At 34.3% G+C, this 72089-nt stretch overlaps 2 protein-coding genes and 4 long non-coding RNA genes across 7 annotated transcripts; 4 read left to right on the forward strand and 2 right to left on the reverse strand.

Moving 5' to 3' along the window:
* Positions 1-327: 327 nt before the first annotated feature.
* Positions 328-14067, reverse strand: LOC107911384 (uncharacterized). Of its 2 annotated transcripts, XR_001687861.2 has the most exons (6): positions 13835-14067; positions 13385-13583; positions 13205-13263; positions 11563-11676; positions 11337-11457; positions 328-1692 (listed from the first exon to the last, which is right to left on the reverse strand). It is a non-coding gene; the product is annotated as an uncharacterized lncRNA (long non-coding RNA). The 2 variants fall into 2 exon arrangements; XR_005921255.1 differs by lacking the exons at positions 11563-11676; positions 13205-13263 and having other exon boundaries at positions 11337-11453; positions 13835-14054.
* A 12800-nt stretch (positions 14068-26867) lies between these two features.
* Positions 26868-34201, reverse strand: LOC107913082 (uncharacterized). The gene is made up of 3 exons (XR_001688408.2): positions 33972-34201; positions 33741-33797; positions 26868-28935 (listed from the first exon to the last, which is right to left on the reverse strand). It is a non-coding gene; the product is annotated as an uncharacterized lncRNA (long non-coding RNA).
* Positions 30096-33048, forward strand: LOC107913079 (protein RADIALIS-like 3). Its single transcript, XM_016841523.2, has 2 exons — positions 30096-31647; positions 32600-33048. Exon 1 carries the CDS (start codon positions 31363-31365, stop codon positions 31612-31614), a length of 252 nt encoding a protein of 83 aa, XP_016697012.1. The 5' UTR covers positions 30096-31362; the 3' UTR covers positions 31615-31647; positions 32600-33048.
* Positions 34202-34340: 139 nt separating the features above from the next.
* LOC107913080 (uncharacterized) lies at positions 34341-36094 on the forward strand. Its single transcript, XR_001688404.2, has 3 exons — positions 34341-34710; positions 35432-35581; positions 35683-36094. It is a non-coding gene; the product is annotated as an uncharacterized lncRNA (long non-coding RNA).
* Positions 36095-36438: 344 nt separating this feature from the next.
* On the forward strand, positions 36439-37138 carry LOC107913081 (uncharacterized). The gene is made up of 3 exons (XR_001688407.2): positions 36439-36507; positions 36593-36697; positions 36828-37138. It is a non-coding gene; the product is annotated as an uncharacterized lncRNA (long non-coding RNA).
* A 7687-nt stretch (positions 37139-44825) lies between these two features.
* Positions 44826-49543, forward strand: LOC107913078 (ATPase family AAA domain-containing protein 3C). Its single transcript, XM_016841522.2, has 8 exons — positions 44826-45367; positions 45580-45675; positions 45821-45931; positions 46533-46842; positions 46962-47052; positions 47796-48126; positions 48516-48664; positions 48780-49543. Exons 1-8 carry the CDS (start codon positions 45089-45091, stop codon positions 49288-49290), a joined length of 1878 nt encoding a protein of 625 aa, XP_016697011.1. The 5' UTR covers positions 44826-45088; the 3' UTR covers positions 49291-49543.
* Positions 49544-72089: the final 22546 nt, after the last annotated feature.

The following is a 72089-nucleotide window of genomic DNA, read 5'->3' on the forward strand; positions in this document are numbered from 1 at the left end:
TTCTTTTTAAAACTCGCTTTTTTTTATCAAATTTAGCAAAAAAAAATTCTACCTTTGTTATATTTGCAAAATTGAAGGAAAAGATAAAAATTTCTAAATAAAAAAAATTGCGTGGATTCAATATCTTCATAATTAAAATATAGAAATTAAATTTTAAATTTCAAAAAAATATTAAGATGTCTGCATATTTAAACCTATTAAATTGTATATTTATAGACAAATAAAATATTTTTATTTTTATTATATAAACTTTTGATACATTCATATTATTTTATGATATGTTTATATCATATTTTAAATAATTTTTAACACGTATAAATTTATAAATATTAGAAAACTCTAAACTCCTTATATTGTCTGTTCTTTTTTCTACAGAGAAAATAATAATGAATTTACAAACATAAAAGATGAATATTAGTTAATTAATTTAAAACCCACACAGCTAATAAGACTAATTATTGTTAGTGATAAATGAAGGAGGGCCAGGATGTCTATGGTATGTGTAGCAGAAAAATATTTGTTGTCTAATTTTTTTTTGATGAGTAAAGGAGGGGAGACCCTAAGCACTCAAGCCCTAATCCACAGATGGAATTCTGATGGGGCGAATTCTGGGAACACGCGAGGCGTCATCATCGAAGACCTGCTTTAATAACTCTGGGCATTCCTCCAATGTTTGGAGGCCTCTGATATTGACATCAGCCATACGAGCTAGACCATTCGCAAGCATGTTTTCCTCTCTAGTTCCATGAGAAAAAGTAACATGCCAATCACGATTGATAAGCTCCATAATACTCTGGAATAGACGGTTGGCCTGACGAAACTTAGATCTTCCAGTAATGCTACGGATGATGTCAGAATTATCGCTCACAACCTCCAATCTACGGAAACCTTGGTTCCAAGCAAGGACCAAACCATCATATAAGGCCCAAAGCTCCGACATGAAAACAGAGCTAATACCCACATGATGATGAAAACCGATAATCCATGCACCATTCTCACTACGGATAACACCTCCAGCCTTCCCAAGCCCTGTTGCCGAATCCCAAGCACCGTCGACGTTGAGTTTCCTCCAATCCCTTGCAGGGGGTTGCCATCGGAAAACTCTCTGCTCAGTCCTTGTAATCTGGTGACGCCGGATAGGCCCTCCTACATCTGCATGTCTTGCCCAAGACAAACTAGATTCATATATGTCCTAAGATTCCTGCGTAACATCATTAAAAACAGAATCATTTCTTTGTTTCCAAGCAAACCAACACACTATACTAAAAATGGTGTTCCAATTAAAAGTTCCATTGTTGAATTTGCTATTCTTATTGATATTAGCTAAGAACCAATTAACAAAGTCATGAGCAAAGAAGACTCCCTGATTATTCGGCGGTATAAGCCGTTTCCGCACCAAAATAATCGCCTTACAATCACGGAGGATGTGGAGTATACTCTCCTGAGGCGCATGACATATCTGGCACAATTCATCCTTTATCAAAGTCCTCCGTTTCCTTTCCACGTTAGTTAAGAGTTTTTCCTTACATACCAGCCAAAGAAAACTCCTAATACGCTGCGGGCACTTTAGAGTCCAAATCTGCTGCCAAACAGGATCCTTATCGTCCTAAGTAAATTCCATCCTCCTAGCGTAAGCCTCAGAAACAGTCAAGACCCCATCTTTCGCCCCTTTCCAAGCTATGGAATCCGCACCTGCAAAAGGATTAGACGGGCAGACATTTTAAATATAAAGGTGGGCCAAATGAGAGAGATACATATCAAGCCTACGTCAGTCCCACTCATAATTTTGGTTAATGGCATCCACAACTTTCCACACATGAAGAATCATGACTCCGAGCTTTTTATGTTGCACGAGGGGGCCTAGCTCAGGGATCCAATTAGCATACCAAAAACTCGTCTCCTTCCCATCACCAATGGTAGGATAGATGTCAGAGCAAATATCATCCCAAATTTTGGCGAGGGATCACCAGAAGAAAGAAGCACTACCCTTAATCACACTATCCGGAATTATATCACAAACATGATACTTCTCTCTAAGGATTCTAACCCACAAATCATTTTTATTAGCTAGAACGCGAAACCCTAGCTTCGAGAGAAACGATTTGTTATGATCCTTCAGACGATGGAACCCCAGACCCCCATTGCTTAAAGGCTGACAAACAGACTTCCATTTAACCAGAGAAGTCTTAGCATCTTCATCTTTCGTTCCCCAAATGAATCGCCGAATAAGTTTCTCAATTTCCTTTATGATGCTGACAGGAAGCATAGCAGTCTGCATAATGTAGTTTGGGATAGCTGCAACCACCGACTTGGCTAGAGTAATGCGCTCCGCAAGGGAGAGAGAATTAGCATTCCACCCTGAAAGTTTACTTCTGACCCTATCAATTAAAAATTAGAAAATCGCATTCGTGACTCTCTCATGGAACAAAGGCTTTCTCAAATAAAAACCAAGATCATCCACTTTAGAGAAACCCAGCCTGTTACTAATAACAAAAGCCACCTTCGATCTTGCATTAGGAGAAAAATAAATATGCATCTTAGAAGCATTAACCTTATGACCTGAGGCCATACAAAAGCGATCAAGGATATTCGCAATCACCTCCGCTTGACCAACCTTCGCCTGACAGAAAAGGATAAGATCATCAGCAAAGAAAAGATGAGATAACGGAGTGCCATTTTTAGTAAGCACAATAGGTTCCCAGCTTTCACCCACAACGGCTTGCAAAATACTGTGACCAAGTCTTTCCATTCCTAACACAAAGAGATACGGAGACAGGGGATCACCCTGACGGATACCACGAGAGGGAACAAATTCCTCAGTCAGTGATCCGTTCCAGAGAACCTGCATATGAGGAGAAGAGGTGCAGCGCATGATAATATCAATAAGATTTTGAGGAAGATGAGCATCTATAAGAGAGTCGTGTATGAACTCCCAGCGAACTCTATCATAGGCTTTTTCTAAATCCACTTTGATCGCCATCCATCCCTCCTTCCTCTTAAGAGTTTTCATAGAATGAATAACCTCTTGGGCGATAATAGTATTATCGGTAATCTAACGACCAGGGACAAAGCTTACTTGAGTAGGGGCCACAAGTTTAGACATAACAGGCTTCAACCGTTGGACAATAACCTTAGTTACCATTTTATACAGGACTGAGCATTGACTGATAGGACGGAACTGAGACACCAATTCAGGGTTATCCACATTCGGAATGAGAACAAGCAGAGTGCGGCTAAGAAGAGGACTAATAGCTTCTCCCAAAAAATACCCTTAACCATTTGGTATATAGACGGACCAACAATATCCCACTGACTTTGGAAAAAAAGAGCATGAAAACCATCAACCCCGGGAGCTTTTAACAGTGCCATACTAAAAAGAGCCTCACGAATCTCAGCATTATGAATCGGGGCCTTAAGCGCATTGATATCAGCCGATGAGAGCAACGGGAAACCACCTCTGGAATATGACCGATCCAGAGCAGAATTGTTAGCCGTATACAGATCAGCAAAATATTTCAACATAGCTTGTTGGGGAAGATCCTTATCAAAGCACCAAGAGACCCTATCCAGCTTCAAGGTTTCAATTTAATTGCGCTTGCGACGGGCTAAAGTCTTTCTGTGAAAGTAGCTTGTATTACGGTCCCCATGAGATATCCAGGCATCTCTAGACTTGTGCTTCCAAAGCAGCTCTTCATAATCCAAAATCTCCTCAAGCTCTACACGAAGATCAATATCAAGAGAAATAAGACTAACAGTACGGTGAGATTCAAGAGCCTTTTGAGCACCCTTAATACGAGCTATAATTCTCTTTTTTCGATGACTAAGAATACCAAAGACTAATTTATTCCAGGCAATGACCTTTTCTTTAAAACACTCAGCAGCTTCCGAGGCACTACGATCAGTCATCCAGTTATCCCTCACAAAGGTAGTAAAATCAGCATGAGAAAGCCAACCCGAAAATAACCTGAAAGGGCAGTTGTGAGGATCTCTACAACCCTTGCCAACAGTAATCAGGAGCGGTCGATGATCAGACTTCAGTTTAGGAATATGGAAAACCGTAGCTGAAGAGAAAACTTGATCCCAAGCAGGGTTACATAAAAACCTATCGAGACGTTTGAACAGGTTTCTACGAGACCATGTGAATTGAGATCCCCTATAACCCATATCGCGAAGCCCTGCACTAAAGACAAATTTCTGGAACCCTGAATCCCCTCTCATATTTGAATCAACTGCCCCCTTCTACTCATCCCTGCAAAGAATAGCATTAAAATCGCCAGTAACAAGCCAAGGTTCAGATAAATTAGTAGCAATTAGATCAAGTTCTTCCCAAAGTAGCTTCCTAGAACTACGCTGAGGACTGCCACAAACAAAAGTAATGTAAGCCCATTCCGACACACTGCCTTTCCGGACCCTACAATGAATAAATTGAAAATGGTTCTGAATGATTTCGATTTGAACCGAATCATTCCAACAAACTCATATGCCACCCGCACGACCATGAGTTTCAACTCTATAAGAACGGGTAAAATTAAGCTTTGAAATAACCAAATTAGCATTATTACTACTAATCTTAGTCTCAAACAGAGTAAAAATGTCAGTATGATACCCATTAGAATATTCCCGGACAAATTTGTGAAAACGGGGGTGACCATACCCTTGAGCATTCCAAGCAAAAATATTTAAGTTCATTAAAAATATATAAGATAAGAGGGGTAGTCCAACGTTCCTAAAAATCTTGTTGGCTTTCGGAATTAAGGTCCGACATCTTGCCAGTGTCACGCACCGTCTCCGCTTCTGTCATAACATCATCGAACTTCGACAAATTGTTGAGCTTCAGCACCATATCACTAACCACATCAGTAATATTAACCAACGGGTTTGATATAGAAATTTTATTCAAATCACTAGAATTAAATGAATTATTAGGAAGAGAAATTGATTCATCAGGTGGACTCTTTGTCTGGGTTGGATCAGGTGGGTCGGCCTGCTTATAAGGTTCAGTTTGGGCCTTTTTCTGAACTGGTTGAATGACCACCACTGAGTGTTGGGCTGGGTCAAGCTCAACACGTTTGGACCGAGCAGTTTTTTTCTTGGCTTTGCGTTGCTTTCCAAAAACAACAGACTCAGCAGCATTGGGCTCCACGTCCTTGGCCTGGCTGTTAATAACCAAGCCCACGATTTCTTGCCCAGGCCCGTTATCCCCAATTTCTTTTTGAAGGAAACCAAGAGGCTCATTGCTATATTGGCCGAATTTTACCCCATTTTTGACCGAGAATGCTTTTAAATTCATCCTTGAAAAAGGATTTTTAAGCTCCTGAACAGGTTCTTTCCCTTTTTTGCTCCCAGAAATAACTCCCTTTTCTTCCCTCATATTTCTCGCTCTATCCTTCTGAAATTTCCTTTCCTTTTTCTCTTTCGGTTTCTTTCCTTTTTTTCTCCTTAATTCTTTCCTTGCTCGGCAATCTGAGAGCCATCTCTATTTTTGGCAAGTATATTAAATCTGGATCCATTAATCCGATTACCCTAAATCTCGCCAGAAATATACGAATTGCCTTATTTGGGTTGCGGTCGTTTTCGTGGTTCCACCAGAATCCACGGCCCATACGCCTCCTTCTCAACCAGATCCTCTTTCGCTGATGTCGGCACCGTCCCAAAACTTCCTACAAAAGCAGCAACACCATCCGATTTCTTGGGGTCAACCACCAGCCTAAGGCAATTAACCTTTGTGTGCCCATAGATACCACATTTGAAGCACACAATGTGCAGAGACTCATATTCAACAACCTTGATTTTGCCATTAACATGAATCCTGGTAATCAGCGGCTTCGTCAAATCAGCCACTTAAAGCATTCATGGTTCGTTCATCAATACGCACAACTTTCCCCACTGTAGCTCCAACCTCTTCCAGAATCGGTTTATGGTATAAAGAACTCTGAAGGTTTGGTATGCGAATCCAGAATACAATGCTAGTGGGAAAAGGATTCGAATGATCAAAAGATAGGGACCATGGTTGCACAGTCAGATTAACGCCAAACACCACCCACGGCCCTTCCGATAGAACACGGGAAAAATCAGCCGGATTATCAAACCCAATTTCAAAAAAACATTAGCAATTTCCACACACTTCATTGAACCCTTTGGTTTCCACAAAGAGAACAACCTATTCTGTAGAGAATTCACATTAACTCTCCGGCCCAACAATTTGATGATCATCATCAATCCCTTAACTTTGTTTGCGCGAAGAAAAAGACTTTCAGAAAACTGAATCGATGGTATGTCCTAATGGATAGAACGGTTAACATCCCCATCCTGAAAACAGAGTGTAGAATCAACCAAAGGAACAACATTTTCTAAAGAATCACGCATTATCGCATCCTTAAATGAAGGTTTTGAAAATCCCGGTGGTTGTGACCCTTCACCACCACCGTCCGGAGGCTTCTCCTCCCGGAGACGCTTGATAAACCGGTCTTCAGCCGACTGGTTAGCAGTTTGCATAAGTAGAGGAAACAGAGAGAATAATATTACTTGGAATTGTGCTGGAGATGCAAAAGCATAAAAATTATTTCAAATGTTATTATTATTTTTTGTCTAATAATAGTAGCTTTAGGTGGTTATTATATGTTGTTCGGAGAAAATGCAGTTTTGCATAGATTTTGCTAAATTTCTTTTACCAATGTTGAACTTTTTTTTTCTTCGATAGATTGACACTTAACCAAGCAGCGAAGTCTTACTAGAAAAATAAAATAATGAAAAGCAATTCGCAAACAATGCAAGCCTTACTTCTTAACACAAACAACATGCCTCCATTTCGTCCTCCACTCGCTATCTTTATTAAATAGAGTTAATATTTACGGTTTAAAAAATATAATTTATTACCGATTGAGTTTTAATTTAATTATTATTAGCATTGTTATCATTGTAAGAATCCGTGGGTTTGAATAAACTGAAACACATTATCTTTTTATTTAAGAGTTAGGAAAGACTATAAGTAGTTCTAGGCATGCTATACAAAAGAGTAGATATGATAATATCAACGTTTAAAATATATAATTTATTATTTAACTAATGTTTTTTTAAATTGTATGGTTCTATAACTGAATTTTTTTTGTTTAGAATTGAATTGCAATTATTTCAAGATATTTTTTATACAAAAAAATTTCAACATTATTATAATTTGGACTTATTTGATTCTTTTCAATGATATAATAATTAAATTGTTTCATTTAATAAATAAAGAGACTAGTTTGATCTAATCCCTATAATACAAAAACCTTTCAGATACTTTAATTTTTTTTTCTATGTGGTTTTGATTCTAATTTTTTTAAATATTTATATCTAATATGATCTGCCCTATATGGCACGTCTTTGGTCTACTGTTTCTAGCATGTCTTTTTGTTTTTAGGTTTTGTGTTTTCTTGGTTTTGGTGGCTTTAATGCAGTGTTTTGCTTGATTTTTTAGTTGATCGCGGGTTCTAATTGGTGAGAATAGAGAAGGATTTGGCTGACTTGTCGTTAGATGAGGAGGAGGAAGAGATTTTACAAGCACATGAACAAATTGGTTCTGTGGTTGAGGATACCAAGTTTTGTTTGGTGAGGTGTTTTCTAACGGCTAGTGTTATTCACTTTCCGACAATGAGAAATACAATGACAAATCTTTGGCACTTGGTTAAAGGGGTTCAGATCTCGGATTTGGGAGAGAAAAGGTTTTTGTTTAAATTTTTTCGTGAAATAGATATAGAGCGTGTTGTTAATGAGACTCCTTGGACTTTTAATAATCATTTCTTAATGATTCGCTGTTTAGAGAAGGGAGAAGATTCGTTAAAGGCTCCCCTAATTTTTACTTATTTCTGGATTCAAATTCATGATGTACCATAGGGTTTTCGTAGTGAAGCAATGGCAAGGCAACTTGGTGTTTTCCTTGGAAAATTTGTGAAGTACGACAATGCTAGTTTAGGAAAAGGTTTTGGAATTTCTTACGGGTTAGGGTTTATTTGGGTGTTTGTCGTCCATTGAAGAGGAAAAAAAGGTTATGTTTTCCCCAAAAATTATGGTTATGTTACTTTTAAATATGAGAGATTGACATTGTTTTACTTCTTTTGTGGTTGTCTAAAGCATGACGATTCTTTTTGCTCAGCAAGAATGCCCTTAAGGGTTGAGGCAGCTAAGATGGGATGGGATTTGTCGTTACGAGCCCAATCTAAAAGGGCTCTGACAATGAATATCATATGGCTTAAAGAGGAAGAAGTAGGGGAGAAAAGGTAATTCTATTGAGAAGCATAATTTTGGAAGGCGAAATTGGGGTGAATGGGATGAGGGAATTTCTACCACTAGCATCGATCCTATATTGGATGTGAATCTAAAAGGTGATCTATGTTCTACAGTGGCTATTATAGGGAAATTTAAGAAGTCTCGGGGTTAAACAACTATGGATCATGACTTGGAAGAATCAGCTATAGAAAGGGGCAAGGAAAAGAAGTGGGCCAAAAGAGAAAGTGATGTTTGCACAAATGAGACGAATATGGGGTCTTTGGTGGTTAGAGAAGAGAAGAGGATAGGACGAAACTACCTTTTATCGACGATTGCCAAAGGGCAAGCCAACCGATCACAATGAAAGCATGAACATCTGTGGTTTAAGGAGTCTACGGGCCGTTAGAAGACTTCTGCATGTGCTGAAGATGTATAACCCCCAAGTTGTCTTCTTTATGGAGACTAAATTAAATACAATACAAATGGAAAAGGTTCTGAGGAAGTGTGGTTTCTTGCATGGTATTGGGTGTCGACAATGGGTTCGAGAGGAAAGCTTTGTCTAGCATGGAATGAGGATATTTCTATCAGTCTCAAAAGTTATTCTAGTGACCACATTGATGTTGTGATAGTAGAAAGTGATGAGAGTTTAAGGTGGTGGTTAATCAAGTTTTATGGGTCACCATACGCGACTAAAGAGATAAGTCATAACATCTGTTGCATAATCTAAGGCACAATCAAGAGCTTCTTTAGTTGGTGTGTGGGGATTTTAACAAGATTTGTACGCATTTGAAAAAGTATAAGGGGTGTCGAGAAAGGAGGGGAGAATAAAAGCTTTTAGAAGAGCATTAGAGAATTGTTAGTTAATAGATATTGGATATTCCGATGTGTGGTTTACATGGGAAATGAGAAATTTGCCTAAGACAAATATTAAAAAGAGACTGGATAAGGTTGTGGCTAATGCTAAATAGTTGGAGATGTTTCCTAGTGCAATGATTCAACATCTTCACATTTTTTCTCTAATCATTGTCCACTCCTTATTCACACTAAACAAGAACCTACAAATTAGTTAAGAGAAAGTTTTGGTTTCAGGCTTAAGGCTTAGTGGGTTTTGGAGGACTCGTTTAAAGAAGAAATGAAGTTTTTATGAGAGTCAACATCCGATGAACTGTTAAGTAGGCTTGAATAATTGAAATTTGGCCTGATCAAATGGACTAGCTTGATAAATTCTAAAAAGAAATGCCTCAAAAAGGAGTTGATGGAAAAACTTGAAAAGTTGGCACAAAAGGAGTTAGATGATGAGAATCTTGCTCAAATCATTGATAAGAAAATCCAACTAAATTTGGAAATTGATAAAGACAAAATGTATTAGGAACAAAAAGTAAGGACAAATTGGTTAAAAGTGAAGGACAAAAACACATTTTTCTTTCACAATTATGTTTTTTGTCGTAGGCAAAAGAATTTAATTCAATGTTTGGTGAATAGATATGGGAGGGAAACCAAATACGAGGAAGAAATGAAGGAAATTGCTCAAAGTTATTTTTAAGATCTTTTTTCTTCGGATGGTGTCAAAAATTCTACACATATTCTTTCAGAGGTTGAACCATTGATCTCAACTGAAGTGAATCAAAGGTTATTATCTCGTTATTCAAAGGATGAGGTTGCTGCAGATTTAAAAGAGATAGGGCCAACTAAGGCTCTAGGGGAATATGAGTTTCTAACTTAGTTCTTTCAAAGATGCTGGCATATTATGGGAAATTACATCTCACACTATTGCCTAAATATCCTTAATGAAGGTATGGATCTTGAACTATTGAATGTTACTAATATTGTGTTGATCCCTAAATGTCCTAATCCAACAAATCTTGGTAACTTTAGGTATATTAGCCTATGTAATGTTCTTTATAAGTTGATAACAAAGATGATTGTAAATCGACTCAAAGATGTATTGGAGTTGTATATTGATAGTGCTCAATGTGCTTTTATTCCTGTAAGGCTAATTTCAGATAATATTCTTTTAGCCAATGAGATTTTGCATACTTTTCAACAAAAATAAGGGGAAAAAGGGCTTATGCCTTTAAAATTAAATATGAGCAAAGCTTATAACAAAGTTGAATGATAATTTTTGAAGGAAATAATAATGCGTATGAGTTTTGATGGGAAATGGATTGATATTGTTATTAGGTGTATTACTTCAGTTTCCTACTTGGTTATTATGAATGGAAAAACTGGTAAAAGATTTAGACCCAGTCAAAAGCTTCAATATAGAGATCCATTAAGCCATTTTCTTTTCTTGTTTTGTAGTTATTGTCTATCAATATTTATGAGGTTAGCCATGGGAGATGACTTGTTAAGAGGCGCAAATGCAAATAGAAGTGGGCCTCAAATTTTGCATTTGTAATTTGCAAATTATTGTATTTTATTTAAAGAAACTACTGCTAAAAAAATGCATAAGTTAAAAGGGATACTAAAGGAGTACAAAAGACGTTTAGGGTAATGTGTAAAATTTAATAAATCCACAATTTTTTATAGCTCAAATACGAATGAGGGGGACAAACGAATTGTATCAAGTATTCTAGGAATGCGGTCATCTAATAACCCTGAAAGATATTTAGGGTTGCCCAACATGGTGGGTAAATGCAAAAAGGCTTCTATTCAGTTTCTTAAAGATCGATTTAAATTGAGGATAGAAAATTGGAGTACTCAATTTCTATCCCAAAGAGGTAAGAAAGTGTTCATAAAATTAGTTTTGCAAGCTATCCCTACTTATTTGATGGGGTTCTTTTTACTCCTTAAATCTTTTTTTTATGGAGAATTAGAAAATATCATGACAAAATACTAGTAGTAAAAAGGTCTCGATAAAAAGGGGATTCATTAGTGTGGTTGAAAGAATTTGTGCAATTAAAAGGATTTTGAATGGATGGGATTCCACAATCTTACTAGATTTAATATCGCATTATTGGCAAAACAGGAGTGGCGTCTTATCAATTATCCCAATTCACTTTTAGCTCATGTATTAAAAGTTAAATATTTCCCAAATTCTAAACATTTCCCAAATTTAGACTTTTTGCATGCAAAGTTAGGTAATTTACCTTCGCTTACTTGGAAGAGTATGTAGGCTGCTAAAGAGCTCTTGCAAAGTGGGTTGTGTTGGAGAGTTGGTTTAGGGGAAAGAATTTCCATTCCAAATGATGTGTGGCTTTCTAGCTCTGCCTGTTACAGAATTAACGAGTCAGTTGGCAATGAGAAGCTAGTCTGGGTTTCAAACTTAATTAACAATATTGATAGGAAGTGAAAAGCAAATCTAATTAATAATACCTTTTCAGAAGAAGTTGTGACTATGATCCTCTGAATTCCTTTAGCACAATAAGCTCACGATGACTTACTGGTTTGAAAGGGTGAATTGTCTGGGGAATTTTCTGTTCGAAGTGCCTATAAATTATTACATAGAAATGATTCTTTCTCAAATACAAATTTAACACGAGATGACAACACTAACACCATGTTTGGTTGGGTGTATTGGCTATGCCAATTCACCCCTAATCGGTGGGCCCCACTTAAGCTCCCTTTATTCCGTTGTTTGGTTCATGGTAATGCTATTACGGGTGTAATCCATTACTGCCCTAATCGGTGAAATCCACCGATTTGTAATACAACCCTTTTGCTCAGATTAGGTGCTGCATCCAAATCCCTCCCTGTTTTACCCTCCCAATTGGCTTCCCCATTCCGTCGCCTCTTCATTCGTTCTACCTTCGTTCTACCTTTGCCTCCCGATTGGCTTCCCCATTCCTTCGCCTCTTCCTCTTCCTCTGTCTCTCAACCTCTTCTTTTCTTTTTCTTTACAACCAGTTACTCTTTCGTTTTGCCTTTTCAACCAGTCGACCTTTTTCTTTTCTTTTTCTCTGTGTCACTCCTTCGATTGCTCTCAATTGATGGGTTTCCAGGTTACTGCTACTGAAAGGTAAAGGTTTCTAACTCTCTTTTGCTCTCAATTATCCTGTAATTGTTCTAACTCTCTTCTTCTCTCTGTACTGAGTTTTAATGGTTGTCTTGTTAGTGTCTTCTTCATTGCACTTTCAGGGCCTGATCATATAAACTTCATCGAAACACGGAATCTTTTGTTTCTTCTTCTCTTTTGCTAGAGTTTTTGCTTTAATTTTCAGTAAAAATTTCTTACTAATCTTTGATTTTGGTTGTTTTCTCATTGGTTGATCTTTACGGCCCTCATGGAATCAAAGACCTGAAAGTTTAAAGGGAATTTTCCTTACTTTCTTGATAAAATTTAATTTAAAACATTCCAATAATTTTTTCCACCTTGTGATTGGTAATTTTCCACTTCTTAATTCTTTTTGAATAATTGAGTTATCTACTTCGTTATTAGATGATTATTGTTATGATTATTTGAAGAACAGCAACTTGTGTACATGGAGTTTATTTTGTTCTAATTGCGTGACAGGTTTTCGATGCTTAGTTGCATGTTAAACAGAAATCCAGAATGATCCTATCAATGCAAGAAAAGTCACAGTTTATTCCAATTTACAATCATTTTTTTCTTTTTCTATGTGTCTTTTTATCTTGTTAGGATTAGACTTGCTCATATTCAACCAAACAGTTGATTTGCTATTACACCTCTAATCCAATACAGCTCTAATCCAATACACCTCTAATCCAATACAGCGAACCAAACGTTAGGTAATTTCTACAAGAACTTATAAAAATTACAGATCCCATCTAAAATTAAAATTATGCTATGAAAAACTTTTTGGTATTTTTTTCCTACTTTGGCTAATTTATTTTCTAAAAGGTTGGTGGCAAATGCCCTTTGTCCCAAATGCAAAGGTGCAATAAAAGATCTTCTCCATATTTTTTGAGATTGTCCTACATCAGTAGAGGTATGGGTTCATTTAAATCTCAACTGGATATTATCAAACTTAGTTACGAATTATAAAGAGTCGATTACCTAGATTTTCAGAAAAAGTACGGACAAGCAGTTTAGGACGTTCTATTGTTCCATATGGGCTATATGGACAAACAAAAACCGATTAGTAAATGAAAAGAAACAGTTCAATGGGAAGGAAATAGGTGAATGGGTAGTTTGGTATATTTGTGAACTAGAAAGAATTGAAGAAAAAAATATTACCAGATCGAGAGGAAATGAGAAATGGAACCCTCTAACTGATTCGTTGATTAAAATCAACTTTGATGCATCATTCAATCAAACGCATGCCAAAGTGGGTTAGAGGGTTGTTGCCAGAAATGCATCGGCTGAGATAATTGCCTCCAAAATGGTTTTCTACATTGAGGTTGCGTCCCTGTTTACGGCAGAAGGCTATGCATGCCTTCGAGTGTTGTTATTGGGAATGTAGTTAAGATTCCGAGAAATGGTAGTGGAAGGCGATGCAAGGACAATAATAATAAAAATGTCAGTCAAATCTTCAAGATAAATCTGAAATAAGAGCTATTATATGAAACATTCAACAAATAAAATAAAGATTTCAAAGGATCTAGTTTAAGCATGTGCCCCAGATCTACGAACACTCTTGCACATGTTCTGGCCACTAAAAGTTTGAAAAGGGATGGAGAAGATTACCTGGAAGGAGTACCAAACTTCTTCGCTGAAGCCATGAAAAGAAGAAGACCAAGAGAACTTGACTGAAGGGGGATGCTGTGGAAGGCTCTGAAAGGGATAATAGTAACTGATAGGGTTTGTTTTTGGAAAGTTGCTAGCTTTTGGAAACTGGACTGAGTGAGGGGATATGATTGAGACTTTCTCAGAAGTGGGTGCCAATTGGTATATCTAATTGGAAATTGTTTTTGTAATGCCCAATTTTAGCCCAGGCTCACAAAAAAATAATAAACCCAAAATAATAAAACAAAGTCTAAGTCCAGTACAAAATTATATCATTTCTCCCGATCAGAATAGCTCATTACTTGAAAAGGTTGAAGGTTCATCTACAAGCTTATGGAAACATAACCTTCAAGAATATGCAATCTTAGATATCATATATGCAATCTTAGATATGATATGCAATCTTAAAAGATATGATTTTGTAATCTTAGAGATTTAATTTGTAGATACCCTTTAATCTTAGCCGTTGATATAATTGATCTGTACCGTTGGATTTGGAGAGGCTCAACTATAAATAGAGGCCTCTCCCTTCATTGTAAAGAGAGGAGTGGGGAGTAATAATAATTCTTAAGAGTATTCACTCAAATTTCTCTCTCTATTGCGTTCTTATTTTTTGTAGCTTGTTCTTATTTTGTTGATTTGTGTATAATTTATTTATTGATTTGTATATTGTTGATTTCAAATCTCTTTTTCCCTTTTTATTCATTTTCAAATTCATTATTTTCAAATTAGTTTACATTTTATTTTGCCTTATATTTTTTTATTTTATACTCTTTGTTTTAAATTCATTGGTCTTTTATTATTGATGCTATTTAATCCTCTATTTGTTATTTATTTATTATTAAATTAATTATTTTAATATTATTAATACTATTATGTGGCATCATTAATCTTGTATCATTATTATTTACTTTTTTTAGGCCTTTAAATTTCAAATTTTGTTATATATATGCATGTATACATACATACGTTTTATAATATATACATATACGTACACATTTTTTAATTTTTTATAAATATATATATACACATACTTTTATATATTTTCTATGTTTCATAATTTTATATATATACTTATATTTTTTTTACATATTAAAATATGTATATTTATATTTTTTTATTTTTTATAATTCACATACATATATATTTTTCTTATATGTACATATACATATTTTTATATTTTATAATTTTTATCTATTTTCTTTGTTATTATTATCGCTTTACTTTATGTTTATTTATTTATTTATTCACATTACCATTATTATCATTATTATATTCTTTAAATGTTTCGGTTTTATTTGTTTATTTACTTCATATTGTGTATACATGATTGATTTGTTTTTTATTTATCTTTTCATTATTATTATTATTATTAGTATTAGTATTAGTATTAGTATTAGTATTATTATTATTATTATTATTATTATTATTATTATTGTTGTTGTTGTTGTTGTTCTTGATCATGCTATTTATATTTATATTATCACAATTGTTACTCCGTTATATAATTGTTACCCAAATTCGTATAAAGAGAGTTTTGAAAAATAAAGGCAATACTCGGTATTTAGAATTGTGATAGCCCGAAATAGGGCCTAATCGGAATAGTGGTTTCGTAACCACAAATCCAAAGTGAAATAGTTTAATTTTATAAATTTTTATTAGTTACTGATTGATTGAAATATTGTGTGAAAATATGGATAGGAAATTTTAATGCTTTAGTGCTTAATTGAATTTTTAGGACTAAATTGAGAAAAATGCAAAGTGTGTCTAATTAGTGATTAAATGACTTAATTGAATTATTGCATGAAATTGGAAGTGTTTAAGTGGCAATTAGACCATAAATTAGTGTTATGGACACAAAAGGGTATTTCTAGAAAAATATCTAAGTAATGGGTCAAGGGCATTTTTGTCCAAATTGGGTAAAAGACAAAATAAAGAGAAAATAAATGTCCATCTTCTTCAAAAAAATCAGAAGCTTGCTGCCGAAAGTTTCAGGTTACCATAGTTAGGGGTTTTGATTTTCCTAAGCTCAATTGTAAGTGATTTCTTGCCCCGTTTTTAATTATTTTCGTATTTTTATGCTTATTGAAGCTTGAATTTCATGTTTCTACCATTTAATTTAAATGAAATTAAAGTTTAAAAATTGACCCATTCATGATATAATTGTAAATTGATTAGTGATGTTAGATAATGAATGTTTGAAGTGTTAATTACAAGTTTTACTAGATGAATTTCAATGAAAAATGTTGAAAAAAGGGCTAAATTGTGAAAGATGGTACAGTGTGCATAAAGTTGTGATTTTGTGAAATTGAGGCCCGTTATGAGCATCAAATATGATTTAGTGAAGTTTGAAATTTAAGAATTTAGAGAATTTTATTTTTACGAGCTTAGGGACAAAAGTGGAATTTTTGAAAAGTTATGGGGAAAAATGTAAATGTGTCAAAATGTTGTGTATGAATTGTATTTGAATGGAATATTGATAAAATGTATTAAATTGTGTTAATATAGATCAAGAAAGAAGAAATAGTGCAAGTGATCGGGGAAAAGAGAAAGTTATCGACTAAATTACAAAAATAGTCGTTTTGCATCCGAGGTAAGTTATATGTAAATAATAGTTATATTTGTATAAATTGTGAATTATATTTGATATGTGAATTAATATTGAATGTGGAAGGAAAGTTGTTCATGAATTATTCAAGTGATAAAGTGTTGAAAATAAAGTGTTAAGTGTAAATTCCCGGTTGAACTTAGGAATAGAATTGGATACAAGTGACATGTCACTAGAGACCAGTGTTACAGTGTTACAGTGAGTCCCAGGTGCTGGGTGATCTAGCATGTGTTGCAGACACCTAACAGCTTGTGTGAGCAGGCCCGTGGACATTTCCAGTGTTATTGATCAGTGGTAGCTTCGGCTACATGTCAGTGGTAGCTTTGGCTACATCCAGTGGTAGCTTCGGCTACATATCAGTGGTAGCTTCGGCTACATACGAGTGTGGCACTTATGTGCTAAATCTCTACGTATCCGTGTATATTCCAAGTGTTCAACGGGATTAATAATGAATTAAAGTGAATATGAAATGTTAAGTGTGAAAATGTATATGCAAGTGAATTGGTAAGATCGTGTATGTGTAAGTGATTGAAATTGCTAAGAAATGTTTTGATTAGTTATATGTTAAAAGTGTTAATTATTAATTGAGTAATTATTGTTTACATGTAACTTACTAAGCTATTTATAGCTTACACATCTCTTTCTTTCCTTTGTTTTATAGTGATTTGAACTTGATCGAATAGTGGACCGTCGGAGCTCGTATCACACTATCATAACCGTCTCGGTATTATGTGCTTTTCAAAATGTTTAAACTATGGCATGTATAGAGTCTTAATCATTTTGAGCATGTCCAAATGATATGGCTAATGTTAGCTATTGAAGTAGTTATTAAAGAATATGTTTTGGAGTTATGTATGTTTAAATGGTAACTAATTCAAAGCAGCAGTTTCTTTGACAGCAGTAGTGACGTGAATGTGAAAAAATCACCATAAATAGTAGAAATGGAATTAGAGGGTGAATGATATATAGAATTAAAGCTTATCAAGTCTATTTTTACATGAAAGAAACGGTGTAGGCAAAGGAATTTTATATTTTGAGATATTTAAATTTTAGTGAGACAGGGTCAAAATGGTTTTTGAAGTCCCCTGTTCTAACTTTAGAAAATCATTATAAATTGTACAGAAATAATTATAGGTCATAATTTATATGTTTAGATTCCTTAGTGAGTCTATTTTCAAAATAAATTAATGGTAACCTTATATGAATTCTGTACAATTAGATATTTGATTTTTAGCACCAAGAGGTCAGATCTGTCGAGCTGTGAAACAGGGGATACTTTAATGAATAAACTGTACTAATGTGCTAAGTCAAAAATTCTGAAAATTTTATGGTAAGTAGGAATATGAGTCCAGTTTCACGGAAAATTTACGGATTTAAATTTTGAGTTTCGTAACTCAAGTTATAATTAAATTAGTGACAGTTGCGCAAGTGGACAGTGTTGTTATGAACAGTGAATTTAATTTTAAAAGCAAATTTTTATGCTCCGAATCGGTAAGTTAAATTGGATGACATCTCGTACTCGATTCCGGAGACGGTCTCGGGTAAGGGGTGTTACATTTAGTGGTATCAGAGCTACGGTTTAGTCGATTCTCGGACTAACGTAGCGAGTGTAATAGACTATCTATACATGCCATAATTGAATAATGATAGTGTGACGACTCCTGACATCTTAAAATGTTTTTTTTATAGTAATGGATTCTAACCGAGATACAGCTGATGATGCTCAAAGTAATGTGCCTGTTGAAAGTCGATTCGAGACTCAGGGTTAAGGAGATGAGGCTCGAGAAGCTTTTCTCCAAATGATGAACAATTGGTACACTGAGTTTGTTAGAACTAATCCTAGTGCTCAACCTCCTCCGCCCCCTCCTATTCCTCAAGCTGTTCCCATAGCTCCTCAACAAACTGAAGTGTTAAAATTGTCAAAGCCTCCAGTGGACAAAATTCGAAAGTATGGAGCCGAAGAGTTCCGAGCTAATGTAAATGATGATCCTGAAAGAGCAGAGTTCTGGCTTGATAATACTATCAGAGTGTTGGATGAATTATCTTGTACTCCAGAAGAAAGTCTCAAATGTGCTATCTCATTGCTGAGGGATTCGGCTTATAATTGGTGGAAAACTTTAGTGTCAGTGGTGCCTAAAGAGAAAGTTACATGGGACTTCTTTCAAGAAGAATTCCGGAAGAAGTATGTGAGTCAGCGTTTCATTGATCAAAAGAGAAAAGAGTTTCTTGAATTGAAACAAGGGCGCATGACGGTAGCCGAATATGAGCGAGAATTTGTCAAATTAAGCAAGTATGCCCAAGAGTGTGTATCTAATGAAGCTACATTGTGTAAAAGGTTTGAAGATGGATTAAACGAGGATATCCGATTGCTAGTGGGAATTCTTGAAATTAAAGAGTTAGTGGTACTAGTTGAAAGAGCTATCAAGGCTGAAGAATTGAGCAAAGAGAAAAGAAAGGTGGAAAGTGAAGCAAGAGATGAAAGAAAAAGATCAATGGGTAAGCCATTTCAGTCTCAAGCGAAGAAGTTTAAAGAAATGAATACTCGATCGAATGTTTCTAGTGTGAATTTTCAAAGAGATCGAGGAAGACAATATTCAGGTTCTAAAGCTCAGGCAACTTCTATGGCAAGTACAGGTAGTGTTAAACCTACTAGACCGGAATGTCAACATTGTGGAAAACGACATTTGGGGGAATGTTATTTAATCAGCCGAGCTTGTTTTAAATGTGGATCTCAAGATCATTTTGTGAAAGATTGTCCGGAAAGAGAAGAGATAGAAAAGTTTCAGAATGTGAGATCGAGCAGTGTGACTACTAGAGGAAGACCACAGAGAAATGTGGGGATTGGAACTAGTGATAGAGGCGTAACAAAAGACACGACTGTAAGATCTGAAGTGGGAGCTCCAGCAAGAGCTTATGCCATCCGAGCTAGAGAGGAAGCATCTTCTTCTGATGTGATCACTGGTATATTTTCTCTTTATGACACTAATGTTCTTGCATTGATTGATCCTGGTTCTACTCACTCGTATGTATGCATGAATTTAGTGTCTGATAAGAATTTGTGTTGAATTGACTGAGTATGTGGTTAAAGTGTCGAATCCTTTAGGCAAGCATATGATAGTTGATAAAATATGCAAAAATTGTCCTTTGATTATACAAGGTCAGTGTTTCCCTGCCAACTTAATGTTGTTGCCATTTGATGAATTTGATGTTATTTTGGGAATGGATTGGTTGACATTACATAAGGCCAAGATAGATTGCAGTCAGAAAATTCTTGAGTTGAAGTGTGGTAGTGGTACAGTTCTTCGGGTTAAAACAGATAAGTCAAATGTGATGCCAATTGTGATTTCTGCCATGTCTGCTCAGAAATGTTTGAAAAATGGTTGTGAAGCATATCTTGCTTATGTGTTGAACACAAAAGTGTCTGAAATAAAGATCGAATCAGTGCCAGTGGTATGTGAATATGTAGATGTGTTCCCAGAAGAGTTGCCAGGTTTGCCTCCGATTAGAGAAGTAGAGTTTGGTATTGAAGTAATGCCAGGTACTGCTCCAATATCGATTGCTCCCTATAGAATGGCACCAACTGAATTAAAAGAATTAAAAGTGCAATTACAAGAGCTGACAGATAAAGGATTTGTTAGACCAAGTTACTCTCCGTGGGGTGCTCCCGTGCTATTTGTGAAGAAAAAGGATGGGACATTGAGATTGTGTATTGATTATCGTCAACTTAACAAAGTGACAGTGAAGAATAAGTATCCATTACCCCGAATAGATGACTTGTTTGATCAGTTAAAGGATGCCACAGTGTTTTCCAAAATTGATTTGAGATCCGGATATTATCAATTGAGGGTTAAAGAGTCAGATGTGCCAAAGACTGCTTTCAGAACCCGATATGGCCACTATGAATTTCTTGTAATGCCTTTTGGCCTGACTAATGCTCCAGCTATTTTTATGGATTTGATGAATCGAATTTTCCGGCCCTATTTGGATAAATTTGTTGTGGTGTTTATAGATGATATTCTTATTTATTCCCGAAGTGAAGCCGAGCATGCTGAACATTTAAGAATTGTGCTACAAACGCTGCGAGAAAAGAAATTATTTGCTAAATTTAGCAAAAGTGAATTTTGGCTTAGTGAAGTTGGATTTCTGGGGCATATTGTCTCGGGAGATGGCATTCGAGTGGATCCGAATAAGATATCGGCAATAGTTGAGTGGAAGCCTCCAAGAAATGTATCTGAAGTTAGGAGTTTTCTGGGCTTAGCCGGATATTATCGTCGATTTGTAGAAGGTTTTTCGATGATAGCTTCACCGATGACAAAATTGTTGCAAAAAGATGTTAAGTTCGAATGGACCGAGGAGTGTCAACAAAGTTTTGAGAAATTAAAGAAGTGTTTAACTGAGGCACCAGTGTTAGTGCAACCTGAGTCAGGAAAGGAATTTGTTGTTTATAGTGACGCGTCACTAAATGGGCTTGGATGTGTATTGATGCAAGAAGGAAAGGTGATAGCGTATGCTTCTCGACAATTGAAACCGCATGAACGAAATTATCCTACCCATGATTTAGAGTTGGCTGCTATTGTCTTTGCTTTGAAGATTTGGCGTCATTATTTATATGGTGAGAAATGTCGTGTTTTTACAGATCATAAAAGTTTGAAATATGTTATGACACAAAAAGATCTGAATTTGCGGCAAAGAAGATGGTTGGAATTGTTGAAAGATTATGAACTTGTGATAGATTATCATCCGGGAAAAGCTAATATAGTTGCTGATGCTTTGAGCAGAAAGTCTCTCTTTGCTTTGAGAGCTTTGAATACGAGATTAACATTGACTGAAGATGGATCATTGTTTGCAGAGTTAAAAGCTAGACCATTGTTTCTTCAAGAAATTTGTGAGGCTCAGAAAGTGGATAATGAATTGCAAAGAAGAAAGACTCAGTGTGCAGTGGACAATAATTCTGATTTTCAGATTGATTCAGATGGATGTTTAATGTTTCGTGATAGAATATGTGTTCCGAAAAATATTGATTTAATTCAGAAAATTTTGCAAGAAGCACATGATAGTCATTTGGCAGTTCACCCCGGTAGTGTAAAAATGTACAATGATTTGAAGAAATTTTATTGGTGGTCGGGTATGAAACGGGATATCTCCGAGTATGTGACAAAGTGTTTAGTGTGCCAACAAGTAAAAGCTGAACACCAAGTACCTTCAGGATTACTTCAACCTATTATGGTGCCCGAGTGGAAATGGGATAGAATTACTATGGATTTTGTTTCTGGATTGCCATTGTCACCGAAAAAGAAAGACTCAATTTGGGTTATAGTTGATCGATTGACTAAGTCGGCTCATTTCATTCCTGTGCGAATGAGTTTTTCACTTGACAAGTTAGCTGAATTGTATATTGCTGAGATAGTCTGATTACATGGTGTACCTATGTCTATTATATCTGATAGAGATCCACGATTTACTTCAAGGTTTTGGAAGAAATTACAAGAGGCATTGGGTACTAAATTGAATTTTAGTACAGCATTCCATCCCCAAACCGATGGACAGTCTGAAAGAGTAATTCAAATACTCGAAGACATGTTGAGATGTTGTGTATTGGAATTTGAAGGTAATTGGGAAAGATATTTACCTTTGGTGGAATTTGCTTATAATAATAGTTATCAGTCAAGCATAAAAATGGCACCTTATGAAGCGTTGTATGGACGAAAGTGTCGGACTCCATTATATTGGACTGAACTTAATGAAAATCAGTTACATGGAGTCGATTTGGTAAAAGAAACCGAAGAAAAAGTGAAGATAATCCGTGATTGTTTGAAAGCTGCATCGGATCGACAGAAGTCGTATGCGGACTTGAAAAGAAAAGAGATTGAGTTTCAAGTGGGAGATAAAGTATTTTTGAAAGTGTCTCCATGGAAGAAAATTTTGAGATTTGGACGTAAAGGCAAATTAAGTCCAAGATTTATTGGTCCGTATGAAGTGATAGAAAGAATTGGTCCAGTGGCTTATCGATTGTCTTTACCACCGGAATTGGAAAGAATTCATAATGTGTTTCATGTTTCTATGTTGAGGCGATATCAATCGGACCCATCACATGTGATTTCACCGACTGAAGTGGAAATTCGATCGGATATTACATACGAAGAAGAACCGATTCGAATCTTGGCACGAGAAGTGAAACAGTTGAGAAACAAAGAAATTGCTTTAGTGAAAGTGTTATGGCAACGACATGGGGTGGAAGAGGCAACATGGGAAACCGAGGAGGCTATGAGGAAACAGTATCCCAACTTATTCACTGGTAAGATTTTCGGGGACGAAAATCCCTAAGGGGGGGAGAATTGTGATAGCCCGAAATAGGGCCTAATCGGAATAGTGGTTTCGTAACCACAAATCCAAAGTGAAATAGTTTAATTTTATAAATTTTTATTAGTTACTGATTGATTGAAATATTGTGTGAAAATATGGATAGGAAATTTTAATGCTTTAGTGCTTAATTGAATTTTTAGGACTAAATTGAGAAAAATGCAAAGTGTGTCTAATTAGTGATTAAATGACTTAATTGAATTATTGCATGAAATTGGAAGTGTTTATGTGGCAATTAGACCATAAATTAGTGTTATGGACACAAAAGGGTATTTCTAGAAAAATATCTAAGTAATGGGTCAAGGGCATTTTTGTCCAAATTGGGTAAAAGACAAAATAAAGAGAAAATAAGTGTCCATCTTCTTCAAAAAAATCAGAAGCTTGCTGCCGAAAGTTTCAGGTTACCATAGTTAGGGGTTTTGATTTTCCTAAGCTCAATTGTAAGTGATTTCTTGCCCCGTTTTTAATTATTTTCGTATTTTTATGCTTATTGAAGCTTGAATTTCATGTTTCTACCATTTAATTTAAATGAAATTAAAGTTTAAAAATTGACCCATTCATGATATAATTGTAAATTGAGTAGTGATGTTAGATAATGAATGTTTGAAGTGTTAATTACAAGTTTTACTAGATGAATTTCAATGAAAAATGTTGAAAAAAGGGCTAAATTGTGAAAGATGGTAAAGTGTGCATAAAGTTGTGATTTTGTGAAATTGAGGCCCGTTATGAGCATCAAATATGATTTAGTGAAGTTTGAAATTTAAGAATTTAGAGAATTTTATTTTTACGAGCTTAGGGACAAAAGTGGAATTTTTGAAAAGTTATGGGGAAAAATGTAAATGTGTCAAAATGTTGTGTATGAATTGTATTTGAATGGAATATTGATAAAATGTATTAAATTGTGTTAATATAGATCAAGAAAGAAGAAATAGTGCAAGTGATCGGGGAAAAGAGAAAGTTATCGACTAAATTACAAAAATAGTCGTTTTGCATCCGAGGTAAGTTATATGTAAATAATAGTTATATTTGTATAAATTGTGAATTTTATTTGATATGTGAATTAATATTGAATGTGGAAGGAAAGTTGTTCATGAATTATTCAAGTGATAAAGTGTTGAAAATAAAGTGTTAAGTGTAAATTCCCGGTTGAACTTAGGAATAGAATTGGATACAAGTGACATGTCACTAGAGACCAGTGTTACAGTGTTACAGTGAGTCCCAGGTGCTGGGTGATCTAGCATGTGTTGCAGACACCTGACAGCTTGTGTGAGCAGGCCCGTGGACATTTCCAGTGTTATTGATCAGTGGTAGCTTCGGCTACATGTCAGTGGTAGCTTTGGCTACATCCAGTGGTAGCTTCGGCTACATATCAGTGGTAGCTTCGGCTACATACCAGTGTGGCACTTATGTGCTAAATCTCTACGTATCCGTGTATATTCCAAGTGTTCAACGGGATTAATAATGAATTAAAGTGAATATGAAATGTTAAGTGTGAAAATGTATATGCAAGTGAATTGGTAAGATCGTGTATGTGTAAGTGATTGAAATTGCTAAAAAATGTTTTGATTAGTTATATGTTAAAAGTGTTAATTATTAATTGAGTAATTATTGTTTACATGTAACTTACTAAGCTATTTATAGCTTACACATCTCTTTCTTTCCTTTGTTTTATAGTGATTTGAACTTGATCGAATAGTGGACCGTCGGAGCTCGTATCACACTATCATAACCGTCTCGGTATTATGTGCTTTTCAAAATGTTTAAACTATGGCATGTATAGAGTCTTAATCATTTTGAGCATGCCCAAATGATATGGCTAATGTTAGCTATTGAAGTAGTTATTAAAGAATATGTTTTGGAGTTATGTATGTTTAAATGGTAACTAATTCAAAGCAGCAGTTTCTTTGACAGCAGTAGTGACGTGAATGTGAAAAAATCACCATAAATAGTAGAAATGGAATTAGAGGGTGAATGATATATAGAATTAAAGCTTATCGAGTCTATTTTTACATGAAAGAAACGGTGTAGGCAAAGGAATTTTATATTTTGAGATATTTAAATTTTAGTGAGACAGGGTCAAAATGGTTTTTGAAGTCCCCTGTTCTAACTTTAGAAAATCATTATAAATTGTACAGAAATAATTATAGGTCATAATTTATATGTTTAGATTCCTTAGTGAGTATATTTTCAAAATAAATTAATGGTAACCTTATATGAATTCTGTACAATTAGATATTTGATTTTTAGCACCAAGAGGTCAGATCTGTCGAGCTGTGAAACAGGGGATACTTTAATGAATAAACTGTACTAATGTGCTAAGTCAAAAATTCTAAAAATTTTATGGTAAGTAGGAATATGAGTCCAGTTTCACGGAAAATTTACGGATTTAAATTTTGAGTTTCGTAACTCAAGTTATAATTAAATTAGTGACAGTTGCGCAAGTGGACAGTGTTGTTATGAACAGTGAATTTAATTTTAAAAGCAAATTTTTATGCTCCGAATCGGTAAGTTAAATTGGATGACATCTCGTACTCGATTCCGGAGACGGTCTCGGGTAAGGGGTGTTACAAGAATCTTCTTGAAGATTGAGCCCTAACGTATTGGGTTTCAACTCTTTCGTTGAATCTGAATAATCAAGAATGCTCTTTAATCAAAACATAAATAAAAAGCTCATTATCGAGAATTCAATACGTTGTGTCCTAACGCATTGGATATGACACGTTGTTTTCTCGAGATGAGGATTTTTTTTCCAAAAATAATAAAGGTAATATTCAATATTTAGAATTTTGAGAAATTGTGTCCTAATGTATTGGGCTACGATTTCTTCATCTGACTTAAACAATTGAATATCCTTTTAAATTTTATTGCACGAGTTTTTTTAGACAAGCTCGTTTTTGAGGAAGTGAAATATCATGCCCTAACTCATTGGGTGTGACATTTTCTCTTTTCGAAATGAGAAGGTCTTATCGAGTAACTTGATTTATATAAGTTTTTTTAAATAAAAAAACAAAAGATCGTATTTTAAATCTCTTCAAAGTTTTCAATTTTCGACATTAAGACATTAATTAATTAACTAGGTACCAATTTTTGGGCGTTACGAGGGTGCTAATTCTTCCTCGTACGTAACCGACTCCCGAACCCGTTTTCTGAATTTCGTGGACCAAAATTATTGTTTTAATAAAGTCAAATTGCTTATTAACAATAACCATTTTTTGAGGTGACCCGATCACACCTAAATAAAAAGGATCAATGGCGACTCCTATTTTCATTTTTTTTAAAAAATCCAAGTTGACCACGTTTTTCAAAATAAAAAATAGTTTCGACAGTTTTATTTTGGGCTTTTATTTTGTAATGGTAGGCTCAACTACGTCTATTTGTATTTGGGCCTGGATTAAGATTTGATTTAGTTTGAATATGGTTCTTTTTGTTTCTATTATTTTATTTTTGAATAAATTCCAAGAGTATTTTCTCAAAAAAAATATTTACATCCAACACATTTGTTTTGTAGGTATAAGTATAAAGATTCAGGGGAAAATAAAACTCTATTCAATTCAAAAAAAATTTATTTTTTTTTTTTTGCATTTCAAGATAATTGAATCAATTTATTCGAGTTATTAAGTTTTTTCAAATCAACTCAAATAAATAATTTGGTATTTCAAGTTCAAGTTGAATTTTACAACTCTAAGAATTCGAATAACTTAAATAACAAAAAAAATGAAAATACCCCTTAGGTCCACAACAGTTTCAAAAACGTGCAAATTGATCCTTCTAAAAAAATTACAAAATTTTGAAATATGTATAAAGTATGTTTTTTTCCAAAATTTTATAAATATATATAATTTCAAAAAATAAAAAATACTGAAAATCTTTATGATATGTACAAATGCTAAACTAAAGTAATTTATTAAATCAAATCTCTCATATAAATCATCTTACAAATTTATTTAACTCAATGCATTTGAATTTCATTTCACACAACTCAATTCGGAAAAAAAATTCAAATCACGTTAGGATAATAAAATAAGATTCATCAACTCGATTAATTTGAAATTCTTTCACTCGAATTAACTCAATTCAATCAAACACTTACCCTACAAAAATTTATCTCTCTAAAAGCCATTCAAATAAATGGAAAAAAGTAAAAATTAAATATATTTATGTTAGATTCCCGATCCAAAAAAAAAATTATCTATTTTATTTTCAATGGTATCATCCACGCTCTACGTTTATATGATATAAGGATAAGCAACCTCCAAGAAAATATATATACTTTAATTTGACATGAAAAAATGCTAACCTGAATAAAATCCAACTCACTGTTCACATGGAGATAATCCCTCTACAAGTTACAACCTCCAATTCTTAGATCTTAAAAAATAATTGCAAGAAGACCTATATGCACGGCTATTCCCTGGTCCCTTTCACTTTTTTAGAATTTGAAAATGACAAGACCAGAACTAATAATAGTCTTATATATATAAGCACATATACACGCACGGACATTGCTCCAATACTTCACCCATTTTGTCCTTTAGTTTCTCTTTGATATTTCAAGTTACAAGCTGCTTTGCCTCAAAATGGGAAATGAAAGGCAAAACTGGGCCACGATGAGAATGATGAATGAAACATCGGAACCCTTGGACCACAGGCAAACCCAATAGGAACTTGCAGGTTAAGAACACCTAAAGAGACCCAAAATACTATTAAGCCCGCAGGCTGATGACCTAAATAGATATTCATCCAGAGACACAGAGCTAAAATAAGTGGCCGAAAAGTACTGCTGCCAGTTGGGTTTTATCATGGTCTTTGATGACAATACAATAAGTACTGTCTCTCAACCTCCTCACAATAATCCATTCAATATCTTATCCAACTGATCCAGGCCACAGATCCATTATCAATATATCACCTTACGAGTCCTTAAATTGGTTCCTAACTTTTAACATCGACTAATGTCTAAATATGCATGAACACACTACTGATTGGTGCATGAACCCTATTACTACACGTCTATGCTTTTGTAACTTAGACAAAGCAAAGAAAGATTATTGAAAGATACTTTGCTCCCTCAATCAGGTTCACTCGTCATTAACAATTTTCCAAAACCCTTTGTTCTTTTGTGCAAAGATTCCCCTAAAAAAGGTGTATTGTACCCATGCTTATGATAGCAGATGTAGACTAGGCAAAAATAATGGATTTACTTTCAATAACCAAGCTCCAAAATTTTAAACTTTACAACTTGATTGACCCAGTAACAAGATTATAAACCAAATATAATACAAATTTATGCATGGGGACATTTATGTCCTTTGGACATAGAATCTAACCACAAAGGAATCATAAAGGCTAGGCATCTTTTGACAATTTTGTCACTTCTTTAGGTAAATATTAGAATATAGCAACCATAATATGAGAACAATATCTACCAAGGGGGAAAAAGAAAAGGGGAATCCATCCGTTTTACTTTGGAATTCAAATCTTAGCAAGATAAAGTACAAAAGAAACACAAGTTCATATTCACCCCACATTTACTCAAGCCACTGTCATCCAATGATTAACGCCCAAAATTACACTTCTATTATTCTTTGACACCAATTAACCAAACAATATGGAAGGAAATATTTGTGAAGTGAGAGTGAAAAGATCCAATTTTACGATGGAGTTATATGGTGAGAAATTATAGCTAAACCTAAGTACTCAAGTTAAAGTAGTAAAGACAATCAAATAAAGTTTTCCGTACCCTTCTTTTGTCTGGAAGCAACTTCTAGATTCTAGCAATGAAAAAAACACATGATCACAGTCCCACTTTCAAAAGAGCCAGTCCATCACCACACACAGTCGGCTAGCAAGGTTCTGGGTAGCTGCCAAGATATTATCTTTGGTTGAGAATCAATATGCCTCATATTCCAAGCGGTAATTTACATTTTAGAAAGAATTCAGTCCATATCTTGATTGGAATAATAGAGAGTGGAAAAAACAGAGGTCGCAATCTGTGTATCATAGAGGGGGAAAACGATAAAAAAAAAGAGCCGCAAATGATAAGAATCATAGCAAGAAGATCTTCCAAGATTTGGTGTAGCAGTCCAGCAGGATTCTGATTGACAAATTTCATACTTTCTATCAGGATTGACCTTGATTGTTTAATATGCAGAACTACAACATGCACAGATTCAAAAATAAAAAGAAGAAGAAGAATGACAAATCTAAGCCATCCCCTTGATAACATTTGCTAGCCTAGCCTGGCTTTAAGGTAGTGAACTTTTGACTGTTACTTAACATAATCTCATGCACTTTATTTTATCATCGTCAACACAATTTTCACCTCCAGCATCATAATCACCTCTTAATCCTAATGCATTTATGGTTCACTGTGGAAACAACAAGATAAAATAGACAGCCACGTGTTACAGAACTTGATGCAATTAGACTAGGGTGATTTCTCTAGATCAAGCTTGCATAATGGCTTAACATTGTGCCAAATCTTAGTACATGTCGGAAAGATATCAAAAGCTGTCATAACTCATAAGCTTGATCTGCCTGAAACTATGCAATTCGTGGTTTATACAGTATTAATAGATGGTTGCCCAGCTGACCAATATGAAGAACCATGGTATTTCCAAAGATGGAAGCAACTCTTTCTCAAGGTATATGATTCAATTAATTAGTGTTGCGAACCTATTTTTCTGCTGCTTCCATGGTCATGACAACTCGGCTGGCAGGTGATGGCCCTATGGCCCTATTTCTTCTCTAACTTTAAGAGAGAATAACTCCGCATCTTGTGCTTATGGTGCACAACCAGAATGAGAAGTTAAGAGTTGCACTTATTTGAGAGCTGAGCAGAAAGGCCATTAATTAGCACATTAAGCAATTATGCTTTGGCCAGTGGATTTAAAGTTGGCACCAGATTTAAGGTTTAAATTCTCTACAACCTCTTCCGCTCCTCAAAATTGGCCCAAAAAACAATAATACTTTGTATGTTGTAGATATTTAATTTTGGTTACTACTATTTTATCTCTTTCCAAAAATTAATAAGATTACAAAAAATTATAGCATCTGAATAAAGTAACAAAGTTAACCTAATATGAGTATCAAACCTAATATGAGTATCAATACTACTTCACTTAATATATTGTCGCTTGGAATAACTGTTGTTTAAAAATAGCTACATTAAGAATAACTCCTCTTTAGAAAAACTGTAATTCAAAATTACTACGTTGAACAACTCTTATTTAAAACAAGTTTTACTACGAACAACTTTGACAGATAGCTCATGGGTTTCAATTTTCATTTGAAACAAAGTGAAAAGCATATTGTTCTTTATAACTTCAGTCCAAACAAAACCGAGTCGAAATAGATTAAGATATTGCTAAAGATAGTTGCCCATCCTAGCTAACGCTTCTCCCTACCCCAGCCAGCACGGAAAAAAAAGGAGAAAGGGGTTATTCATAACAAAGTGAGACCGCTTGCCCCTTATCCAAAAGGACAGCTACCTATTGCTATCTTTTTCTGGGAACTGGTTGCATTATGAAACTACCCATATACAGATTTAGCTCTGCAAATAATTACACAGCTATATCACCATCAAGAAATAAAGATCATTTGCCTTTATTGGTTGCAGATGCAGGAATTCTTACTCGGATTAGTCCACACACTCCTGGAACAATGCCAAGTCCTGCTAAGGGAGCCATACAAGTTGGCTGGCTAATTTCTGACTGAATAATAAGGCAACAAGTTGTCTGTTTCTGAACAACAGCTAGAACCATTACCAAAGGCCAACTAAGACGTGACGAAAATTCTTCAGGTGCTTATGACACAATAATTTTTTTTAAAGATATATAACAAAGTAAATTATTGCACTTGTCCAGGAAAACTCTAAGCTGCTAGTACTTCAGTCCTATTGACCTCACGTTTTAATTATCATCAATAACCCCTTCCGTACCAAAAGAAATGGATTACATTAGCTTTAGCTAATAATGCAACCACTAGTTTGTTAATTGATGCATAATTAGAACGCAACAGAGGATGAGTTTGGTACAGCTAATTGCATCTACATCCGATTTTTTTTTTCACTAACTAGTAACTAACAAGGCAAATCCCACTTGCCACTGACCTAATCAAAGAATACGGTTTGGTTTAAAAAACAATAGTGTCCTTTGATTCTGATTCTTCTCTTTTACTTCTTGTTCTTTGTGCTGCTCCATCTTGTGGTTCCTAAGGGAACGGGTCACATTATACTCTACCCTTTTGAAGGATATATTCACCCAACTTGCTCAACCCCACTACACTTTTCTTCCATCTTATAAGGAGCTTCTATCATGATCTCTCTCACACACCGCACCTTGACTTGAAGTAACCTTTTGAGAGAAAAAGTCCATCTATTCCCTTCCATCATCGTTTCGATTTATACAACCTTCTCTCAAATTCAGTCACAGGCATATTTCTTTTAAGTTTTAGCCTGCCATTCACCCGAGCTTGTCGATAAATCCTCTGTTTTCAATAGTTGCATTTGGATTTTCATCAAATGGCATCCCATTCTCTCAGTTCTTCACGTAGCTCTAACTCCTCCTGGACACCTAAGCAAAACAAAATGTTCGAGAAGGCTCTGGCTAAATATGACCAGGACACTCCTGACCGCTGGATTAATATTGCTAAAGCTGTGGGTGGAAAGTCAGCTGAGGAAGTCAAGCAGCACTATGAGATCCTAGTCAGGGATGTCAAAGAGATCGAGTCTGGACGGTACCCTTATCCATATCCAAGTGGGAGCAGCAACTAAAGCAGTGAGTTATCAGCTTACCGTATCCAAAGGGTAATGTGCTAGTGACTTTGTACCACTCAGTACCCAACCTAATAAATAATCAGCTAATATCCAAAACCATTTTATATGATCATTCACAGCTCCATTCAGTTGTCAATATTTGCAAGTTATCCATGAACACTTTCAGATAACCAAGAAACAGAAGATCATTTCATAAGCATGAATTTGGCATTCCTAACAATGCAACTTTCTTTGGTTTTTGTGATAAATAAGCAAATGCTTATACGTCTGTGTTTAAAGAAATAGTTATCCAGGAAGTATATCCTAGCTCCTCCACGGCCCCACAAGAACTCTTAAATCAGACAATGTCATTCCCTAAGTCCTTAAACATTAAATAGCTGAAGTCACCTTGTGGGTCCGTAGAACATAATCCAGAAAAAGTGGGGAATATCTTTTCTGTGGTCCATCATTTTGTTTTATTTTACTTACTATTTATTAATGAACATTAAGCAACAATTCTATTCACCTAACTGCTTATAAAGTATCAATTATATTCAATGTATTACCTAACAAAAATCCTAATTGGAAGTACTTATCCTGTTTCTAAGCCAAAACGAAGCCCATATGAGGCTTAATCTTACCCTTTTTGGATAGCTTGTTAATGGCCTTAAACATTACCAGTTCAAACAATTCACAAGTGAGATATTAAAATAAAAAATAATCATCCTCTTTTAATTCACTTGCAACAATTTCTTTTACTATAACTCAGGCTTCATACTAGACCAAACAAATTGATTTAAACCTATATGCAATAAATGACTACATTACTACTCGAACAGATAATGTTTTTAATACCTTTATTTTCTTTTAAATCTTAAACTTCTTTTGTGTTTTATCTCCAACTTTTTAGAGTTCTTTTCAAGGTTCCTATGGAGTATAGACTGTATAAAAAATTAAATAAATTTCTTTTTATAATGTCTAACCTATTCTACTTGTCTTGCAGGTTCTCTGTGTTAACATTAATGGATGATAATTAATAATGGTTGCCATTAACATTAATGGGAGACAATCAATAATGACAACCACCAACTTTGGAAAAGTGGCAAGGGATAATTTTTTTTAGTCCTTAAGATAATGGGCTATTTATTGTTTGGTCCTTGAACCTCAACTATAAATAGGCCTTCTCATTTCTCATTTCAATTCATCCCAACCAATCTTTCTCTCTTAGTTTTCTCTCTTCTCCCATTTGAGAATTCTTAAGGAATTCTATTTGTTTGTAATATTTTGGAGATAGTAAAGTTATCATCTGGTTTTAGTAGCCCGAGGACGTAGGTATAATTTACCGAACCTCATTAAAACTCTTGTATTCTTTTTGTCCTATTTTTCTTTCAATATTTGAGGGTATAATAGTAGTATTTAATTGTGCTATTAAATTACGTTAGAAGGAATATTCTGACTAAGGAAAGACTTGGTATTTAAGAGATCCTTGTGATCCACCTCTCTTCACTGGGAATTGAACTTTGTGTGATTTTTTAGTACAATAATTTACACACTTCCGACCCTATTGGATCAACACTCTGAAGGGTCAAAGATCATAGTGAAAGAACATTATATTATGCAACCAAAGACCTCAATTGCAGGAAGACTATTATCGAATATTCCCCAGAAAAATATTATTATTTGCTTTATTTATCTTTTTGTATTTTTCTTTGACCTTGTCTAGTTAGATTAAATGTTAAATATATTTTATTGATATTTATATTATATTTAAGCTTTTTATTAAATTGGTGTCACAAGTTATTTGAGCACAAATGCAGATGAGAAATGATTAAAATACTCTTTTATATATAAATTATATTATATTACTATGATAGTAATTTTATCTTTTATATATTTTTATGTAAAATCATTTGACTTTAAGATTCCAATCAAAGCTTGACTATACTTTTAATAAATATATTTATTACATAAAATTTTTATTCTCAAATTGTGGCTGTAAAATAACCTAATATAATTTATTTTGTTTACTAAATATTATTAATTTCAAACGGATTGCAAGTTACAATTAAAAGATTAAGCAGTAAATAATCGAACGGCATATATGAAAATTACAAACAAAGCTGTTACACGATCGAGAAACAGACCTGGTTAATCGGTGAAAAACCAATCCAATTGAAAATCCCGTAGATCTTGCAAATCAACTAACATTAACAAAACTTCAATAAATTAATAATGTGTATATTTAATGATCAAAATAACACCAATGTTACCTTAAAAAAAAACCAATGTTATAAACGGATATTGAAAAGGTTCTCCTTAAATTCAAGAAGCAAACGTGCAGTAAATAGCAATGCAAGGAAGATAAAGTATCTGACCTGATTATGGATATGAGGGTCTTCCACCATTTTTAGAGCAAACGGTTCCATTTTCCATTTCAAAGAATGAAACTGTTCTCTCTTTACGATGAATTTCGGGAGAAACGAAAGAATGGCAAGAAAACAATATGAAAGGGGAACTGTTTTTTACTTTTTATTTTTTTTATGAAGAAACGGGAACTGAAATTCGAATGAACGCGAAACTTTGCGCGGGGACGAAACGCGGGCATAGAATGTGGGCTCAACTCTATCCGGGTCGGGCTTAAACACGATGGTTTTTTCATTTTTTTGGGCCGGCCTGGATTAAATTTAAATAATACAAAAATATTGTTGTTTAAAACTAAATTATTAAGGGTGTGTTTGTTTGGTGAAAAATGTTTTCTAGAAAACATTCTCATTCATTTCCAGTGTTTGTTTTGTGGAAAATGATTTCCATGATTTCCATAGGAAAACATTTTACAAACACGGGTAAAATCCAAAGCAAAATTTTGGAAATTGTCTTACCGATTTCTAATCCGTAAGACATTTTCCCTTTCTCCTTTCTCTTCTAAGCAAATTTTCTTCCACATCCTCTGCCTCCTCATCTCCGTTCACCACCTCACCTCACCTCACCATCTCCGTCTGTCATCTCCGTCGACCGTCAGCCTTACTTGTATTTTGAAGAAACCCTAAAAAAATTAGCAGCCACAGTCAAGAAAAGAAGACCCAGAAGCAGTGGTTCTCTCTCTGTCATCAACAGGTATTTTTTCTGTTTAATTCTTTTAAAAATTCAAATTGTTTGTTGAAGCTTCCATTGTTGAAGGTTCCAGAAAACATTTTTTCTGTTTAATTTTCACTGATTTGATTGGTGGATCGGGTCTGGTTCCAAAAAACAAATTCTTAGCCTGGTAACAACCCATGATTGATGACAGTTTTTATCGCTGCATCTAGAGAAACCAAAAGGAGGATCAGAGAGCTGGGTAAATTTGTTTACTCAAAGTTTGAAATTTGTGGCATCTTTGGCTTTTTTAAAACTGAGAAAAAGCTAAGTGTATCTTTGTTCGTATGTTAGTAGGAATAATTTGAACTGTTAATTCCAATAAGTTCAGGTTAGGAGTGAGAGATATAAGTGAGAGATATATGAATAATGGGAAGATAATTCAGGTTGTAGGGCGTAGAAAATTTGAAGGTTGAAATAGTTTTAGTACTTTAGGGATGATAGATAACTGCAAATTTGGTATAAATTCTTGTTGTGACCGTGACACACCTTTGTTTTGACTTATCTATTCATGGAAACTGTTAATTTTTTTGTTGGTAAGCGGTTCTGGTTCAACACTTTATTAGTTTACCGTTAAATGATTTATATATTTGGAGAGTTGTTCATATTGTCGTAGTGGATTTGAGATTTATAATTGGCCTTTTGGAGTAAGGCTTCCTCTTTTATTTTGGACTAAATTTGTAATTTTGTATGATGAGCCTAGGATGGGAATGAAGTTTTCTTTAGGATCAAAAGAAGCACTCAACTGAAGAAGCTCATGAATGCATATTGTGATTGACAATCTGTGGATTTCAACTCGATTGCCTTCTTGTTCGATGTCCGCCGCCTGCGAGGCGAACAAACTCCTAATGAGGTATCATTTCATTTTCTCTGTTAGATGAGTGACCACTCGTGCTAATGTGCACATTGCGGAAGGGGAATGTGTTCTAATGCATATTTTCTCTTTTGTTTCAGCTGGAAATAGAGGATGGTGATGAGATCGATGCTATGCTTCACCAAACTGGTGGCACAAGCGCTTGCTGTTGTCAACTGTGTGAAAGCAAGTTCTAGCTTACTGTTTTTAGCAGTTGAAAGTAGACTTACTGTTTGATTGTGTAGATGTTATTATATACAGACTTATTTCTATGGAATCTTTATTTACCTATTAGGTTCTGAAATATCTAGCTTTTCTTTATGAGTTTTAATGGCTTCGGTTTAAAATGAGATGGGATTTGGAGCTTATTTTTTTCATTATGCCTTTGGTTTGATGGTTGTTTGGCAATTGCTAGCTATTTGTAAGTTAGTGATTTCTTGGTTCTCAAATATTTATACTGCATGCATAGTGTATTCACTTTATTATGATCCAAATTTGGACGAGGTTTTATTATGGATTGGATTTTATTCGTTGAAAGAAAAAAATATGTAAAAAGGTTAAATTCTACTATTGGTCCCTATATGTAAAAAGATTGTATCACCTCCGGATGTGTTGAACACGAATATAGAACATGAGTACTTCAATTGAACCTAAAAGTAAGTAAAAAGGGATTGTATCTTACTCTGGATGTGAAGAATGTAAGTTCCTCCTCAATTTGAAGCAGTAGCGTTGTAAATCTTTTAGTTACCTTTTTATGTACTGACATTAGTATGATGTTATTAGGCTAAGTAGAACTACTCTTTTGTATCAGATTCAATATCTGCAACTTTTACCCATTATCTCTTTGTTTTTAATAGAATGGGACATTAGTATTGGAGCATAAGGATGAGCACAATTTGGGGCTCCATTTGCTGCAGTTTGCTTAGGTAAGAACTTAAGGAAAAAAAATAACAATATATTTATTGTTTCTTGACTCAAGCTCGGTCTGACAAATTTTTATCTTACTTTCAGGTTGTTGAGAAGGCTTGTACCAATTTGTTACCGAATGTTGTGTGTGACTACCTCTATAATTTATCCGAAATCTTCTCCAAATTTTACAGCAACCCTGAGTGCAAGGTATGATCAACGATTTAATTATATGGTTTCTTGGTAAAATAAACCTTGTTATTGCTTGTCACCCTGCCCTCACAAGGCCGTTCACCTAGTGTTGAAACTAGGAAAGTTCTAATGGCAGAGTGAATTCTAGGTAAAAGATGTTGCAATGAAACTTTAAGATGACATGTGGTATATATTGATGAAATGAGCAAGTTATCGGGTCAGATAAGGAAACAAGTAGACTACTATTATGTGAAGCAACCGCAGTGGTTATGAGAAAATGCTTCAATCTCCTGGGAATCACACCTATTTACAAGATATGATTGTACTTTGAAAGGTTTACATATAACTTATTCTTGAGAAGGGTGGGTTATATATTACTTCATATAAAATTCTATGTACCGCGATAATTGTATTCAGATCTCATTACTTTATTTATTTGGACAGTTTTGATTGTGCTTATGTGTTTTAGCTATGAATATATTCATACCTGCAGCAAGGCCTAATTAACTAATTTATCTACCTATTTAAAACACTAATCGCTTTTAGCTGCTGAAGGATTGTCATGAAATTTAAAGTAGACAATTAATAAATAATTTATATAACAAACAAATTAAAGAAAAATAAAAGACAATTTCTAAAAGCTTCACAAACACAACTTTAAGTGTGTTTTTATTAAACTTTCATTTTATAGATTTTTTAAAATAATTTTGTGGATAATTTTGTTGTTTAATTGTGGTTTGAAAGTTAATTTATAATTATTCAATCATTGTTTTTTATTTTTAACATAATTACAAATATTTTATTTGACTTTGGTTGTTTTCAATTTATGACGGTTAATATTGTAGCTTAATAATTGAGTATTATTATATATTTAATTTGATTTATTTATTTATAAATAAATCATTGCAATATATGTAAAAACAATTTAAAATGTAAAAATTTATTAATATGTATATAAATTTATTAATATATGTAAAAATAACTTTTCCGGAAAATATTTTCAGGAAATCTGCCAAACAACAGAAAATATTTTACACAGATTCATCCAAACACTAAAAATCATATTATTGGAAAACATTTTATTGCCAAACAAACAGAACCTAAGTATTAATAATAAAACATATTCTTATTTATTAATTTATGAATAGAGAAACGGGCTAGCCCAATTTCAGGTCTGAATTTGGATTTTAAGTATATTAATGTTTCATTTGAGCAACTCACGGTGTAATCCAGTCTTTAAAATATTTTAATTTTTACTAAAGTGATATTTGAAAATTCATTTAATAATTGAATTTGAGTGAGTGACATGTTTGAGTAGCAATTGTAATTAGTGAGTCCTACTAAATTGGATATAATTGGAACACTCTAGTTACACTTTTTAATTCTTAAGAGAGGATGAGAAATAGAGTAATTACGCAGGTAATTATACCCAAATTTAATTTTTAAAAAATTTATTTTATACAAGTTTAAGTTATAAAATTTATATTATAAGCATGAACACATATGGGTCTTTGAGATGATTATAGAAAAACAATTCTTATATTACAAATCCTAAAAAGTATATTATAAAAATAAAGTATACGTATTTTATAAAGTTATAGCAAAAAAATATATTATTTAAATCCTAATTTTTTTTAAAGTTATTGTCAAAAATTTTATTATAAAAAATAATTTACATATTACAATAGTGTTATAATATATTTATTTAAAAAAGTTATGGCTAAGAAGGATGGACATAACTGTAATTGCCCGATTTTCAATAGTACCGAAAAATACAATTTTGGAACCTCATTTTCGTAAATCAGGTCCGTAAATATTAATATTAATATTTATGAGTATAATATAAAAATGTATTGAAGTTTGGTCGAGCAATTTTTTCAATTAAATAGTTAATTAAGGCTCAGGGATTAAATTGTAAAAGTCTAACTGCTATAAGTTTTTAATTGACCAAAGGCTTGAGAATTTAAATAGCAATTAACCAAAGGCCAGAAATGGTAAATAGATCATTTTATTTCAAAAGATAGTGGATGATAATGTGTTTTTCCACTAATGATGTTAATGTTAATTAAAGTAAAGTAATTAAAGATTTAGTTAATTAACTAATGTTAATTAAGTTCTAATCAAGCTATATATGTTGAGATAGTGGAATAATGTCATCTTACTCATTTGGTTATCTAATTTTCGTCCAAAGGAAGAAGAAAACCTATAAATTTTCCTTTAACATTCAACTACTGATTCATAAGCTAATTCAAGTCATATTCTTGTAAATTTTATGAATTTGGGGGTATGAGAGCTTGATTTAGCTAGTCCATGTACCAATTTGTAAAACTGTTACAGTTTTAGAAAGTTTTCATGATTGATTTCTTGAAGAATTAGGCTTGAAATTGATAGATTTTAAGCTTATAATATAAAAGGGATTAGATTGTAAAGTTAATTTAGCTTGTTTGTTAATTTTGTTACATTAAGGACTAAATTGAATAAATGTAAAATTTATCATGAAATTGTGTTAGAAATAGAAAGTATAAGGTCCCTAATGAGAATATGTGGAATCGAATTTTAATCCATAGCTAGGAATCCAAAGTTATGCTTATCCCGAGTTCAAGGACTAAATTGAATAAAATATAAAATTTTTGGGATATCAAAAAACTAAATTTATATAGGTTCATGCATATCATAGCATAGTATTGAGATATTTGGTATTTATGGATGATATAAAATGATTGTTTAAATCAAGAATCAAATCGAAGTGGAGTTGATCAGGAAAAAACTAAAATTACAGATTAGCCCCTGAAGTATTCACTTTACGTATTTTGGACAAGTAAGTTCATATGGAACTTACCACCCTATTTTATTTAATGTGTGAATTATGTTTGAATTTATCTTTATGTTAGAATTAAATTGAATACAGTGAATTTGGCACATATGGCTTAAAATGGACTGAATTGAAAAGTCGTGTGAATATTAACTATTATGTAATATTACATGGTGCAAATACGACTGTTGATTGATTATAGGACTTGCAAATGAAATATGAAATCATTTACAAGGATTGGTAATGACATATATATGAAAATGATGCCCGTGTGAACTTAGTAAAAGGTTAGGATACCTATGGATGCCATTAGGGTTTTACGCACATTTGATCAGGGATTTTACATGATATTATGATATTTAGTTTTTTTTTGCAGATTCTCAGGTTATACGTATTGTAGGTTCATCCTGGACGAGTAACCTCGATATAATGTCAGCTTGTGTGAGTAACTTCATTATAATGTTAGCTTGTGTGAGCAACCTTGATATACTGTTAACTTGTGTGAGCAACTTATTCCCGTATCCAAATCCTTTTTACTATAGTTCATTGGGCGATGTTCAATTAAAAGGAAATGGAAACTTAAATGCAAATTGAATATGGCATAATATATATTTGATATTTGATATGTGATAAGTATTGGATTGCCTTAATGTCCTAGACATTTCTTATGTTTTGTAAATGTGACTAACCTATTTAGTTGATAATTTTATCATGTACTTAGATGTACCAATATGTGCCAAGAATAGTCACTTTTGAATGCCAAAATGAATGACATTTTCTTTATGTTTTATTAATGTTTACTCTAGTTGTTTTCCTTCCCTGTAGATCGTCACCTTGCGAAACTTGTTGAGTCGGATTAGAAGCGAAGTTCTCACTATCACAAGACAGTATCGAGACCTAGGTTTTTTATATGATAATTTATGTTTTATAATGATTTATTAGGTTCGAGTGGTAAAATCCTAGGTTAAGTGGCTTTAGAAAGTGAGGTATCGAGACCTCGTTTCTATAAACTGAGTCATAAATATTTTTATAAATATTTACGGAGTGTCATTAAGGTAGTATTAAAGTTTCGTTGAAAAATTTTAACGTTTCGACAGTTAATTAATTAAAAAGGACTAAATTGAAAAAAAGTGCAAAACTTGCTAATTATAATAATGTGACTAAATGGCTTGATTAATAAATAAGGAGGGACTTAAGTGATAAATATGCCTAAATTAATGGATGAGGCGACATATGAATAAATAATAAACAAAAAAGAAACAATGGCAAAATTGTAATTATATTGAAATTAAATAAGACAAATTGAAATTTAAAAGCATTCTGGCTTTTCTTTTCCAAATTTCAGTTAAAAAACAGACAATAGAGAGAGCTCAAGCTATTTGTTAATATTTTTTCCTCAAGATCGAGTGAAAAATCGAGGAAAAATAGAAAATTACCAAAATGCCCCTAAATCTTGGTAATTCTACAATTTAGCCAGGTAAGTTCGTACAATTAAAATTTAACTTTTGTATAAATTGATGATTGGTATTATGCATATATATTCTATTGCTAGAAATAATTTAATGTTCGAATTATAATATTAAATTGGATATTTGGTTTGAATGGAATGCGAGATTTGAGTACATTCGTGATTTGGCGTATGACAGTATTGGAGAAAGATATCAGAAAATTACCGAAGTAAATCGGGGTTCAACATTTGTTACGAACTCTCGTGTTTTACTTTTTGTTTAGCTTTTTCGAGCTTCTGTTTAGCTCTTTCGAGCTTCTATTAAACTCTTATGAGTTTCTGTTCAACTCTTATGAGTTTCTATTCAGCTCTTACGAGCTTCTATTCAACTCTTATGAGTTTCTGTCAAGCTCTTACGAGCTTCTATTTAGCTTTCGAGTTTGAATGGAACGCGGAATTTGAGTACACTCGTGATTTGGCGTATGACGGTATTGGAGGATGATATCAAAAAATTACCGAAGTAAACCAGGGTTCAACATTTGTTACGAACTCTCGTGTTTTACTTTTTTCTTAGCTTTTACGAGCTTCTGTTTAGCTCTTTCGAGCTTCTGTTCAACGAGCTTCTGTTCAGCTCTTAGGAGTTTCTGTTAAGCTCTTACGAGCTTTTATTTAGCTTTCGAGCTCCTGTTCACGATGTACTCTTATCCGTAAGTCGTTCTTTGAATGGAAAAATCTCGGGAGTTCTCTTGGATAATAAATGTATATGAAGAAACGGTAAGAGAATGATATGTATTATGATATATATATGAATATCTTGATATGTTGATACATGGTAATTATGTAAGTTGAGACGAGTAATAAACTCAAGTGTGATATGTTGAGATAATAAGGTTATCGATGTTGAATTTATATGAAATATGTTCAAGAACGCTAGCAAGTGTTGTTGTTTGATGCTTAAGCAAGTGCTAAGCTATTGGTTGAATGGAAACATGTTTAATTATAATATGCATTGAAATGGTAAGTGCTCAAATGAAAATATGCTTGTGCTTATGAAAGAGTTGTAAGTTTTAAATTATGCAATTTCTTATGAAATGACTTCTCATATGATTAATTTGAAAAAGGGCTATGTTTAAATGCACTAGCTTGTGGCTATGGAGGTATGATATGCTTATGACTTGTGTGTTATGCCTATGGAATGAGTGTGGAAAGTAAAGAAGTGCAAATGAGAATAAAGAAATTTGGAAAAGTATAAAGTTGTTTAAAACTCCATTATACTAGAAATAATATGTATAAATGATGCTGTGGATTTACTCATTTTGTGAGTTGTTGAATATGGTTTCTTGAATCGTGTGGTATCAATAAATGTTTATTCTTGATAAGTATAAATTTCATAATGAAATGAATTGATACGATTAAAGTTTGTACAAGCTTACTATGCAATCATTGCTTACGTATTTGTTTTTCTTTATTTTTTCCAGATTATTGGAAGCTTGATCGGATTGGAAGCTTATCGAAGATATATCACACTATCCATCGGTTCAATCGACACTTCTAGATGTTTGATTTTGGTTATAATGGCATGTTTAGGTTATTTTGGCTAAATGTTGGCTTATATGTGTTTTGTTGGGACTAGCCACTTATTTGGCTTGTATTTTGGTATTTGGTAGGTGCATAATTTGTCTTATAATGTTGATGTGTGAATTGATTAGTGGTTGAATGATGAAAGGTAAAATAGTAGTTGAATATGCATAATGATGATTGTAGGTTGACACTAAATTGTGTGAGAAATATGGCTTGTAAAATGGTCTATTTTTGTCCACATGGGTAGAGACACGGGCGTGTGTCTTAGCATGTGTCCCCTGTATCTTTTAAAGAATGCAAGTCAATATGCTCATACGGCCTAGCACACTGGCGTTTGACTTGGCCGTGTGACCCAAGTTAGAGAGCTATACGGGCACGGACACGGGCTGAGACACGACCGTGCGTCCTTATTTCAAATGCCCACACGACTTGAGACACGAGCATGTCTCTTGACCGTGTGAGTCACACGGCCAGACCACACGACCGTGTCATCCCTACAGTGTTGAAAATTTTAAATATTTCTGAAAAATTCTTTGATTATCCAATTTAATCCCGACTTATTTCTAATATATATTTCGGGTCTTGAGGGCTCGTTTAAGGGGCAATATATGTGATTTTCGATTGGTTTTATTTATGAATATTGATGTGTAATGAAAAGTTCAAAATTTTTGTCTGATTGATTTGTAAACCCCGGTAAGGCTCTGTAACCTTGTTCCGGTGACGGATACGGGTTAGGGGTGTTACATGAACAATTCTTACAATCGCCCAATTTAATTCCATGTCGAATAAATCAACTCAATTAAATTATTTCCAAAGTCGTAGAATTTTCTTTTGATTCAAATACAGTCCGATAAGCTTTTGTTGAGCTAGCGGAGGGACCAATCGGACATATACAATTAAGCTCTAGTAATTGCAATTATGTCCAGAAGCATCATTCCGATAATTTACAATTACTTAATCATAGACTTAGTCCATAAGAAGTACCATGATCGAAAACTCCTTATTGTATATTATTTATGAAAGCAATTTATCCAATTACTTTGTCCAATGACCTCGTCATGTATGTGTTACCCTCATATGATATCATTGATTCCTTTGAGTTAAATTTGTTCACTCAATGCAATCTTATTTTATCTCATTGTCACCATTGTGTCTTCTTAATGATTAATACGATCACTGTCAACAAATGACTGTGACAAATTGCTCATTTGAGAATAAGCAACCCGTGGTCACGTTCCATATTTATCAATCCATACAATGACAATTAGAGAATATCATTAACTCTTTAATTGAGTTATGAATTTCACTGTTGCTATTAAAGTCATGCTATACACAAGTCATGTACCCAACATACCAGTTATCGGCTCGATCATCTATAGATAAGAAAGCACATAAGTAAATCAACGACTAACTCAGGATTTAGGTAAATCACATCATGAATGTCACAAGTGAATTAATTCGGTTAATTGGTCGGTTGTCAAATTTAATTTGGTCGGAGGTTGGTTAATGATTTTTTAAAATTTCAGTTATCGGTTATTTCGGTTCGAAATCGGGTAATTAACCGAATTAATCGAAATAAATAATATGTATTTATATACAATATATTTTTATATTAACAATGTCTTTTTTGAACTATTATTTTATATATTAATCGAAATAAATAAAATATATTATATATAATATATTTTTTGAACTATTAGGAAAAAGAAAATGAACATTAGCATTGTATTTTTTTATATGTTTTATACTTATTTTAATCAAAAGACAAAAATATATAAATTTCGGTTAAATTTGTTAACCGACCGAATTAACTAAAATATTTCGGTTCGGTTAACAATTAAAGATTTTGACATTTCAAGTAATTCAATTAATAATAATTTGATTCAGTTAATAACCGAACTGACTGTTTGAACACCCATGAAAGCTTATATCATAAGTCTCTATATCTTTTCATAAATTTAAATTTTAGTTTTTATACTTTTATTGTTGGCAATTTAGACTTTCTACTTATCATATTTTAAAATTCAAATCTAATTTTTAACATTGTTAAAACTATTTTGTTAAATTTAAGTTCATTATAATGTCATTTTTTAAGTTACATGGCTATCAAATGAGTTTTTTTTTTAAAAATTTAAAATCTCACATTAACACATTCAACAAAAAAATTAATAATATTAACAATTGAATCTAAATTTTAAAATCTAATAAAGAAAACACTAAATTTCTAAAATTAAAATCATCATGATTATTAAAATGATATTTTTGTTTAATTTTTAAACAAATTAAATGAACGAAAAATAATACTTACACATTTAGGGCCGGTTTCGGGTCCTAATTGGATTATTCTCCAAGAAAAAGTTCCGCCCTATTGGGTGAAATGGCAACCGTTTAAACCCTAGCATGCAGTAACCAGGGTTTAAGGTGGCTCGCTTGTGATTGTCCCCGTCTCTGGAAACTTGCTCTTCCTTCCCCTTTGTCCTCTCCTTATGATTCGAGATCGAGTCGTACTTCATTTCTCATCACCCGGCTTACGCAATTGTTTTTTCTAAAGTTATTTTGCTTAATCACCATGTCTGCTTCTAGATTATCGTCATGCGTAGCATTAGCCGCCACCGCCGCTGCTGTCGCCGCCTCCACACTCCAGAACCCTGCGTACGCCGATTCGCCATTTCGATTCAATCCATTCTCCTCATCCTCTTCTTCTATTCCTCCTGGTTCACAGGCGGAGCAATCATCAAATGCCAAGGAGGAGTCCGAGGAGCCCAAAGGAGCAGGGTTTGATCCAGAGGCTCTTGAAAGAGGCGCTAAAGCTCTTCGCGAGATTAACAACTCTCCTAATGCCAAACAAGTAACTGTTCATTTTTAATTGCCTTTTTTATTTTCTTTTTTGACCAAATAACGAAACAAATGTAGATTTATGGAAGGTTTATTTTTTGGTGTTGATTTCGTTATTTTGCAACGGAATAAATTAAAGGAAAACGTGTAATTGACTGGGGATGTAGAATCGATTGTGTTGCTGATATGACAATTTGCTTTTTTTTTTCTTCTTTTTCTTTTCAGGTTTTTAATCTTATGAGAGAACAGGAACGTTCTCGGCTAGCAGAGTTAGCTGCTGAAAAAGCTCATCATGAAGCAATCCAATCGCAGGCTGATATTGTGAGTGATAAGCTAAACCCTTCCACAGTTTCTATTTCCTTTCTCTTAGTCCATTGTTCTAATCATGTTGTCAATTCTACTTAGCAATGCAGCTTGTACAAATACTTCTAGGATTTTAGCTTATATTGTGACCATCCATTGGCAGGAAAGGCAACGGAAGTTGGCTGAGGAGCAACGGAATTTAATGCAACAACAAGCTCAGGCAAAAGCGCAAATGCTACGATACGAAGATGAGTTGGCCAGAAAAAGAATGCAGGTGACAGGGGCTTGTTTTTCTACTTGCTTATTTTACTCTATGCTAAACTTAGTAAAAGGAGTTTGAACTTAGACACAATGAGTTCTAGTCTTTGAAGCTGAAATTAGACTACTGTCCTACTAGAAGAAACAAAGTTTATTAGACTCGGGTATGAGTGTCATGTATGGGTATGTGTCTGACATCGGATGTTCAATTTTTTCTTAGTTTTTTACTTATGTTTGGAGGGTCCCTGGTGTATTATATCTTCATATTCATATCTAGATGTGCATTGGCAATGGGTATTTCAAGAAGAATGAAGAGTTGGAACAACATAGAGAAAAAATCACTAACATGCTTTTAGCATTGGTTGGTAATATCTAAAAAAAAGTCATATTTTAAGCATGCTAACTTAACTATTAACTATCTTAGTTCAATCCTTCTATATTTAAACTTTGGTCAAATTGGCTTAAGAAGCTGTAATATAGCATGTCTCTTCTTGATAGAAATGACAGTTTGGTTTTACTTTTCATTTAAATGTTCTTTTTCTATGCCCTTCAAGCATCAAATTTGCTATAACTCTTCTATCAAACTGTTATATTTACCACCTTATCAATCTTTGCAGACAGATCATGAAGCTCAGAGGAAACATAATGCTGAATTGGTTAAGATGCAAGAAGAGTCATCCATCAGAAAAGAACAAGCAAGACGAGCTACTGAAGAGCAAATACAAGCTCAGCAACGCCAGACAGAGAAAGAGAGGGCTGAAATAGAAAGGGAAACTATAAGAGTTAAGGCCATGGCTGAGGCTGAAGGACGTGCGCATGAGGCAAAGTTGACAGAGGATCATAATAGGCGAATGTTAATAGAAAGGGTGAATGGAGAAAGAGAGAAGTGGCTTGCTGCAATTAATACAACTTTTGGTCACATAGAAGGTACATGACGTTTTTGGTATTCTTTCTTCGTTCTAGTGGTATTGGTCTTGTATCTTTATGACTATTAAATTAATTGGACATTCTCGTATGCTAATATTTCCTTGAAATGAAATTTACAGGGGGATTTAGAACTTTATTGACTGATAGGAATAAGCTGGTTATGACTGTTGGAGGAGTTACTGCATTAGCTACTGGTGTTTATACAACAAGGTATATTTGCCTTCTTTTGTTGCTGCTGTCAAACCGAAGTTTGGTTTAATGGATTAAACTATTTAAAAATTTCCTCCCTCTTATTTCCCCAATTTTTGATGTTGTTCTACAAGCATATCCATAGTCTCCTTATTTGCAAATGGAAATGCCACTTTTCTTTGTCACAAATTTTGCTCAGAAAGCGTATTTCAAATGCTCAAGATACTGAAAATAAGTTTTTCTGTAGTCCAATATAAAACCATCTCAATAAAATGAATGACTTTTCGGATATTTAGCTGTGGTGGATGCTAACGTCATGTTGACTGCATTATAAACATGTTGTAAAAGCACATGTTTGGCCAAAGCGCTGTATCTGCTGTATAATGAATAGTACTAGCACAGCTGATGGTTCCTTGAACTCTGCCATCACTAGCTTCTCTTGGGGTGGCATTACTGTAATGATAAGTGTATTGCTACAATGTTTGGTTGGCATGTTGGGCTGTGCCCGATTCACTAATTTATGGGGAAGATGAACAATTTTATACCCTCAATAGGCTCTCATATTTACGTCACCAAATACATTCTTACTTTAATCTATGGGATTTATTCTCTTAGTATGCTCCTATTAGCACCATGTTAAGCTGTGCCTTATTCACAGATTTAAGAGAAAGATGGATAGTTTCTATACCCTCACTTGCCTCTCATTTTTGTGTCACAAAGACATTCTAACTTTAATTGGTAGCTGGCTCTTATCATGTTTACAGAGAAGGAGCTAGAGTCACATGGGGTTATATTAATAGGATACTTGGACAGCCATCACTGATACGAGAGTCATCCATTGCTAAATTTCCATGGTCGGGCATGATGTCTCAAGCAAGGAACCGAATTTTAAATTATAGTACAGCAGCAACAGTGGAAAGCAAACAGAGTCTTCAGAATGTTGTTCTCCACCCCTCGCTGAAAAGGAGAATAGAGCATCTTGCTAGGGCTACAGCAAACACCAAAACCCATCAGGCCCCATTCAGAAACATGCTATTTTATGGACCTCCAGGTACCGGTAAAACACTGGTTGCAAGGGAGATAGCACAAAAATCGGTAGGTTGTGATTGATTGTTTCATTTTCCTTCCTTCATATATACTGTGAGATACTTGTACCATACCCTCGAATTGCTGCCTCAGCAAGTTGTTTCTCTGGATGGAGTAATTCCTATAAGCTTCATAATATGACATACAAAGGAAAATTAACTGAGAATGTTGAATTTCATAGAGAATTACACATCTATCTGAGTTATAGTCTTTTCCATACGTTTGAAAAAAAGAAGGTTACAGTATGTCCTATAGAAATAAATAGAGTGAATGAATCAATGCTGTTGGAGTAATTCGACAATTTATTTGGTCTTCTTGACTTCCCTGTTCCTAGAATAGATCTAATTTTCAACAATACTTGCTGCTTATTTCCTGTGTTTTGACCCTATATGTTGCAGGGATTGGATTATGCAATGATGACTGGAGGTGATGTTGCACCACTGGGTGCGCAGGCTGTCACCAAAATACATGAGATATTTGATTGGGCTAAGAAGTCAAAGAAAGGTTTACTGCTTTTTATTGATGAAGCTGATGCTTTTCTCTGCGAGTAAGTTACCACATCCTTGGCGTGTTTCAAGTTTCAAGGTGGAATTGCAGTCTGCATTATACTGAGTCCTTTTGGTGATGGCGTTAACAATTGTGTTGTTTATTCATGAATACAGGCGTAACAGTATACATATGAGTGAAGCACAGCGAAGTGCTTTGAATGCATTGCTCTTTCGAACCGGAGATCAGTCTAGAGATATAGTTCTTGTGCTTGCCACAAACAGACCCGGGGATCTTGACAGTGCTATCACTGACCGAATTGATGATGTGATTGAGTTCCCACTTCCTGGGGAGGAAGAACGATTCCAACTTTTGAAGCTTTATTTAAACAAATACCTTGGCGGAGAAAGTGACAATACATTTAAGTGGGGTGCTCTGTTAAATAAAAAACCACAGAAGATAACCATAGAAGATTTGCCAGAAGATGTAGTCCGAGAGGCTGCCAAAATGACGGAAGGTTTCTCTGGCCGTGAGATAGCAAAACTCGTGGCTAGCATCCAGGCAGCCGTGTACGGACGCTCAGACTGCAGATTGGATTCTCAGTTGTTTAAGGAAATAGTAAATTACAAGGTTACTGAGCATCACCAGAGAATAAGATTGGCAGCTGAAGGTGGTGTGCCATCTTAAGAGTTTTACTTGCAGGATAGAGTGTGCTTTCGTTTTTTACCCCTGAAACCATGTATGTGGGAATTTTGTTTAAGAATGATAACTGGATACATGATTAGTAGTAGGTACAGTGTTGGGATGAAATTGTGGATTATGGTAAATCTTAAAATTGGGTGATGAGGTTTCCGAGAATGTATTACGTTCATCAAACCTTGTAACCTCAGACATGGAAGAAAGACTACTAGATTCATTGCAATAACATGGTTCTGTCTTATTTTTGGCTCCTCATTTGTTAAAGTTGAAACTTTTCCTGGATTAGTATCTAGTCAAATTTATTTTTTATTTTTCCATTTTAATTTGAATAACTTACAAATGTTTTGTTTACTTCTTTAATCTTTTAACAATAACAAGGATTGGAAAATATGGATATATTGCTATCATGAGGCTAGAATTTTAGTCTCGCAAATCACGTGGCTTTAGGTTATTCTTTTGCTTCGAATTTGATTTACTCTTGAAAGTGAGTATTCACAAAGGAAATTTTTAAGGCATTGAAGTAAAGCTGAAGCAAATACAAAAGATAAAAGAGCTAAAAAAATGCCACAAAAAAGCATTGCACTGTTCGAGTAAATGTTCTCAAATATATTCAATCATTATGAATGAGATGATTACAAATGAGGGGAAAGTTTTTTATTTATAGTTGAGCTCCCCCACATTCAAAAGCACAATTTAAATTACATTGACGGTCAAGATTTAAATTCTATACAGTCTTACCTTTTAGGATTTATAATATTTACCATGGTAACTCAAGTTTTACTGGAGTGTTCCACTGGGGCACCAAGGCTTAAGTAGATGAGCTTCTCTATATATTCCACGAATCGGGTCAATTCAAGTGGATTAAATGAGCCCCATTTAATCGACTGACCTCCATGGGATGCTCTGTGGCTTTGATCCGCGACCCATGATATTCTATCCCACCCATTCTCGTGATGCCCTTGTTGTGTCCTCAGAATAACACTGGTCTAACTCGTCTTGGAACTGCCATGATGCATCGATTGATTCCCCACCATTCTCTATGTTAGGTAGTTTCGCCCTCAAAATATTTGACTCGATTTATGTTTCTATCGTCGTCTAACTCGAACAGTTTCTCTCTTTTGTACATCTTGATTGTATGAGGACATTGCTCTTTTCCCCTATTGTAACTTGCCTCGTTCGGGATTTCCTTTATCCTCAAAAATAGGTTTTGACACACCCACGTTGAACACCAGGTTAACTTTGAGTATTGTCGTCAACTCTATTTTGTAAGCCCCTCGGCTTGCTTTAGAATTCTGAAAGGGCCCTTATGTCTTTACCAAACCAATGGTAAGCCATAATGTAAAACACTAGGAAAGTGTTTAAGATGTACCTCGCTCATAGTTAGTTACTTGTTTTAACTACACTGTTTGCATCATCACTTTTCCTACAAAGTCCAATGCACAACACATCTCTTTCATAGGTGGTAGCCCCACTGATAACTCAACAAGCTTTATGTCAGTTTGCCACACCTATAGCATTTTTAAGAGGGTCTTTGTAACATTCCAATCTACCAAGCCAATGTTCTTACCACAGTGAACATCTTCGTCTGGTTGGATTATCAACAATACCTTGATTCCACCTTTCCAGTCATGACTCACCAACACAATGCATTGTCGTTGATGGATATCCAAGATACATATGCAACTGGTAAATGGAACTAACAGAGCATTAATCTTGTCAAGGAAATTCAATCCAAGAACAAAGTCGTAATCATCTAAATGAATTACCTCAAAGTCTTTCTTGCCTTTACATTGACTAATCTGTAACTCAATTCCTTGTGTTATTCCCACAGTTAGGACCTCTTTAGAGTTAATAGTCTTGATCTTATTAGTCAATTTGCCAATTGAGAAACCAAGTTTACCCACAGCTTTTGTAATATCCCGTTTTTTAATGGTGTCGAAAATAGTGGTTTCGGGGCCACCAAATCTAACGAATAAGTTCGTAAATATTATTATTTAATATTTATGAGTCAAATGTGACTTTGAAAAGATTTTTGATTTGATAATTTATGTTATTTAAACTATTTATTAAGTACGAGTGGTAAGACCTTAAGGTCAAGTGGTTTTAGAAAATGAGGTATCGGTGTTCTCTTTTATGGACATGACCTTTAATGAAATGATGTCTAATTTCAATATGCTTAGTTCTAGAGTGTTGGATGAGATTCTTAGTGAGACAAATAACAATAGTATTGTCACACTTGATATGAATGATATCTACATCAATTACATAGTTCATAAGTTGATGTTTCATCCAAAAAACTTGAGCATAACAACTATTGGCAGAAATGTATTCCGCTTCGGTAGTGGACAATGCAACACTATTTTGTTTCTTTGAAAACCATGACACTAGCATGTTGCCTAAGAATTGACAAGTACCAGAGGTGCTTTTCCTATCTAATTTACAACCTCCAAAATTTGCAACTAAGAAAGCATGTAAGCTAAAGGATGAGTCTCTATGATACCAAAGACCTAAATTAGGTGTGTCTATGGCTTGTAAATGAGATTCCTTAGGACAAGATTGATGTAACAGCCTGTTTCTCAGTGGTGTCGAAAATAGTAGTTTTGGGGCCACATATCCGATGAGTAAGCCCGTAAATATTATTATGGTAAATTATGTTATTTGAATAAATAACTAAGGTTAAGTGGTGTGTCCCTAAAGTCAAGTAGGTTTAGAAAATGAGGTATCGGGACCTCGTTTCTATAAACCAAGCCCATAAATATTTTATTACATGTTCACAGAGTGTTATTACGGTCATATTAAAATTTGATTAAGAAATTTTAATATTTAGATAATTAATTAATTGGAAAGGACTAAATCGTAAAGGCTACAAAATTTAAATTCTATTAGTTAAAAGTGATAAATAGTTAAATTAATAAAGTTAGAAGGGTTTATGTGGCAATAATACCATAAGTAAATGGTATTCACGGTTGGTGGTTGATATTAGTTAATTTATATGTTATTTTAATAAAATAAAAAGAAAGTTAAGTTAAAGTATACTAAAAATAAAAAGAAAAACATTTTTATTTTATTGTTTTTCTTCCTCAAGCCGAAGAACACCACTGTTGACACCAAGAGGTTTGGCCAAGCTCTCTCCTGTGCATGTGTGAGATTTCGAGGTCTGTTTTTAATGATTTTTATGTTTTTGTGATCGTTTTAGTTTAGTCTAGCTAACCTAAGGGTCAATTTGTAGAATTGTTAAAAGTTTAGGGACTTTCCATGAATAAGTTTAAGGTAGTTTTGAAGTTTTATGGTCGATTGTTGAGTTTGGTTGTTAAATGGACATATTTTGTTAAGTAATTTTTGATGATTTTAAGGTTTAAGGACTTATTTATGAAAATGGTATAATTCAAGGAAAATATTGTAATTTTTTTATAAATATGGGCTGTTATAAGGTTGGGTAAAAATCGGCTAGCATGATTTATGGTTAAAAATGGTGAAATTGTAAGTTTCTAGTTTAAGGACTAAATTGCATAAAAGGTTTTGAGGGCAAATTCGTAAATTTTCATTATTAATGGTTATAAGTTAAATTGAATATTTTAAATGTTGGAATGGGGTTAATTGAATAAAAATATTTATCTAGATCAAGAAAGAACTTGAATGGACATAAATTGCGAAAAAGTCAAAGTAGCGGAATAGTGGTCTGATTGTGTTAGAAGTTGTTATGAGTTCATGTAAGTTCGTATATTGAATCATTCATTAATGGTAAAATTTTTAATTGCTATTGAATAATTAAGGTAAGTGAATTGATTGTTATGTATTACATGGTTAATTGAATTTAATGATTAAAGTGGGTTAGTGATGAATTTAAGAACAAGTAAATTTCATGAATGGTTATACGAGATATTATATCGAAAAGGGAATTAAAGTTAAGTAAGGAAAATATGAATTTCATGGAAAAATATTAAAATGCTAATGTGAAAATGAAGGTCACGGATAATGATATAGAAATAGACTCGTTTGAACCTTGTGAACGCTTAGGATACAAATGACATGTCATTAGGGATTATATGTTTCGGGCGCTGGTCTTGGATGTCCTATCAATGGCTGAGGTCCTGCATTTGTTACGGATTCTCCACAGCTCGTATAGCTAACATCCCGACCCACAGCTCGCGTGAGCAGGCCCATTTCACAGCTCGTATGAGCATTATTGAAAAAGTTATGGTTATATGGAAAGGTGTTCCCGAGTATCCGATGTTATTCTATATGGTTCAACGGGTAAGTAAAGGTTAATGGAAAGACATGTATAAAAACTTAATGTTAGTAATGTTCATATGAAATGGAAAGGTGGATATGCACATATGAAATTGTAAAGGATGAGAATTTATCATGTGATGGATGAAATATGCATGAATTCATTTCTTTATTTATGTTATGTTTCCGAGATGCTATGTTACTCATTATCTACTAACTATGTGGATTCAAATGAGAAGAATGTGTAATGGATATATATATGTGATGGATGATATATAAAGCCTAAATGCTTATTACTTATATGCCATTATTTACTTGAAATTTATATGTAATGTTATACTTACTAACCCTATGAAGTGGTGTGTATAGGAAAGGAAGTTTGGCATATGACATGATGAAAGTATGTTGGTTGTTTAATTCAATATGTTCGCTAAGTTTAAGTTTCCTTTATACGAGCTTACTAAGCACCTGCAAGGGGAAACACTAAGGGGTGAGCTACACAAGCTCAGTGTGAGTTCAAAACGTATCTAACAATGGAATCACATATCAGAAACCAAACAGTAGTTCGATAAAGAAAAGTACTTATAGAGATATGCAGAAACAGAAAGCAAACTCGGAACCAACATCCCAAAAATATGCACGGTCAAAGCATACCAAATCACACACAAAATGTTCAACAGATAAACCCGTCAACGGGTCGATATAATAATACTTATCATCACAATCCAAAATGTCATTACACTAACACCTCAATACGTGTAGAATCAGTCAGAAATGTTATTACGAACATACAGATTACAGATAAATAGCTCACATCCAGATGCATATGAATACAGCCAAGTATTAAAAACCTACCCATCCAGCCAAAACACCTCTCCATCCCCCGATCACACCCCAAAAGAGCTGTTTAAGCTTATTCAAACACACCAGATAGGACCTCAAAAGGCCCATCCAACCCTACACACCATGTATGTGAACTAAGCCACCCAGATAATAATACGCAGCAAGACTGACGTATCTGCAGTACAGTGCATTGCGGTAAACCGCTGTACAGACAAGTTACAGTTTAAACTGCCAAATCAGATAATAGTACACAGCGAAGCTGACGTACATGCGGTACAGAGTGGTAAACCGCTGTACCAATAAGTTTGCAGTTAAACTGCCAGATAAAACTGTCTTCATTCTCTTCACAACCAACCCAAAAATTACTTTATGCAAGTGCATGTATGCTTACAACCTCACAGAAAAAATGAACACATCGATAGACAGTCAGACAGAAACAAACATGTACATACCCAGCTAACCGGGTTCAAAATCAAATATCTCGCACAACAGTCGCAAATAATACATAAGCTTATATCCAAATCAGAGTCTTAACTGCCCTTACTAAAGCCTAGTCAAGGGTTGGAACACACAGACACATTTTCAGATAGAAAACATACAAAGAACTAAAATTGGTGACTTAGGGTTACACGACCATGTGTTCTGGCGGTGTGGAAAAGCCTAGGCCGTGTGGGGGTCAACACGCCCATGTGGGAGGAGGCACATAGCCGTGTCAGCTAGGGACATGGCCGTGTGAACAGGCCGTGTAACTCTCTGTCCAATTGCGTTAAATTATGAGTACAGGGCAACACGACCGTGTGAGGGTCTCACACGTCCGTGTGAGATCCCTAAATCCTTAAATTAGCCACACGACCGTGTGGCTCCAAATTACTAAATTGACTAATTTCCCTAAATCAGCCACATGGCCATGTGGCACTAAATCTTGCCCGAAAATCCTAATTCCTAATTGTACATTGGCGTGTGAACTACCCGTGTGGCCACTCGTGTGGTCACGAAATCACCCTAAAATAGCTCAAAAAACATGCTTTCACCCTCAAAGCACTTTCTAGCCCTCGATAACTCGAAATTATACCAAATCAACATGTTCTAAGCATAAAAACAGTGGTACAACATCGTAAATAACTGATTTGAGAACACACGCATAAAATGCCGAGTTTTATAGAGTCAAATCAGGAATTCGCAAATAAATTAGAAAAGATACGGAACCCACACCTGATTTGTGATCAATGACGTCTAGACACTGACTCACAACAAGGGAGTGACGCTCTCCGAAATCCATAAGCAAAACCGTTTCCTAAAAAAGAAAAAAGAAAAATAAAAGCAAAACAAATGAGAGATAGAGGAAGAAGGAGAAAGTGAAAAAGAAAATAGCACTAAAAAAACTAGAAAAATAAATAATAATCATAATAAAATAATAAAATAACACTAAATAAAGGAAATAATTATCTAAACCTTTAAAACAAAAAAAAATGGTCCTTCAAATCACTTCTGAGGACTTGAACCCAGGACCCAAAGGCACACTAACAAACTAGCAACCATTAGACTAGCAGGCCTATTCTCTTACTTAAATGCGCAACTAAACACAATAGCACAACCTACTCACTGACCCTAACCCCAAAGCTCAAGACTTCTAACCCTAAAATTCAGGGTGTTACAATAGGAGCATAAGTTGAATCATAATATATTCCTTCCTCTTAAGTGTAACCTTGAGCAACAAGCCTAGTCCTGTTCCTCACTATGTTACCACTCTCATCTAACTTCTTCCTAGAAACTCATTTAGTACCTATGGTAGATTTAACACAAGGTCTTTCAACTAGGGTCTATATTTTACTTCTCTCAAATTGATTTAAAATTTCTTCCATAGCCAATATCCAATATTCATCATTTAATGCTTCTTTGATATTTTTAGGCTCAATTCATGAGATAAATGCAACATAATTACTAGTATTTCTAAAAGAAGATCTAGTAGTTACCCCTTTGGATGGATCTCCTAAAATCTTACAATCCTTCAAATAATTATACTCTCTTGGATGATTGACTTCTTTTTCCTCTAAGGTGAGCTTTTTTAGAGCATTTTGTGTATGTTATTGGATCCTTTCATTCGATGATTAATCAATTTTCTCATCATTGTTCCATATTCCTACATCATCATCATCATCATCATCACAAGAATCTTTTCTAGGAAGGAAGTTGGAATCATCAAAAAAAATGTATGGACTCTTTAACTACTAAAGTTATTTTATTAAAGACTCGATAAGCATTAGAATTTAAGCAATAACCAAGAAAAATTCTTTCATCACATTTTACATAAAATGTAACAACCAATTTTCAGTTAGAGGTGATCATGGCCGGACGGCCCGACTCGGCTCGACAGCCTGCCCGAAATATGGGAGGGTTTGGGTAAAAATATAGGCCTGAAATATGGGTTTAGGCATAAAATGAGGCTCGTTTAAAAAACAATCTGGGCCTCGGGAAAATTTTTTTTGGCCTGGGCCCGGCCTGGCCTGGCCCGAAACATAATAAATATTTTTTTATTTCTAAAATATATTTCCCAAATCCCAAATATCCCAATCTCATTAACCCATTTCCCCCATTTCCTATTTCCCCTCTTCCACGTTTCTCCCTAACCCTAAGCCCGTGCCCTCCTCTATTTTTTTCTCAATTCGAGTTCACCTCTGGCAGCAATCCACCTCCGGTCCTCCACCGATCCACGACCAGACCTCCACGACTCCACCTATTTCCAGAATCAGAGGTTAGAGCGAAGCTACAAACGTTGTTGCCTTACAGTTCATTTTTTGTTTGATGTCTTTTCTGCTTAGTAGTTCAAAACCTTGTTTATAATTTGTCGTTGTTGCCTTACTGTTGTTGCCTTACAGTTCCATTTGTTTAGTCGTTCAAAACCTTGTTGCTTCTTCCATCCATTGACTGTTGTACCAAGTGCCTGGTTTATAATCTGTCTTCTGCTTTCTCTTAATTTCTCTTATCCTGAACTTAACCAAGTACCTAAAAAGTATTGTAGAAGACAATCTGGTTTGCAGGCATTTTTATTATAAACCTTGTTGTTTGTTGATCTTTCAGCACACACTTCTTATATTTTGTTTTTTTTTCTTTCTCTGATCTTTACTATAAATATAAGTAATCTTTCATGGATTTTAGATTCACTCCCCCCTTTTGAAGATCGATTAATTTATAATTTTTGTTGGAATACAAAATTTTCTCAAGATCCTTGAGTTTGGTTTAAGAATCTTTTTTATATCTGAAATTTTTAGCTCATTATAGTAGCAATTTTTTCTGGGAACGGTAGAAGCTTTGGATCTGCCGTTGCTTCAAAGTATTCTTTTGTTTCACTTGTCCCCAAACGAGATTTAGTAATGGATGTTTGCAGTTGGATAGCATGCAGATGCATGCAAAGGGGTTATGCCTTAGCCACTGTTTGCAGCAATTGCTGCCTTCCCTCATTAACCCCCAGTGTCGTTTCTCTCAACCCAGTGTCCCAGTCTTGGCTATTCACTACTTTGCTATCCCATTTTTGTTTGGATAAAAAACATAATTATTTGAATCAATTTTAATTAAAAATAATCTTTTTATTAAATCAAATACCAAATTATTATATTAAACAAAAATTGTTTTAGGTCAAATTATGATTATGACCTTCTTCTATGTTGTTTAAAGCTTAAAAGATTGGACTGATGACATGACAAAAAGTTATAATACAGTTTGATTTTGTCAAGTATGAGAAAAAACACCAGTTTCTCTTGACCTTGACTTCCAAGTTGAATGTAATAAATGCTCCAATAACAGATTCAGACCCACACAACATTTATTTGTGTTTATGTTTTATAGACCCACACAAAAAACGGGCTGGGCCAGGCCGGGCTCGGGCTTCGTATTTTTTTCCTCGGGCCGAGCATAGACAAAATCTCAGACCCATATTTTGGGCTGGGCTGGGCCTAGGTCTAGGAAGCGGGCTAAATTTTTTTTGGGGCCCGACCCGAACTCGGCCTGGCCTGGCCCATGAGTACCTCTATTTTTAGTGAAATCGGAATAGAAGTTTCAGGACCACAAATTCGAGGTCAGAAGAAATTTTATTTTAATATTATTTTATGGTCTATGGTATGTTAAGAATGTCGTAGGAAACTCTTGTTGAGAAATTTTACCGATTACATGTCTAACTGGTTAAAAATGATTAAATTGAAAAAGGTGTAAAACTTGTTAATTATGATAATTAAATGACTAAATGGCTTAACTAATAAATAAGGGAGGACATAAGGCATAAATATGCCTAAAGTTGAAGGATGAGGCGACATAGCATGAGAAATTAATAAAATAAAAGCCAATTAATGGCAAAATAGTAAATAAATAGAAATTAAAACAAACAAAATGGGATTAATTGAATTCTAGACATTTCATCATCAAACATTAGGCCAAAGCAACCATAGGAGCAAGGGTTTAAGCTGGTTCTTCATATTTTGGCTTCATGTGAAGTCAATTCTTGCCCGTTTCTTGTAATTTTTATGTTTTAAATATTGTTACAATTAGGTCCAATTAACATTTACCTTAGTTTTTGATTTTATTGAAAATTTTGGAAGTTACCATTGATGATTTTATATGATTTTTGTAATGGCCCAAATTTGCCCGGCCCAAATCAGAAATAAATAAATAATAAATATAAAACCAAAATTAAAAGTCCAAAAATAGTCCCTTTACACCGGGCTCAATGTGGCCCAAACTAGATAGACCTTAAATCTGAATCAACCAATATCCCCAACCCAAGTTACAGAAACCCAACTAGCCTAAACCCAAAACCAAGCCCAAATACCCGCAGCCCAAAACAGAGAAAATCAGCAGCAGGAACCCTAGAACCTCAAACGCCGCAGCAGAGCCAGGCCTCCTCCTTGCACATGTTGCGCCTGCGCACGTTTAGCGCCTCCGCACCAAATCCACGCGAGCCTCCACGTCCATTGCTCTGTATGCCTGCAACAAACAAAAACGAACAAAGTAGCAGGCAAAACAATATAGCAGAAAGGGCAGAAAAAAAAAGGATGGATTTTTGATTTATTTTTCTTTTGGATCCGGCTATATAAAAAGCCATTTTTCTATATTTGAGGAGAACCCACGCATATTGTATAAAACTCAAAAAAAGAAGAAGATCAATACACAGAAAATCAAAGTGTTTTTTAAGGTGATTTGAGTTTTTCTATTATTTGATTCTTTTCCTTGTTTGTTTACTGTTTGAGAAGAGAAAAGCAAATAACGCAAGAGAGTTTACCTTCATTTCAACGCCATTGAATCCCTGTCCGCTTCGTCGCGATCGGAGCATGGACGGGGACTGAGAATCTTTGAAAGGGACGGTGAGACCGAGCGGCCTAGAGAGTTTTGTTCATTTTTTTCTTTTGGTTTTCTTTTCGATTAGGGGAAAATATCAGATGGCTTAGGGTTTTGTGTTTTAGACGGTGAGGGGAACGTCGTCATTTGAGGCTAGGGGCCATGGCTTTGAAACGGCATCGTTTGCATGCATAGATCCGCGCAGTGACCCGATCCGAGGGAGGGATCGGCGTGTTTTGCCTTTATGGATTATTTATGCAGCAGGTCCTCCTTTATTTTGCATTATTTCAATCCGATTTCTTTCAATATTTTTAATTTATATCATATATTTTATTCTATGTTCATTTTAGTCCAAAATCAAACGGTGACGTTTTTGTTATCTGAATTTGAATTCTGTAACTTATGCGTTTAATTATTGTGTTAGTCCTCATGCTTTCGATTGATTGCAAGTTTAGTCCTCCAAGTGCTGGATCTTCGATTTAATTATTGTTTTTTTTAATTTTAATTTTTTTCTTTTCTTATTTCTTATCCATCATAATGTTTTGTTTAATTTTATAAATTTGTTGATTTATAACAAATTTTAAATATTAGGATTAACATTGTTTTCAAACTTTTTTGTATTATTATAATTTTAAGATACAACATACTGTTATTTAAAAGTATTATTAATATATTTTGAGTTTATCAACATTATTTTAAAACTTGTTTTATTAAATTCTATATTACTATATGTTTCATCATCTTTTAATATATATAGACATTTTATACTGATTTGATAAGCTTTGTATATATTTTAATAATTTATTTTGTGTTATAACTTTTTTTCGTATAGCATTTTTAAATGCCATTATATGTGTCATTAAATTATTTTAATGTATATATATTTTTTGTTTTGATATGATTATAAATTTCAAGTTTTTTTATATCTATATATATATTTTAAGTCGATTTCATTTATATAATTTACTTCTTTCAAAACCTATTTAGGTGATTACGTATTTTCAATTATATATGTATTGAGACTTTTACATGGTCATTTTATATGCTTTATTTAGGGTGAATTAATAAATATATTATTTGTTTCAAATTTATTTTAAATATTATTATCCAATGTTGCATTATATTGTTTCACGACCATTTAGAGTTCATGTGTAAATATTTTAGTTTATAAATGATGTTATTAATAAATGTTGTGGTATTTAATTCATTTGATATTTGGCAATTGGGATTGATATTTGCACAACATGATAAAAAATTGTTGTAGCCATTTTCGTTTGAATTCATCCATTGTTTATTATCCCTTAGTTTGTATTTAGATCACAAATTGTATCTTTTACATTATATATTGCTATTCAATCATGTTTCATGGGTAAGAACTGTTTTTTTATTAAAGCATTACGATCCTTTTATTTCGTAAAGTTTTTAAAAGACTGGGTGTTCATAATCCTCGAGAGAATTGAGCCCTAACTTACTGGGCTCCAATTCTTCTCGATGAATTTAGATAGTCAAGTGCTTATTGTATTAAAACCATACCACTTTTAAATAAAGTTTTTAAAATTTCAAAATGTTGGATCCTAACTTACTGGATATGACATTCTGTATCCCGATTTCAAAATAAAGGCAATATTCGATATTTAGGAATTTTGACTTTCTAAAGTTGACATCATTTCTCTTGATTTGCTAACTTTTCTACCCCCACCACGGGTCTCTTTAGGCTCAATATGCTCATCTACTCCTTTTGCCATCTTGACCAATTCCTTAGAACATTAACTCTGATACCAACTATCATGGGCTAGAACTTTAGTCTCACAAATCGCGCCACCTTAGGTAATTCCTTTACTTTGAATTTGCGTAAGTCATCCTTACTATCGAAAGTGATAATTCACAAAAGAAATTCTTTAAAACACCAGAGTAAAACGAAAGTAAACACAAAAGAGAAAAGAGCTCAAACAACAGAAAAGTCACAAGAAAATAATGCACACTAAATGTTTGAGTAAATGCTCTCAAATATATTTAATGACTATGATTGGGATGGGTATAAATGAGGGGGAATGCCTCTATTTATAGTTGAGCTCCACTAAATCCAACGATATAGTTTAAATTAAATCGACGATCAAGATTAAAGCCTATCTACAAGATGAGAGTCCTAAGGGATTTAAATTCTATACAATCTTATCCCTTAGTATTTACAATATTCACCATGGTAGCTTTAATTTTACTAGAGTGTTCTACTGGGCCACCAAAACTTCAAGTAGATAGGTTTCAAGTGGATTAAATGAGCCACATTTAATAAATTGTCTTCCATGAGACGTTTTGTGTACATTCGTCACGGGTTTTGATCTGCGCCCCGTGAAACTACAATGTTAGAGAAGTGTGGAAATAAATATTCAATTATTTTTTACTATAGCATCATCAACAATCATTTATTAATAGAAAGTGAGCAAAAATGACTATTAATTATTACATTTATTACTTCTATTGATAAATTATTAGTGGATAAACAATTTAGTATCATTTTTGGGACAATTTAATTCCTATACTATTCAAAAGTGAGCAAATAAATATAATTGAATATGACGTTAACTCACGTATTCATTTATGATTTGTTGAGTTTAAAAAATTACAAAGATAAAAAGTAAAAGTAAAAACAGATAAATAGTTCAATTTTTTTAAATTTAAAGAATTTGATTTTAATTTTTTTGAAATTTTATAATGTTTTAAATAATTTTTTTAAAAATATAATATATATTTAAAAATATTATATACTTTTGGATTTTTAAAATTTTTTATACTTTTTAAGAATACTATATAATTTCTTTTTTTTAAATCAACTAATTATGAATTACACATTGTGAAGTTTTCAAATTGATTTTTTTTCTTTTGGCAACACTAGCATTTCCTATAAAAAAAATATTAAGGTTGCTTCAATTATATTTTACTAATCAATTTCCATTTCCAAAACTATAAAGAATAATTTGCCTAAATTATTCCTTTTTTATGAAAATAATAGCTTCATTATCATTTGTATTTGTTATACCTTCTTTGAATCACCCAATACTTAAACATAAATTTTGACAAACTTCGACCTTATCTAATGTCTTAACCAAACACTTAGGCTCATCCTCGCCAAACACTAAGTCGCATGAAGTGAGCTCATGCAATTCTAATAAGATATAAATAACACTTGTCAACATTTGTCAATCCATCACTTATTGAGTTTAATGTCGTTCTCTGCCCTAAAATGGAAAATTTTCTATTTAGGGTCTTTAAATTTTTTAAAATTTTAAATTAGTAAAGGTAAAATTACACTTTGCCCCCTAAAATTATAAAAATTTGATTTAATCCTCTAAAAATTTTAAATATATAGACTATTCAAATGATGAAACTACATTAATTAAAATTTAATTTCAACCTAAAAAAATTTACACTTTCGCCCTTGCTCACTACTTAACACTTACATCTATAAAATAGAATAGTCAATAGTTGAGATCTATGCCAAACCAGCCTCCTCCTATGAGTATCCTATCATCCAACTCTAAAACTCCATTGTTAGTGGTTTTTTTGCGTTACCTATGATTTGAACTACCAATATTGTCACCTTACATAACTTAATTGATTGTTATAACTAGCATTGTGTAACCGACACTATTTATTCACTCTCTAATTGATTGTTGTAACCATTATTAATTATTTCGAGAAACATATTTATTACACATGGATTTGTGTATAGCTTGCTTGGCTACTATTCCAACAAAATACTGAAACACAATTTGTCCGAGTGAATGTTGGCATTGAGGTCTTGCACCGTGACCCGACAATTTTGCAAATCATCTCAAATGACCCATACTTTCCGGGAAAAAACAAGCAAGCGTCACAAACGACAAAATGAACAAAGCAAAAAGGATTGCCTGTTTGGGTTTGAGATTTAAAATATTTTATACCATATATTCCTTACTGGGCCATAAAATAGAATAAAAGTACCCAGATAATATATATACTCCAATTTAATTAAACGGGATGATGGATGATGTAATAAAAAAATTCATAAAATAATTTCTCCGTCAACAGTATGCTTGCCTTTCCCTAAATACACGTCGCATGCTGCTGGCACCATTTCTTCCCCCTCACAGCGCCACGTTGCCCCTCACAGCGCCACGTTTCTAAAACTCACCTCTTTCTCTTCCTCCTATGATCTATCACCCTTGTTTTCCTTAATTTCTCTTCTTTTCCCTTCTATAATCAACAGCTTGTGAGCAATAGCCGACACAATCGTGTAGGGTTTTCAAGTTTCTGTTGTTTTCTTTTTTCCTTCCCGTCTAGTTTTTGTTACTGCAACACTTTTTTTCCGAGGACAAAAAACACAGTATTCTAAAAAGAGAATAAGAAAAAGATGTAGAAGAAGAAAATGGTGCTGGCGGTGATAGTAATAGATTAGTGTGTTATCGGTGGGGATTGTCCGGGATCAGGTTGGCTAGAGGAACAGAGGAGACGGTGAATGATGCAATGGAGAATGCCGAAATCGAAGTATAGAAAAAATAACAAGCAATGTGCATTGCCGCTTATGCCATGCAAGATGCCGAGGACTCCCGATCTGCTTCACAAGATCCCTGAGTAATTATCAAATACATAAACTTAAACCATCCTACTATGTAGAAAAAGTGCGTCTGTAATCTGTTTATATCAGTCGCTTAACGAGAATGGATCCTAATCTATTTAGGTGGAAATAACTGAAAATAAGGAGAAAAAATTTGATTCATTATTATTGTGAAATTACAATTTCATACCATCCTTTCTTTTCACTTAATATTATTTTATTACTTATGTTTGCTAATTCGATATTACAAGTTAATTAAATGCTAAACTATATTTGTTTTTTAGTTTTTGCAAATTAGAGGAAATACAATTTACTTCAACATTTTAAGTGCAAATGAGGTCTTAGTGTCACGGGATAGGAAGGGGATAGGAAAGGTGGTTGCCTAGAACCGAGTGATAGATACACTCGTCTTACAAGTCACATGTCATGAACAAATCACACGCACATATCATAGTTACACATCACAAGTAGTGACTCAAATTCATGACATGAGCAGTGTGATGGACGCCCGTGAAACCAATAGGCCAAATATTAGGGATCAATCCTTATCTAAATTTTGGCGTTTGTTTCATTTTGCTAGAACTTAATGTGGTTGATTTATGGCTAGGTTTTGTTTAATGTGGTTCATTTTACTAGGATATTTATCTTAAAATATAGGTGTATATATATGCTTAGGTGAATGAACGTGATTGAAGTTTGTAGTAATTATGATTTTACTCAAATTTCAGTTTGAAATTTCTATCTATATTGTGTATTTTCTTGACTGGAGAAAGCTATAGTGGATCCACTTATGTAATTTGTAAAAGTGGAAAATGAAATGTGCGTCATTAGGATAAATTATAAGCTTGATGCAAGATTAGTTAGTCACTCGTTGTAATTAGGGTTTAAGCTTAAAAAATCTATGACATTGAATTGGTTAGATTGAGGGTTGTCTTTTTGTTTTTCCCTTTAATTATTTTCATGAATCAGCTAGCTTAATTATATTTATGAATGAAATATGGTTCATGCATGTTTGACCTCTTTTTTCTTAATTTAAGGAAGGAGAGAAACTAAAAGACCACTAATGATCTCTTGTGCCTGATCAGTCGACCATATCATGACCAAAGTAGCCGCAAAAAATGTTACATTATTATGATTGATCAGGCCAATTGGAGATCGGTTTGGTTTAGTTTAGTTTATTAGTGGGACTTGAATAGAATAATACTAGTATTGGATGAACTTAAAACATGTTACATTTTAAGTGGAGATGCAGGTCTGAATTTAAAAATTGACATTGGAGGAATAGTCATGAACCCCAAACATGAACTAAAAAATAAACATTGATAAATCTTATATATATAGGATAGAGCCGGAGATCCTGCCTCAAGGACCATGGATGCACATCCATCTGCCTTCACTGATAACAATTAATTCGTCTGATTTCTTTTCTAATTATTCAGATTTGTTTTTTCTTCTTGTTGCCGGTATGTATGATGGATGATTACTTATGTTCTTAATTATGTTGCTAATAAAGCTAGAGCAAATGTCACTTATTAGGAGGCTGGTGCTGATGCAGTTGATAATGCTAACCAGAAGCTTAAAATAGTTGCATATGTTGCTTCAGATAAGTTTGTTAATGTTTTAGATACAATGGCAGGAACAATTGTCTGTAAGAAAGACAAACAGTCGATGCCTTGGGCAATACTTGTCAGAAGATAAGTGTGTGACTTCTGATAAAGCTGATGATGCCAAAATGAAACAATGACAGGAGTTATGCAATATGTAAGGGATAAAGTAGCGAATGCCTATGAAGAAGGCAATCAAAAAATGAATACAGCTTCATATCATGTTATTGTTGTCAAGGAGAATACTGCCAAGCTGTAAATTATGGAAGTGATAAAGCATCAAACACCTATGATGAAGCAAAAGAGATGATGGAGAATAAGGTAGGAGAAGCATATGCTTCATTTTCTACTTGCCGACTTAGTGAACCATTCTGTGAGTCACTGTCATTATTATTACTTTTCTGTTCTTGAAGCATAATCTTTCAAAAATAAAATAAAATTCCCCTTCAGTATAGTATTTGAGGAATATTAATCCTTTCCTTTTATTTCCTATTATCTAGAAATTCACATGCAGATATAGGCATTTAGATATTATAAAAAACAATTTGTGCACTGTCTTTTGCTCATTTTGGTAGTATATTTAAACAAAAAAGGTATTGGAAGCATAAAACATAATTTCTCCACGTGACAAATTTCATGTTTCTGTTTTTCCAACCCCATATCAAAATTGTAGTGCATAGTGAACCTGTTAAATAAACTTAAATGAAAGTTAAGAGTCATGTAAGTGAAAGGTCAAGAGTTGAAAGGTCAAGAGTTATATTGTTTTTTAATGGGTTTAAATTAGTAGTTTTTTGTTTAGGAAAATGAAAGGTCAAGAGTCATTGGTTTATGGTTATTATTAGATTTTAATATTTTCAATTTTTTGTTGTTTTAAATGGTAAACTATAGCCTATAAATAGTTTGTAAGCTTTTGATTTTATATGAGAGAACAATTTTATATTGAGAACATTTTTCCACAATTTGGTATCTGAGCTATGGAGAGTGTGACTAGTAATGTGCCATTGCCTCGACTAACAAATGTGAACTATGAGAATTGGAGCATCCAAATGAAAGCTCTTCTCGGGTCTCAAGATGGTTGGGAGGTGGTCCAAGAAGGTTTCGTAGAACCGGCAACTACTGCGGGATATACGGCGGCTCAAAACAAGGCGTTGAAAGAAATGCGGTCGAAAGATAAGGCGGCATTGTACATGTTATTTCGAGCCGTTGATGAGTCGGGCTTTGAGAAGATTGCAAGTGTGACAACTTCAAAAGAAGCGTGGGACATTTTAGCAAAGGTGTACAAAGGAGCCGACCGAGTTAAACAAGTCCGACTTCAAACTCTTCGTGGCGAGCTGGAAGGCATGAAGATGAAGGAATCAGAAGGTGTCTCCGACTACATCAAGCGTGTTCAAACCGTGGTGAACCAACTCAACCGAAACGGAGAAGCGTTAACTGATGCACGAGTTGTGGAGAAGATTTTGAGATCGTTAACTGACAGTTTCGAAAATGTCGTATGTGCCATAGAAGAGTCAAAAGATCTAGCAACGCTTACAGTCGATGAACTCGCCGGTTCTCTCGAGGCACATGAACAACATAAGAAGAAGAAGAAAGAGGAGACACTCGAGCAAGCACTTCAAACCAAGGCATCAATCAAAGACGAAAAGGTTCTCTATTCTCAAAGCTTTCGAGGTAGAGGCCGTGGTCGTGGAGATCGAGGAAATGGTCGTGGTGGAAAAGGTCGTGGTCAAGAAGGGAATTATGAAGAGAAGGAGCATTCAAACCAACAAAATTGGCGGGGAAGAAGACGTGGTCGTGGAAGAGGCGGATGGTCGAATTATTCCAATGTCGAGTGCTACAAGTGTGGCAAATATGGTCACTATGCGAAGGATTGTAACTCTGATAAGTGTTACAATTGTGGTAAGGCGGGACACTTCGCGAAAGAATGTCGCTTCTCGAAAAAGGTGGAAGAGACAACCAACCTAACCACAGAAAACGAGGAGGCAAAAGAAGGTTTTCTCTTGATGGCACACAACGAAGTCAACACCAACAACAACATGGTGTGGTACCTTGACACGGGTGCAAGCAACCATATGTGTGGGCTCAAGCACCTATTCAAAGAGATGCAAAAGGTTGAAACGGGACATGTGTCATTTGGAGATGCGTCGAAGGTTGAGGTAAAAGGCCAAGATACCATTTGTTATTTACAAAATGATGGGTTAATTGGGTCAATCCATGATGTGTATTACGTACCAGACCTCAAGAGCAACATTTTGAGTATGGGGCAACTCATGGAAAAAGGTTATTCGGTACTTATGAAAGATCGGGTGTTACACTTGAAAGATAAGGAAGGGTGTTTGGTCGCTCGAGTTGAAATGGAGAGAAATCGCATGTTCAGGTTGAATCTGAGAAGTGTTCGAGGAAAATGTTTGCGAGTTGATGTTGAAGACAAGGCGTTGCTATGGCATCTCCGTTTTGGCCATCTACATTATGGTGGTCTAAACGAGTTGGCAAAGAAGAATTTGGTGCATGGGCTACTAGACATGGACTATGAGGGAAAATTTTGTGAAGAATGTGTGCTCGGTAAGCATGCGAGAACTTCGTTTCGAAATAAGGCAGAATATCAGGCTAAGCAACTTCTCGAATTGATTCATACCGACATATGTGGACCAATCAGCCCTGAATCTTTTAGCGGTAAAAGGTATTTCATTTCTTTTATCGATGATTTCTCACGAAAAACTTGGGTTTATTTTCTTAAAGAAAAATCCGAGGCATTGGAGGTGTTCAAAAAGTTCAAAGTGATGGTGGAAAAAACAACTGGTAGACACATCAAATCTGTACGATCTGATAGAGGTGGCGAGTATACTTCGACGGTTTTCATGGAGTATTGTGAGGAGCAAGGCATAAGACGATTCCTAACCGCACCGTACTCTCCCCAACAAAATGGTGTGGCCGAGAGGAAGAATCGGACTATTCCCGACATGGTTCGATCAATGCTCAAGAGCAAGAAGATGCCGAAGGAATTTTGGGCAGAAGCCGTGCAATGTGCCATCTATGTGCAAAATTGATGTCCACATGCGAAGTTGGATGATCAAACACCACAAGAAGCTTGGAGCGGACAAAAACCATCAATTTCTCATCTTAAAGTATTTGGTAGTGAGGCCTATGCACATGTGCCGGATCAGTGAAGAACGAAGCTCGAAGACAAAAGCAAAATGTTTATTTTTATTGGGTATGATGAGAAAACAAAAGGATACAAGCTACTCGACCCGATAAGTAAGAAGGTTGTGGTAAGTCGTGATGTACGATTCAATGAAGCAAGCGAGTGGGATTGGAATAACTCAACGGAGGTTATCACCAAAGATGGAGGATCATCAATCGCTACACCAACAATTATACCGACAAATCCTGAAACTACCGATGATGAAGATGAACCGCAACAACCAAAAATGCGAAGTTTGCAAGATTTGTATGATTCAACAAATGAGGTACATATTGTATGTCTTTTGGCAGATTCCGAGATTATAAGTTTTGAAGAGGCTGCACGGGACAAGAAGTGGCAAACTGCTATGGATGAGGAGATTAAAGCAATTGACCGCAACAACACATGGGAGTTAACAGAATTGCCGAAAGGAAGTCAACCCATTGGTGTGAAGTGGGTGTTCAAAAGAAAGATGAATGCTCAAGGCGAGTTAGAACGGTACAAGGCGCGACTTGTTGCAAAGGGATATAAGCAAAAGGAGGGAATCGATTATGATGAGGTATTTGCTCCTGTTGTAAGAATGGAGACAATCCGGCTGCTCATTGCACAAGCGGCACAATTTAAATGGCCAATATTTCAAATGGATGTCAAGTCGGCATTCTTGAATGGTGTGCTCGAAGAAGAAGTCTACATCGAACAACCACCCGGGTACATGAAAAATGGAGAGGAGAAAAAGGTGCTGAAATTAAAGAAGGCACTTTACGGGTTGAAGCAAGCACCGCGGGCATGGAATACTCGTATCGATACATACTTCAAGGAGAATGGGTTCAAACAATATCCTTATGAACATGCCCTCTACGTGAAGAAGAATGGAGGTAATATGTTATTTGTTGCTCTTTATGTCGATGACCTCATTTTTATAGGGAACAATGGTAAGATGATACTGGATTTTAAGAGCAAAATGACACAAGAATTCGAGATGACAGATTTGGGTTTAATGAAATTTTTCCTTGGTTTGGAGGTTCGACAAGAAAGGACAGGTATTTTTGTGTCACAGGAGGCATATGCAAAGGAAATTTTGAAGAAGTACAAGATGACACATTGCAACTCGGTATCAACACCAATGGAACCAGGTGTAAAACTCTCGAAATTCAATGGAGGAGAACGAGTCGACGCAAGTAAATACCGAAGTTTGGTGGGAAGCCTTCGCTATCTCACTTGCACAAGGCCTGACATTTCGCTAAGTGTTGGCATTGTAAGTCGGTTCATGGAGGAGCCGGTTTATTCACATTGGAAGGCGTTGAAGCGAATCCTACGGTACATTCAAGGAACGGTGTCGCACGGGTTATTTTATTCAAATATGGAAGATTACAAGTTGATTGGGTATTCCGACAGTGATTGGTGCGGAGACTTAGATGATCGGAAAAGTACATCGGGATATGTGTTCTTTATGGGTAACACAGCATTTGCTTGGCTTTCAAAGAAGCAACCAATCGTGACACTATCGACATGTGAAGCTGAATATGTGGCAGCATCTTGGTGTGTGTGTCACGCTATATGGCTCAGAAATTTGTTGGGTGAGTTGGAGCAACAACAACTTGGTGCAACTGAGATACGAGTTGACAATAAATCAGCGATTGAGTTGGCAAGGAACCCAGTGAATCATGAGAGAAGCAAACACATTGACATTCGTTTTCATTTCATCCGAGATCATGTAAAGGAAGGAAGTGTGAAATTAGTGCACGTGGCAAGTCGGGACCAAGTCGCGGATATCTTTACAAAACCGCTACCGATGATACTCTTCGACAACTACAAGAAATTAATCGGCATGAAGGATGGCAGAAGCATTTAAGTTTACAGGGGAGTTTTGTTAAATAAACTTAAATGAAAGTTAAGAGTCATGTAAGTGAAAGGTCAAGAGTTGAAAAGTCAAGAGTTATATTGTTTTTTAATGGGTTTAAATTAGTAGTTTTTTGTTTAGGAAAATGAAAGGTCAAGAGTCATTGGTTTATGGTTATTATTAGATTTTAATATTTTCAATTTTTTGTTGTTTTAAATGGTAAACTATAGCCTATAAATAGTTTGTAAGCTTTTGATTTTATATGAGAGAACAATTTTATATTGAGAACATTTTTCCACAGAACCTGGGCTGTGTAAGTTTGACAATGTAGTGACCTGGGCTTATCCTTGATATTTGGAAACTGGACTATTAAGCCCATTTGCAAGAAGATTTTCTCCATAAATTGTTGCTTCCTAAATATTAGACCCTACAATTCGTGTATTTGTGTTCATATTATTATTTTGTGTCTTATCTTATTTTGTATTTTAGTTACTTTTTTTATCATGTTCGTGTCACTTGGGAACATATTTTAACTTGTCTGCTTGATTTTAACTTGATTTTTTTATCATGTTCGAGAAATGATAAGAAAAAAAAATAAAAGCTTATTTTTAGCTTTTTCAAAAATTTAGAATTTGATATTTTCTTGATCAGGCCTTTCAAAAATTGGATTGAACTGGAGGTTGTGAGAGGGTTAATCTAGGTAAGTTTTGAACTCAGCTCGAGTAATTCTCCTCTCAATTTTAAAAAAGACTTCATAGCGAACAAAGTTCATTCATGTAGTCTCCTCTAAGAGAGAGATAAGTTTTTCCTTAAGATATGACATTTATTAAATTTGAGATTGAAATATTAGCATATGTAACTCTGTATAAAAATAAATAAATAAACGGCTAGGCTTTTCATTATGCCACCCTTTTCTTTATAGATGTCCCTTTTCAAGTGACTGCATGGATTTCATGTGAGTTGTTCTTAAATGCCTGTGAGAGGCTATGACCTTCCCCTACGGATTATGTGTGGATCTTGGTTAGCTTTTCTCCCAACATTTATATGTGGACTAACTTAATTACCTTCTTTATTTTTTTTCCTCCCAATGTTTCTATTTCTTCATTCAACTACTTGTCCCTCTAGACTAGAGTTTTACATTGTTGAGCTGTGCACGTAAACCCCTACTTAATA

This window comes from Gossypium hirsutum, chromosome D11 (genome assembly GCF_007990345.1).
Source record: "Gossypium hirsutum isolate 1008001.06 chromosome D11, Gossypium_hirsutum_v2.1, whole genome shotgun sequence".
Taxonomy (NCBI): Eukaryota; Viridiplantae; Streptophyta; class Magnoliopsida; order Malvales; family Malvaceae; genus Gossypium; species Gossypium hirsutum.

Bases quoted from the DNA above. Each gene is read 5' to 3' on its own strand.
- LOC107913079 (XM_016841523.2), top strand. From the start codon at position 31,363: ATGGCATCCCATTCTCTCAGTTCTTCACGTAGCTCTAACTCCTCCTGG.
- LOC107913078 (XM_016841522.2), top strand. From the start codon at position 45,089: ATGTCTGCTTCTAGATTATCGTCATGCGTAGCATTAGCCGCCACCGCC. The intron at 45,368-45,579 runs GTAACTGTTCAT...TTTTCTTTTCAG, and splicing joins ACTCTCCTAATGCCAAACAA to GTTTTTAATCTTATGAGAGA. The intron at 46,843-46,961 runs GTACATGACGTT...TGAAATTTACAG, and splicing joins AACTTTTGGTCACATAGAAG to GGGGATTTAGAACTTTATTG.